General features: G+C 44.8%; 3 protein-coding genes and 1 non-coding gene across 10 annotated transcripts in view; 3 read left to right on the top strand and 1 right to left on the bottom strand.

Annotated features, from left to right (window-relative positions):
- ptk2aa (protein tyrosine kinase 2aa) overlaps window positions 1–9,475 on the top strand; it is a 108,438-nt gene extending 98,963 nt beyond the window's left edge. For all 7 annotated transcript variants that reach the window (XM_056297932.1, XM_056297935.1, XM_056297930.1 and 4 more), the window contains 7 exons: window positions 1–38; window positions 1,692–1,731; window positions 1,963–2,066; window positions 4,899–5,054; window positions 5,899–5,979; window positions 6,453–6,538; window positions 6,729–9,475. The exon at window positions 1–38 is cut by the window's left edge. In XM_056297932.1, the coding sequence (XP_056153907.1) occupies window positions 1–38; window positions 1,692–1,731; window positions 1,963–2,066; window positions 4,899–5,054; window positions 5,899–5,979; window positions 6,453–6,538; window positions 6,729–6,855 (632 nt within the window). In that variant the 3' untranslated portion in view covers window positions 6,856–9,475. The remainder of the gene's footprint in view (window positions 39–1,691; window positions 1,732–1,962; window positions 2,067–4,898; window positions 5,055–5,898; window positions 5,980–6,452; window positions 6,539–6,728) is intronic.
- Window positions 9,476–12,313: 2,838 nt separating this feature from the next.
- Window positions 12,314–17,280, top strand: rplp1 (ribosomal protein, large, P1). The gene is made up of 4 exons (XM_056298484.1): window positions 12,314–12,532; window positions 15,779–15,853; window positions 16,442–16,553; window positions 17,158–17,280. Exons 1-4 carry the CDS (start codon window positions 12,461–12,463, stop codon window positions 17,238–17,240), a joined length of 342 nt encoding a protein of 113 aa, XP_056154459.1. The 5' UTR covers window positions 12,314–12,460; the 3' UTR covers window positions 17,241–17,280.
- Window positions 17,281–31,079: 13,799 nt separating this feature from the next.
- Window positions 31,080–49,986, bottom strand: clptm1l (CLPTM1 like). The gene is made up of 18 exons (XM_056298798.1): window positions 49,833–49,986; window positions 48,623–48,850; window positions 47,505–47,599; window positions 44,676–44,865; window positions 43,853–44,052; window positions 43,074–43,152; window positions 42,271–42,388; window positions 39,931–40,025; window positions 39,563–39,647; window positions 39,369–39,472; window positions 36,830–36,895; window positions 35,862–35,912; window positions 35,115–35,197; window positions 32,142–32,176; window positions 31,881–31,936; window positions 31,674–31,718; window positions 31,304–31,419; window positions 31,080–31,205 (listed from the first exon to the last, which is right to left on the bottom strand). The coding sequence occupies exons 2-18, from the start codon at window positions 48,785–48,787 to the stop codon at window positions 31,121–31,123; spliced, it is 1,668 nt and encodes a 555-aa protein (XP_056154773.1). The 5' UTR covers window positions 48,788–48,850; window positions 49,833–49,986; the 3' UTR covers window positions 31,080–31,120.
- An 11,674-nt stretch (window positions 49,987–61,660) lies between these two features.
- trnah-gug (transfer RNA histidin (anticodon GUG)) lies at window positions 61,661–61,732 on the top strand. The gene has a single exon. It is a non-coding gene; the product is annotated as a tRNA-His (tRNA).
- Window positions 61,733–71,680: the final 9,948 nt, after the last annotated feature.

Below are 71,680 nucleotides of genomic sequence, written 5' to 3'. Positions count from 1 at the left end.
GAAGCATTGACAGAGAAGATGGAACGCTACAAACGCCGGTCTGTCATTCTGTGTTTGTGTGTGTGTGTGTGTGTGTGTGTGTGTGTGTGTGTGTGTGTATGTGTGTGTGTGTGTGTGTGTGTGTGTGTGTGTGTGTGTCTGCGTGCATATGCACATGCAGCATATTCATGTAGAGGGACACGATCACATGATCAGAGAGCTCATGTGATCGTGTCCCTCGTTCACAGGGACAGACAGATGTGTAGCGTCCTCCAGTCTGAGTAACTGTGTATTTGTTTGTCTTCACATTGAAGAAGGGGCTCATTGTGAAGGTTGGGTTTTTGTGTCTAGCTGCCCTCGTCACAGCGGTTTGTACAGTCGAATTACAAGGCAGACAGAAAGACCCTACTTGACTCACTCACATTGGCACGTGCACACATGCATGCACACACACACACACACACATTTCAACACTTCAGTAAACTACACATCCATTAAACACACACTGGTGGAAAGAGGAGCGCCGGGGTAAAAACAGGACAAAATGGAAACAGAATTTTTGGCTGTGCTGAGAGAGAGCGAGAGAGAGGTGGAAAGAGAGAGGGGGCAAAGAGGGGTGGCGAGTTTAGAAGAGGGGGAGAGAACAAGCAGGATACAGGAAAGAGCTTGAGAGAGCAAGAGGAAGGGGAAGAGAGCTGAAGAGAGAGGCAGAATGAAAGACAGTAAAGAGAAAGTGAGGGGCAGGAAGAAAAACAGACAGACTGATGGAACGAGAGACTGAAAGCGAGAGGCTGTGAGAAAGAAGAGAGTATTTCTGTAAGTGTGCCACCAAGACTGCTGCCTACACACCGACCACATTACAAGAGGGCTCATGGGAACTGTAAAACCTTGAGCACAGCGGGATGCAAGTCTTAATTTGGGAGGTCCATTATGTCTTAAGGCTAAACCAGCTCAGCGACACACAAATCATCTCTCCTCAACTTGTAACTGTGAATATCTTTTGTCACAGGGACACTTCTCAGGCAATATAAAAATCATCTATCCATAGAATCAATAGCCATGGTATTGGCTGATGACATAGTGAGGTGGACTTGTCATAGGTGTGGGTTCATCCAGTATAGTCCAGAAACTTGGAAGGCAGAAAATTCACTTTTCTTTCTCTGTCCCGGTCTGTTGACAGTTCACACCTTGCTAGACTTGTGACTCCGCTAAGATGTGAGACACTTAACAGGGTTTCAAGTTGAATGGGAGTCTCATCTATCCAGAAAATCACTTCTCCGCCTACACAGAGATGATATATATATGTTGACAGTGTTATCTTATTGGGCTATGTGATCTAGAAAGACACATTTTCTGTTGGGGGGACGTTTAGTACAATACACAACACACCCTGTGATACAGCTACATATTTGAAGAGTGAATATGACACAGTGCTTTTACAATGACTTTTAAATTGATAACTGAAAAAGTGGCAGAACAGTTGGGATCCATTCACTAAACCCTAGTATACAATATAAGTATAATACCTAGTATAATTATACCTAGTATAAGTAGTTGGGATTCTGTCAAAGTTCACTGATATTGTAAAAACCTTGAAAATGTGTCATATCATTAACCTCGTGTGTGTGTGTGTGTGTGTGTGTGTGTGTGTGTGGGTGTGGGTGTGCGCGCGTGTGTGCATGCGTGCGTGCGTGTGTGTCTGCTGTCTGCAGGGTGGAAGCCAAAACATCTACCAGCCTGTGGGGAAACCAGGTCAGTGAAGTGGCCCGCTTCCAAACTCCATACTAGAATACCTTATATGCTGCAAAACTACACATTACACTGCACCAGAATAATACACACTACTACATCAGTGGCTCTAAACTCCTAGCGTCGTTTCCCACACTACAGACGGGTTTCTGCACTGCCAGTTGCCTTCACCCATTGTGCCAGGTCTAAAAAAATCTCCCTGTGTGTTTTTCTCTGTATCTCTTGCTCCTTCAGAACATGTGGTCCCCCCTAAGAAGCCCCCCCGCCCAGGAGCGCCATGTCACCTTGCCAATCCAGCCAGTCTCAGTCCTATAGACAGCTACAACGAGGGGGTTAAGGTATTGATACACACATATACACATAAACATGTCTGTGATAAGGACAAACGCACACAGCTGGCATGAGCATAGAAATAAATGTTTACGTATGCTCAAGTTAACAGTGTAGTCGGTGCACTTAAGATTCAATCTGTTCAAAGTGATCATAGAAATTAATGTTCAGTTTCCAATAATTAATCATAATTTTAAAAAAATTGCTAAAGAGTTCTTCATTCTGCCCTTATTAAAGATGCAAAGGGTAATTTCAACCTGATGCTGACCTGTTTTGCTCGGCAATGTGAATAACAAGTAATAAATCAAAATAGACACATGGCTTGGTGCCTCCTCATTAAGGCCATTGAACAGCAACCAAAATGCCCTGAGTAGCCCAGCTCCTGTGTTTTTATATGGGGTAATCTGGGGGGGTGAGTCCTTTCAGACCCTACTGACATTTACAAGTCATATTATGCTACATGAAAAGAGAAATATTTAATTAACATTGCACCTTTAAGCTCCTCACCTTGACATGTGAACGTCTGGTTGAACTGAGTTTGAGTGTGTTGATATCCTGTGTTGGGACGGTGGTGCAGCGGTTAGCGCGGTCGCCTCACATCCTGGGTTTGAGCCCCGGGGTAATCCTACCTTGGTGGGTCGTCCCAGGTTGTCCTCTGTGTGGAGTTTGCGTGTTCTCCCCGTGTCTACGTGGGTTTCATCCGGGTGCTCCAGTTTCCTCCCACAGTCCAAAGACATGTAGGTCAGGGGAATTGGCCATACTAAATTGTCCCTAGGTGTGTGTGTGTCGGCCCTGTGATGGACTGGCGGCCTGTCCAGGGTTTCTCCCCGCCTGCCGCCCAATGACTGCTGGAATAGGCTCCCGCATCCCGCAACCCTATGTCGGGTAAGCGGTTTGGATAATGGATGGATGGATGGATGGATATACTGTGTGCATGACTTAAGCAGCCCTACAAAGACACAGAACAGTTTGAATGAAGTGGTTTAAATGTTGCCTTCAATGTTTATTGGTACGATGCTGATGGGTTACATGTTATTATGTACCATGCTATGTCTCGCCTCCATTTGTCTTTGACCTAATTTGCTCTCCCTCTTCTCTCCCTGTACATTACTTCATTCTGTCTGTTGCAACCATCCATCCATCCATTTCTCTTTCTTCTTTCTTTGCCCCCCTTCAAATCTTTACCTCATTATTCTACCTGTCACTCCCAATAACCCCCCCCCCCCCGCATACCACCCACTCCCCAATAGCCATGGAGGGTAAGACAGTCTATGTGTATGTGTGTTACCATTGAAGAATAGTTAGACTAGGTAGTTACTAGTTATAATCACTAACCTGACACGGGATGGCTTGATTTTTTGAGCTTTAGTCTGTTGATTTCTTCACCAGAGGTTTGTCACAGTAGGGGGCACCAAAGATTCAGAAACGATACTTAAGCAAACCAAAGTGCTACTAATTAACATTGCTAGCATTCTTTATTGAAAATAACAGGCACTGCTGGTTACGAGCCAGTCACATGGCTTGCCGATCGGCAGCCATTGGTTTCACTGGGATTTAATGTCAGTCCTAATGGTACATTTTCAAGGTCGCTGAAGAGAAGATGCAGAAACCTTTTCACAATAGTGACAAACGCCTGTTGAGGAACAACTCAAGTTCAACAAGTCAAGTTATCCATTTAAGGTCACCTACCATAGATGAGTAGAGTAGACCGATCCATGGATGTATGTCGTTGTGTCTTTAGAAAAGACTTCAGTCACCAGTAGTTGTCATTATTAACATTGTATTAGGCTGTTTCCACTAGTCAAGAATCAATAGCCACCATACTGTTATATACTTCTTCTTCTTCTTCGGCAGTCCATCGAAATGATGATGACTGTGATGCAGTTTAAGCTCAGCAAACACGTCTGTAGGCCATCAGGCCCGCATTAGAGCGACAATATCATCCACCTTAGAAACCAAAGCAAGAAATTCTAACAAATAAGTGCATTTTCTATTTGCTGCCAGCTCTACACTAAAGCATTAGCTTGGTGTTCTCCATTTGAAGCGGTAGATCTTGGCCCTTTCCACAGTTTTCTCTCTCTCCTCTTGACTACTATACCCTAAACCGTTTTAGAAGATGTTTTGGAGCCCAGCATTAAAAAGAACTGATGGCTATTGGTGCATATTTAGTTTAAGACTCATCCAAGTTTTAGCAAAAAAAAAACAAAACTCATGGTTTGTAAATGAATCGAGTGTGTTAAACCAGCCCAGCTGTTATTGACCCTTAAAACACAACAAGTTTGGTGGTGAAACAAGAAATGAACTTAGAATGAACTTGTTGCAGACTGTAAAGAGTCACAGATGTGTTGAAGTGCGTAGTTTTCTGTGTATCTGGGGGGGGGGGCAGCTTTGTGCCCTTTTTCTAAGTTGTTAAATACCGCCACCTTGCGTTATATCTGTGTATCTACAGTTTACTCGGTTGGGCCACAGACCATCGTTTCCTTTTTAGGCCATATTTCAGTTTGATTAAAAAGAATCAAGTTAGGGGCGCCCGGGTAGCGTAGCGGTCTACTCTGTTGCCTACCAACACAGGGGTCGGTGGTTCGAATCCCCGTGTTACCTCCGACGTCGTCAGGCGTCTCTACAGACACAATTGGCCGTGTCTGCGGGTGGGAAGCCGGGTGTGAAGAGTAGGGTAATTGGCCAAGTACAATTGGGAAGAAAGGGGGGGGGATCAAGTAAGGATAACAGCGCAACAACTTCCTCTAACCCCTTTGGAAATACTACATCATACACATGGCACACATTGTATTAACGCTGGCCTCGTTCTGACTTTTCTCTTCTTCTCTGTATTCGCCTAGTTGCAGCCGCAGGAGATCAGCCCGCCACCCACCGCCAATCTGGATCGCTCCAACGACAAAGTATACGAGAATGTGACAGGACTGGTAAAAGCTGTAATTGAAATGTCCAGTAAGATCCAGCCCGCCGCCCCAGAGGAGTACGTTCCCATGGTCAAGGTAGGATCAACATGCTTCATTCCAACCAAAAACTGCAAACAACTCCGTGTTTCTACGAAACCTGGTTTAAAGAGACTGCTTCTCACTGGAAAAACAAGTCTAGTGTTCAGAAATACAATCACACCGACGCACAAAAGCAGATTTATTTGGAGTAGCATTTCACTGACATGTCTGCACTGATATTAAGAAGTATAATGAAAATAACCAAGGGCTTGTAAATCAGACCTACTCATAGGAACACCTCGAGGGTTTACTTTTTTGAAGGAAATTAAAGTATGTGTTCAACTTCATTTATTAAACCATGTAGGTTGAAAATGCTGCAGGAATCAGGAACACTTTTTTCATCATTTCGTTTCATTTACGAAATGTCGTTTCCCCCCAGCCCACAGCTGTGTAACACAAAGACCAACACACATCTAAAAACTACAAGAACACACATGTCAAACTACAAAAAAAAAATCACTGTCCAAGAGGACGAACGCCAGGATGACTGTCGGAACTGTCAGCGTGCATGGGCTAGCAGTTAGCTTAGCCTGCCCCACTTCCACGCCCTGTCAGACCGCCCTCGGTGTTTCCTCTTCGGGTGCAGCTCCAGGCAGGGAGTGTCTGGTTTAGAAACACAGAAGGTTTAAGCTCATTATTTGTATCTATGATGAACATATGGGCAAATGTATGACATTGTGGCACAAATTAGTGTTTAGCATAAACAAAACTCAGTAACGCAACAGATAACTTGTCTGAAGGTAGTATGCCAACACGTGATACAACATGCCTGCCTCAGTTTACAGATGGACATAATTATAAAAGATAGAAATGTTCAGATGTGTGTTTGTGTGTGTTGTAGGAGGTGGGTCTAGCACTGAGGACCCTGCTAGCAACAGTGGATGAGACGACTCCTGTGCTGCCAGCTAGCACACACCGAGAGGTAAGCACACACTTGGAAACAAACCGCCGGACACACGCTCCGCCTTTGCTCGTCTTCCTGATTACACTCCCCTCCCACGGTTCCATTTTGATGTCCATTTAAAATTATGTAACAAAATGGTGGCTCTTTCCATCCAAAACCACTCACAGCACCTTCAGTGGGTGCCCCCTGCCCGAGAGGAAACCGACCCTAATCTTCACTTCAGCGGTGCCATGATCCATCCGTTGACTTTCACAGCACCGTGTGGCATTTTGTTTAACACATATGACAGTCCATTCTGGAAGAGCCAGCTATGCCTCAGAAGCTGACAAAATATGTTTTATGTCATATATTTACATTTTCTTTGTAGAATATTTGTTCTGTGACCAAAAAAAAAAAATGTTTGGCTTGTGTTAAAGAAGAAAGGAGATGTTGAAGTCATGATTTGTTACAAATTGTTTCACAATATATTAACGTGTGATTTCATGTAACAGATTGAGATGGCTCAGAAGTTGTTGAATTCCGACCTGTCGGAGCTAATTGTGAAGATGAAGCTAGCCCAACAATATGTCATGACAAGGTCGGTACAAATAAACAGGATGTGTTATCTGCTCGACTATTTCCTATTTTAAAAAAAGGCTATTTACGATTAAAAAAGAAAGCTTAAGACTGGTTTATAGTAAACATGCTGATGGCAGCTCATGATCAGACTGACCACTGTTGATGACAAAAGATAAAGTCCATCTAACGGATATGTGTGTCCTCCGTAGCTTACAGCAGGACTACAAGAAACAGATGTTAACAGCTGCTCACGCCCTCGCCGTCGATGCCAAGAACTTGCTGGACGTTATCGACCAATCACGGCTCAAGATGATCTCCAATCCCCACCCACACTAGCCCAGGTTCCCCGGGCCAGAGGGGAGGGGCCAGGAGATTCTGACACATTCAACGCAGAGGGAGGAAGCGAGAGGGGGGAGGAGTCTGTCGAGGTGGACGATGAAAAGTACGGCGACGCCGCAGCCGATCGCCAGAAAAGCGTACAGGCGGGTTCACGAACAAATGGGTGGGGGGAAATCCAAACGCACGGCATACATGAAGGACGACAAATAAGAGTACCCGTGTGGCTTCTCCCTCTCCGCCTCTCCTTCTCCGCCCCTCCTCTCCCGCTGACAGACCTTCATTATATAAACTCCTCAAGTTTTCTCTCTGGCTACGTCCACGTTCGGTTTATATTTAGCCGTTTTGTTATTTCATTGTCTTGTTTGGTTCTTCATCCAGAGAAAAGCCCTTCCATCCACCCTCTTTTCCAGGACATGTGTAGGAATCCTTTATTACTCGTTTTTATCAAGGAAAACCGTTTTAACAAGGCAGTCAGGCAAAGGACTGCGATGTCCCGGGTGTCCGACAGCGACTTCTCGGTCAAGCTCAAAAGTGCACATTTGCCCTACAGCCTTTAGGGGGCGCTACACGTGAAATGGCTCTCTTGAACGATTGCGAGGACGTTTGTGGTGGACACGTACTTTATAAACGATTTTCCCGACACAGCAAACACTACATAACTCCACCTGCACGGGAGGCCAAAACTGGAACTGAAGAGCGAGTATGAGGATGAAGACGATGCTGACTCTTACAGCGCGTTTATTATAATACCATTAATGATTATTATTCTTAGTAGTAGTGCTATCGTCAGAACTGACCTACTCTGTCTTTATTTTCCAGTCTTCCTGTCTTTCACAGCGTTCTACCGCTCTCACTACAGAATTGTACGGGCAACAGCTATTGATTTTACAAGCCCGTGAGTGTAAATTCATTTCTCGTGACATTTTATTTCTAAGGCATTTTCTGGAGCGAAGCCAGCGGACTGTCTAGCTATCTCTCAATCTCAGGCGCCTGGAGACGTGAAAATGAAAAATATGAAAACTGAATTCTATTTCTTTCTCCTTTTTTTTTTCATGGAAGAACACTAAAGAATGCCACAGGCCACTTTTTTAAGTTAACTACATAGTAAATATACAAAAAGATATATTTTTAACTCTTCCCTGAGGCATGATTTATTGCTGATGGAAGGAAGGGGAGAGATGAAAGCTTAAAAGGGGGGTTATGGGGGTGATTGGAGGAGAAAAGTAAGGACTATGGGGCGGTCTGTGAGGAAGGGGATTTTTCAGCTGCGGCGGACTCGGCTGGCGCGGGGGTTAACTGTCAGATACCTGCATGAAAAATTGTGATTTTTAAAACTGAGACACAATCTCTCTTTTTCTTTTTTATTCACATGAACTGTTCATTCATTTCTCGTTGAAATTCAGTTGAACAAAAAAAGGTAAAAAAATACCATACACGTGTTTACTTGTTGATTTCTTGTCAGTATTTTGAGGCCTTTGTTGTTGTTTGTTTGCTCTTGTTGTTGTTTTGTGAATTCCTCGAACTCTTGACACATGGTCGCTCTAAAATCCCATACGTCACACTACGTCCCAGGGACTGGAGTGTTTAAAACAACCCCCCAGTTACCTGCCAGGTAAACTGCTGGCATGAGTCAACAATACAGATTAAAGTTGGTCTGCATTTGACCCCAGACACAGACTTTCCTGAACAAATCATCACATTTCCATGAACCATTAGTAGAAATATTTAAGTGTAATATACATAATTTATAGTTATTCTCATATTTCATATTTATTTATTTTCGAGTTATATATTTATTATGTATTATTTTTGTGGGCTTTTATTTTTCAATTAGCGAATTCAAGTAGTCTGATGCATAGCTGTCGCATTACTCGAGCTCATACATGTCAAATTACCCATTTCTGCTCCTCGGTTCATAGAAAGAATCACATCCATGGCTGAGAATTTCAAACTTCAAACTTCTCTGAAATTTGTGCACCAGAGATGCCTACTGCGCTGGAAATATCCACCTAAACAGTGTGCGGTGTGAGCTTTTAGATGCACCTTGTGTCAGGGCTAGGTCCAGCTGCCCAGCATATTTTGGTTTTTCATTCAAATTTTGAACATGTTTTACTTTTGATATCTAGTATGTAATCCAGATTACAGTGGAATAAATGGGGATTCGTTATTTGCCATAATGAAGTTGAACTGCCACTGCATTTGTGATAATGACCTGACAGAACTGAACGTCCCTCGGATGCTTTACCTGTGTCTAGATAGTGGCACCCGAGAGTCCTTTGAGAAAATGTGCCGGTGATGCATTCGCAGGTCACAGTAAACCGTGGCTTCTGCAACATATGGGCCAAATGTCAGAAGGAGCCATTGGCTTGTCGAAAGTGGGGTTGAGCGTTGATTCTCAGCGCTCTCTTTATCTCTCCTTCCTCATTTTCTCCTCCATCCTTCTCTTCCCCTACCACCTACCTTCCTCTTCTTCTCCTCTCCTTTATGATTCCCTCTTCTCTCTCCAGTCCACCATTCCTACTCTCTGAGGTCAGCAGTATCCTCAGGGAGGAGTCACATGTACAGTTCCTAAACCAGGCAAATAAATAAAAACACTGCTATTATTATGAAACTCTCATTTTTGTCGTCTGGCTCTTTAATTTGTTCTCTCAAGTCAGTTGATGGTGCCCTCGCTCTTTGATTTTATTACAGGGTAAGAGTCTATCAGCTTGGCACATCTGGACTTGCCAGTATTTTCCCCACTCTTCCCTGTAAAAATGTTGTAGATCCGTCAGATAGTGAGGGCATCTTCCTGTGCACAGCCCTCTTCAGGTCACCCCACAGATTTCTATTGAATTCAGGTCTGGGCTCCGGCTGGGTAATTCCAAAACAATCAGAAGATCTTGTGCCAAAAATCGACTGGTATTTGGATCTATTCATGATTCCCTCCACCTTGACTAAAGCCCCAGTTGTGGCTGAAGGAAAGCAGCCCCAAAGCCTGATGTGTGATGTGCTGTGTTGTTTTTGGCATTATGGATAAAAAGTTCAACCTTGGTCTCATCAGACCATAACACATTTCCCCACATGGTTTTGGGAGACTAAATGTATCTTTTTTGCAAAGTTTAGCTGGGCTTGGATGATGTGTCTTGCCACCATACCCCATAGCCCAGACATATGAAGAATATGGTAGATTTTGTCACATGTAGGGAGCAACCAGGACTTGGCAGAAGTTCCTGCAGCTCCTTTAATGCTGCCGTAGGCTTCTTGGTGGCCTCCCTGACCAGTTTTCTCATCAGTTTTGGGAGGGATGTCCTGTTCTTGGTAATGCCAGTGTTATGCCATATTTTCTGCACTTGTTGATCTTTGTCCTCGCTGTGTTTCATGGCATATCTAATGCCTTGGAAAAACTTTGTACCCCTCTCCTGATTGATACCTTTCAACAATGAGATCCTGTTCATGCTTTGTAAGCTCTTCGTGGACCACGGCTTTTGCAGCTGGATGCAACCAAGAAGATGCCAGGAAAATCCTACAGGAACAGCTGAACTTTATTTGGGGTTAATCAGAGTCACTTAACTGATGGCAGGCGTGTACTAACTACTATTTACCATGAGTTTGAATGTGATTGGTTAATTCTGAAGGCAGCCACATCCCCTACTATAAAAAGATATGCACACGTATGCAACTAGGTTACTGTATGTTTTGTACTTCTTTTTTTTCCCTAAAATTTTTCTGATTGTTTTTCACTTTATTTTATAGGTTGCAATTTTTAAAAAAAAAGATGGGAAAAGTTTTGACACGATTTATCTTGGTTTCATTTTTCACATCACGAAGCCCGCACATTTTAGAAAGAAAGCCACTTTATTTTGTCATTGTACAGGTTACAATGAACTGTTTCCTGTATTTAACCCATGCTATTTTATAGGAGCAGTGGGCAGCTGCAGCACAGCTGCAGCACCTGGGGACCAACTCCAGTTCTTCTTTCCATTGCCTTGGTCAGGGGCACAGACAGGAATATTAAGTCAAGTCAAGTCAATTTTATTTGTATAGCCCAATATCAGAGTTTACACATTTGCCTCAAGGGGCTTATGCATGTCTTTTTGATGGTGGGAGGAAACTGGAGCACCCTGAGGAAACCCACGCAGACACAGGGAGAACATGCAAACTCCACACAGAAAGGACCTGGGACGACGGCCTGGGGTTCGAACCCGGGACCTTCTTGCTGTGAGGCAGTAGTGCTAGGCGGGCATGGTGGCCCAGTGGTTAACAGTGGTGTGTAGACTTTTTATATCCACTGTGCCTCTTTCCTTCTGACAGTTATGTTTTTGACTGTTTGCTTAACCTTTTATACTTTCCTGTCAGGCTCAGACTTTGTTTGAGACAACCCAAAAACCAACTGACCACCTCTTCCTCTTTCCACAGACACAGGCTCTGGTCTCTGTCCTGTATTCTTCTTCTTTTTTTTTATTCCTCACATCTCATTTAATTTCACATTTGACAGACACTTCACTCGACGTTCCCATGCATCCTGGAAAAACCTGGAAATTTATAGACTGGTTTTCCAGTCATGGAAAACACCTGGAAAATTATCAAATTGATCAATTGTCCTGGAAATACTGTAGTGTAGAGGTCATGGATAATTGGTTGTATCACCCACTAAAACTGCCTATATCTTTCCCCATAAAGTTTAGCTGGAATCACAGACGTTCAGCCACTGAGGAAACACACGAGTGCTTCCAGTTCAGCGGTTGGTTACACAGTCCGGAGCCTCTCATTGATGGTAAACATCAATAATATGACCTTCCAACGGCTGTGATGTATAGCCAAGCGAAACAGTCCTGGGAAATGCTTTCTTTATAAGACTGGAGGCCTGGAATTGTGTAACTTCCCATCAACAGTTCTGTCACCTTCATGGGAAAAATGTGCCATTTTGTCACCCAGGTCCTGAAAAAGGCCGTTCTTAACGCTGATACCAGCAATCACTACGGACACAAGTCCAGCCTCCCTCTCCTGAGGAAAACGCGATTCCGCTTGTCTCCCTACGGTGGCCGACAAGGGTTAACTGAGACGCGCTAGGCCGTTGCAGTGCGTTTGGCCCTTGTCGGCCACCGTATGTCTCCAGTGTGTAAACTATAAACACACACACACACTAAAAAGTCACCACCACCCCTCCATGTTTCTGCTCCGACCGCAATCCGGAGCCACAGAAACCTTGTAAATCATTATTTTGAGCGGTTATACCTTACATTAAATCAAGCACCATGTACACGTTGTCATTACGAAAATAATATAAGGGTAATCAACAAAAAAACGAATATTAAAAAAAAAATGCGGGCGCTGAACCGAGTCAGTAAACGCCAGCGCCCCCCCCCGCCCCCCCCCCCATACTGACCAGGACGCTAACGTCGGTAGTAGTTGTACGTGCGTCATGACGTTGAACCAACGTAGAGTATTTAACAGAACCTCCCGCCCTCCAACCCTCCCTTTCCGCTGATACCCGTCGGTATAGGAAGTCACTGTGCCTAAGGTGCTCGGTTCTTCATCTGAAGCTAAGGCCCTCAATCCGGCGACTAGCACCCTTAAATTTAGGCATCCGACGCCCGAATAAAAAAAATTAAAACCTAAAATGGCCTCCGTGTCCGAGCTTGCCTGCATTTACTCCGCTCTCATCCTCCACGACGATGAAGTCACCGTCACTGTGAGTCTCCATCTTCCACTCAGTTCCGTTGTTTCCAGTAGGCGCCAGTACGTTGTTCTTACCCGGGACGCCAGGCGGGAAGCGCGCTGTGCGTGTCCGTCGAGCCGCGGCCTGATCGAACGTGTTTTCTCTTTGCGTGAGATGTGTTACATTTAAACTCGTCCCGGCTAAAATGGCGGCGTGCTTGTGCTAGGGTAGGCCCACGTTGTTCACCAGAGCGGCTCGGCCGTGTTCTGTATCGCCGGTGCGGCTGCTTGTCATGTGAAGCGAGGTGTTGATGGGCAGACTGAGAAATCGCGACTAAAGTGATTAAAGTCGTGCACCCTGTCTGTAAGCCGTGTGTCTTTGTGTCGGTATTCTGTTTACACTTGAGGCTGATCATATGGCAGATTAGTTGCTCATGGGCTCCGGTCTCAGTTCAAGGAGTCGGTAGTTCGGTTCTGCTACAGGTACTCCTGTCAGCAGGGCACACGTGGTTGCTGCAGAATCCGTTACTACCACTACTCCTGCATAATATCAAGGCTTATTGGTCAGCATATGGCAACGGGTCACATGTGCCTTTTTAAACTAAGTCGTTCATCTTTCCATTGTAAAAATCCACGTGACTGTAAATAGTGGTTAATGAAGGAGTAGATGCTGAACATGGAAACCCATCAGCCAGTATGGGATCTGTACAAATGTCTGGCACCCTGGCCTTCATAAGGCAGTCTCTCACTTTGCAGATCGTGTTGTCTCTCCTTCCAGTTCATGGTGTTCTACAAAGATTCATGGCACATACGTATATCAGGACTGTCACAGTGCTTTACAGAAAATGTCATTCAAATACTTAAGGGAACAACAGTCACAATATGAAGGTCAAACAAAGGTGAATCGGTTCATCTGGACACACAGAGGTCACTTAGATGAATGATGAAACGTTTCTGTCAGTGAATGTTGTGTCCAGATGAACTGATTCAACTTCCTTTGATTTTCCTACCTGGATTATTGAGCATGCATAAAGACAGTCATATGAATGGTTTTATGTGCCAGCTTAATTTACACATACAAATAACTTGTTTGCTCACATGGGTCAAATAAGGTGCAAGATTACATCCTACCTCACTGAAAAGGAATCTTAAGTAGCAGTGAGTATTAGTATTATTAAATAAATATTGGTTGGAAAGCAAAAGCTGGTGTATAAATCTGGGACGTTGTTTCATAGGTTTGGAATAGAAGAGCTTGGAGATGGGTTGCAGTAGCAATAGGTGGTCTTGGCTGACCTGTACATAGCCTGGCTCTGTGCCATGAGGTAGTCTGAGTATGGCAATTTTGAAGGTGTGAATGGGCTTGATGACTGTATGCAACATTGTCATGGAATTTGTTCAGTGGCCACAGTTTCATGCTTGAGATCTCCTGAGATTAGGGATGGGGTGATGTTATCGGGTTAATTGTAAATGGGGATAAAAGTGAATATTGTCTCGAATGACATGAGAAAGATCTCTGCTATAGTTGAGTCGCGTGATCATAAAACAGTTTACAGTAAGGTTGGACTGTTTCTGACTTGGGAGGTTTTTTTTTCTCTCAGCAGCCGGTTGCACCAGCAGAGTTAATGTACAAAATAAATACACACAAGAAATTAATACAAATACTTTATTGAAAAATACACCACCTACTTAACGGGGTACATTCATGTAGGGCAGCTATCAACAGGCTTGTATGAAAGGTGAAAAGAAGAAAAGTTGAAATAATTATTACAAACTTGATAGACGTAGGTCTTTCCCCTTCTGACTCAGAGGGCTGGAACAATTGAATCAGCATAATAACATGCAGGCTACTACTACTTTGGGCTGCTCCCATTAGGGGTCGCCACAGCGTAACAATAACATGTGGACTACTGTACAGCAAATGCCATATTTCCTGTTGACATCGTATGGTGCCACTGATTGGCTTGAAACTATAGAAACGTTATTAAATGCTACAATATTTTGATTAAGGATCACTTGACGCACTACTAGTTAAGTTGCATCTTAAATGATTGTGGTGCAACCAAAATCAAGTGCAGCGCTACTTTGAAACTAGCTACTCCCAACATAAGGTTAGGATGGGGGTTTTTTTGCGGGGTGGCGGGGGAAAAACTCATTAATTTTAGCTAATTGATTATGGTCCAAGATCAGGAGATGGCTGTAGAGAATGAATGCAAGTCAGTTAGTTCAGTCCCCTGCCACCCTGCAAAAAAAAACCTTGCCCGCTGCAGCCCTGTAACAGTGCAGGAGATTTTGTTGGCCATAAGAGGGCAAGTTGTCATCAGGATTACCTGCTGGGTGTTGGTGAGAGTCTGATGCCTTGTCCACAGTAATACGAATATTTTGCGAAACGAACGTTTACCTCTGCATCTTGGCCTCTCATCATATCGTCCCACCCCTACTGGAGATTGTGACTCTCAAGAACTGAAGTATTGAGGACTTTTTCTCAACTAGAGTCATCTGTGCTATCTTAAAGAGTATTGAGCTCTTGGTGGTTTTGGCCAGAGTAGGGAGCCAACTGCTGGACTTCCTGTCAGTATGTCCACTGGTCCCTGTCAATTTGCACAGCCATCTGCAATCCTCTGGGCTGTTGACGTAGTGGTCCTTGGCGTAGTGCAGAACATGCATTGCTGTGGTGGGTCAGTGACTTGTGTTTGCCTCCCGAGCATCCATGTGCCATTGTCCATCTTCTTGGGGAAATAGGTGATTCGCTGACAGGATCAGGTACGGTCACCTGGGAAAGCTCGGCCTGTAGGAATTTCCGCGAAATGAGGTTAATTGCAGAGATAAAATCAGCTAAAATTACCCTGTTGTAGCTTCCCAGGCTGTTAAGTTGGGATAGGATGAAGCACAGGGGTGTTGAAACAGTTATGACTTTCGGTGATCTATTCACACAGGTCAGAGCAACAGGTCTACTAGTCATACAGGCATTTGCTCCCTGGCTTCTGTGGGGACAAGTACCATGGTTAAGTCTTTTAAAGTATGCAGGAGTAGGAATTGGCAAGGTGTCAGTGAAATGCGAATGTCTCAGTGCAAACAGGAGAAAGAGCTGGGATGTCATATTCCTTAAGCATTTTCAAGAAAATGTGGACATTCTACTAGTGGCTTCGTTTTATGACGATAAGTGCATAACTGTTATCTACATTGTTCACTGAAGTGAATTCTATCCTTGTCCCTGTCCTCTGTAAATGGTGTGTTCCAACTTTTGCATCAAGTTTAACCATTTCCTTTTTTTTTTATTTAGGAGGACAAGCTGAATGCCCTGATCAAGGCTGCCGGTGTCACTGTTGAGCCCTTCTGGCCCAGCCTGTTCGCCAAGGTGAGACACCGTAGTCAATACAACATGCACAAAGTATCACAAAACCATTCCAGGTTTAAAGTTTGGAGAGAAGAAACTCAGTTTAACTTGAATAGGGACAATTCCTGTTCAACTAGGACATTTGTAGTCAGCCAACGTAGTCATTTTCTTTCTTTACTGTGTCAAAAGAACATGTAGTATATTTATTAATGGTCACATTAGCAGGAGAGTCCTTGTGCTATACTCGAAGTAGTAAATGAGGGGGGCAGAGTAGGGGGACTTGTCTGTTGTGTACTTTTTGGCAGTATCAACAGTTATGTGCATATATGTGTTGTCCTATTAATTGAAGGTTCTCTTGGGTGTCGATATAGGCAGTCTGAAGTTAAATGTGTAACTGTATTTATTTTTTTTTTTTTTGTATTTCATTGTGGTAACAGTAAGTTAGTGGCTGTGTCTACTGTGTTGCATCAAGGCACTCTGATGTCCCTGTACCGTGCACACTTATATATTCCCCTTCATGACTTTTTGGTACATTATCCCCCCACCATTTGTATATTTAGCACTGAGGTGTATATTTAACGCTGATGTGTGATGTTACACATCTTGTAGGCGCTGTCCAGCGTTGACATCGGCAGTCTGATCTGCAACGTCGGAGCCGGAGGCGGCGCTCCAGCTGGAGCCCCTGCTGCAGGAGGAGCCGTCGCTGCAGGAGACGCTCCAGGTAACTCGATTTAAAACTTTTTGCTAAGATTCTTGGTCCAGTTACAAAAGGTGGGCTAGTCATCTGAGTTGAACAAAGGAAGGGTATGTGAAGGGTATCTTGAATTAATGCTCAAAAGCAGTGGGGAAGTAGAATATTAATTATTTTGGCAATGAAAAAGATGGTCTTGTGTCGTGTCAACAGAATATCTCCAAACTTGGTATATGAGAAACTGCTACAAGTACTCTTACTGCTGCCATTATACTTTGGTTGCCTGTATTGGGCAATCTTCCTGGGTATGAATGGCTTTACAAAGTTTGCCAACGCATGTGGGCACAAAAAAACAGGGACTGAAGAAAGTTTGTTAACTCGGTGGCTCCCAATCCAGTCCTCGGGTGTAGTGATCTATCAGGCAGAATAGAAAACCAGCAGTAATGGGGACTGAACTGAGAACCGCTGGGGTAACTAGCTAGGTTATTACAGTACTCTGGCAAGCAATGGATGTGTCTCAAAGGGTTCACAAGGCCACCCTTTTTGAACTGACATTTTGAATCAGCAGTGAGTAAAATGGTTAATTTGCACATTACCTGTGACTAACTCCATCCCTTGCTGTTTGCCCCTGCAGCCAAGGAGGAGGAGAAGAAAGAGGAGAAGAAGGAAGAGTCCGAGGAGTCTGATGACGACATGGGCTTTGGTCTTTTTGATTAAGAACTGTTTTTGTAAAAACAATAAAAAAACTAAAACGAGAGCACTGGTTTTGTCGTTTTTCTGCATGAAAGTCATCAATGTCAGTATAGTTTTTTATTAAAGCACTAAATTCAACAACTTCACCACACGGGTTTTTCTTTTTAAGGGGTTTCAAAATGACGGAATTATGCTGTTGTAGAAACCTATGATTGTTGTATTAATTGCTTGGTATTTGTGGAGAAGATTAATTTGTTGAACTGGGGTTACTGCATCCCAGCTGTCAACACCTTTGGGTCTTGAGTCCCTATGAAAGTCAGTTTGGCAAGTTATCCCGTGACTGGCAGGACACTGAGAATGCAACAGAAGACTGGATGGAGCATAAGCAAGTGCACATTTTCTATTTGCTTAAAATGCCACCAGTTAGGATATGAAGTTGCGTTCTGCAAGAGTTTAGCATGTGTCACTCAAATGCAAATTAAGCGATGTTGACTCAGACTGCAGATTTTGACCATTACATTCTAACACAGGCAAGCTTACCAAAGCTTCCAATTAGTCACCGGGGCCAATGCTGTGTAGAGAGAGAAGTTGCAGTCAAGTTTGTTGGAACTGGATGTGTAACTTTCTTAACTGAACTGAAAGACGATGCATGAGGGAATGGGAAACGAGTCGCCTTCTCTAAACGAAATGTAATTATGCACATTTGACTAGAATTTAATACGTTATCCCAGTGACGGTGCTGAACATACCTTTTTTCCCCCCAAAGCTGATAAACGTACTGATGGTGAGTTCCCTGAAACGTCACCAGGAGAACCAGAGACTCTTCTGAGGCCCTGGGGACTGGACTTGTGAACTCTGATAATCTAGAACAATATGTAAATATAGTATTTTACATGTAAATGAGGTGAGCTGTATTCCATAACTGCTAACAAAGTGTCCCGTGACTCGTCCAGGGTGTCGTCACTGTGTCCACATGCTGTCCCACACTGTCAGTGGAAGAGCGGCTCGTTAGGACCACATCAAGTCTTGTTTTCAGTTTTTGAAAGAATCTTGCACATCTTCAGATATCCAGATGAATTAGTTTTTCATCTTGATAAAGTCCACGCCGACTCTTGCTATGGTGTCTGATGGAAGAGGTTAACATTACATACTGGATAGTGTCACTGTTAAAACACTCCAAACACAACCCCTTTTTAAACTAGAGGCTGGGTCTAAATTCATATAACCAGTGGGTATGCTTCCTTTTGCAGTACTACCTAGAATACAAGTAGTACTGTGTACTACTAGATTGATATGGCGCTCCCCAAAAGTGGTCCGAAACAGATCTTGATGTGATATATTGTTCCCTAATTATATACAAAATGAAAGAATATATCTGAGCTGCTGAAATAGGGCCCTGTGATGGACTGGCGGTCTGTCCAGGGCCCCCCCCCCCCCGGTGTCCCCCCCCCCCGCCGCCCAAAGACTGCTGGGATAGGCTCCAGCATCCCGCGGCCCCGATTGGGATAAGTGGCTTGGATGATGAATGAAGGGATGAATAAAGAAATAAAAGGGACTCTCGGGTTTAATTTTGCGCTCACAAATCAACATCAGACTGCTTTAAACAAAACTAAGTTGTTATGTCAGACTAGCGTTGGCCTCCCTGCGCAAGAATGTTTACCGCCACCGTGTGGCATGAAGTGGAATAACATTTGAATTCAAAATTTTGAATTGGCATTACGACAGACAGGATGTTTACGAAGGTGGGGAAATGCGCGGTAGTAATAAACTGAACAGTGACAGACTGAAGTTGTTTTTGGGGTGTGTTGTGTGGGGTGTTATGCCCCTAAAATACTGTAGCGAATTCGGGGGGCAGTCCGGGAGACCGTCGCCACAGTCGGGACGCGAACCCGTGGCTCCCGCCCCGCAAGCGACAACGTTAACCAGTCGACTAAAGGGTCCGACCCGTTAATCAAGGTCCAAGGTGGCTACTGATCCACGCACGTTACAATACTACCGCTACCAAGGAAACAAAAGACAAACACTACGTGGGAAAACCATCAATCATGACTATACAATTACGTAACACTGATAGCTAACGTGGGCTGTAACATGCAACACGTGTTCGAAATAAATCATCATTCATTCATTCATTCATTCATAACTCACCGTTCAGTAACCGTTTGACCATCGTTGGGAGTCCCAGGGGCGCAACTACCAGCTATGCAGGGTATGCAGCTGTATAGGGGCCGCGCCATGATTCGGGGCCCGCCCTGCACGGCCGAATATGGCCAAGCCAGGCTGCACCGGGCTCCGCCCACGGAGGTGAATGGGCCCGTGGAGCGAGCCGTCTATACCCGCAAACAGGCTTCCTCCGATATGGCTTTTACACAAAGTAGTCTGCAGCAATCTATAAGCTATGAAACTACTTTTGTTGACACGTCCGGTGACTGTTGCAACTGCAGAACGATCATTTTCAAAACGGAAGCCCATCAAGTCGTATCCGAGGACTGCAATGGGGCAGGCTCGTTCGTCCGGACTCGCACGCTCTCAGCTGAGAATGCTCGTGCCCGCCAGCTGGATCTCAGTGGTTTAATTGACGACTTCGCACAGCGGAAAGCCAGGAGAGTGCGCCTAGGATGTAAGTAGAACTTATTTATTATTTATTTGGCTTGTCAATGTGCGGCGCTTATATACGTGTTGGTGCGCTGTCACCATAATGTTTATGTAGGCCTATGTGTTGGTGCGTTGTCACCATAATGTTTATGTAGGCCTATGTGCTGGTGCTTGTCACCACAATGTTTATGTAGGCCTATGTGTTGGTGCGTTGTCACCATAATGTTTATGTAGGCCTATGTGTTGGTGCGTTGTCACCATAATGTTTATGTAGGCCTATGTGTTGGTGCTTGTCACCACAATGTTTATGTAGGCCTGTGTGTTGGTGCGTTGTCACCATAATGTTTATGTAGGCCTATGTGTTGGTGCGTTGTCACCATAATATTTATGTAGGCCTATGTGTTGGTGCGTTGTCACCATAATGTTTATGTAGGCCTATGTGTTGGTGCGTTGTCACCATAATGTTTATGTAGGCCTATGTGCTGGTGCTTGTCACCACAATGTTTATGTAGGCCTATGTGTTGGTGCGTTGTCACCATAATGTTTATGTAGGCCTATGTGTTGGTGCGCTGTCACCATAATGTTTATGTAGGCCTATGTGTTGGTGCGTTGTCACCATAATGTTTATGTAGGCCTATGTGTTGGTGCGTTGTCACCATAATGTTTATGTAGGCCTATGTGTTGGTGCGTTGTCATCATAATGTTTATGTAGGCCTATGTGTTGGTGCGTTGTCACTATAATGTTTATGTAGGCCTATGTGTTGGTGCTTGTCACCGTTATGTTTTCATCTGTGTTTCGAGGTGCGTGTTATGGTGATCCGACCTATTACTTTAGGGCCCGCTTTGAACATCTTGCATTAGGGCCCGGTGCTGATTCGTTATGGCTCTGGTTGGGACCTCTTGTTTAATCGTCAACAAAACCAGTTTCTGCTGGTTCGAACACGAACCATAGCCCAGGCCGACCCTCCGAGAAGAGAGCACTTACTAGCTGTCACTAACTAGCTTATTTCGCTGACCACCATTTTGTTCGGTCGTATGCCTACGTAGGCGGGGATAACGCCGCTGTCAGGCGTGATGACATGAGACCACGCCCACATCCCAGGTGAGCGCGTCTAGGCACCTTCATATCAGTGATACCCTGTGTGTGTGTGTGTGTGTGTGTGTGTGTGTGTGTGTCTCTCTGTGTGTCTCCCCACCAGGCGCGGCACGTTCATATGAGCAGGTGGGGCAGCGCCCTACTAAAAAAAAAAAAAAATCATCCACCCAAAAACATAGTTCCTCCTCGTAAACCATTTTTCCGCGTTAATACATCATAATTACATTGCAATACATAGAACCTAGTTTTTGTGCAATAAATGAATCAAACTAGTCAACAGCTTTTGATCTTTGAAAGTTAAAATCGTCATTTCAGTGATTCGGTCTCAATTTAGTGCGTTGCAGCAGTATTGGGGCAGGAGACCTCAGCGCCCCGCTTTCGCTGGCAGATTTATTATAGCGCCTTGTGGTCAAAGATTGGAACTGCAAATAAACGCCAATGGAGGCTCGCTGGTGCAGAAATGAGTCTGCCCTACACCCCTCAGCAGCCCTGTACCGTTTTCTTGAGTTAGTCCGGACGTTTAAACTACTGCAGAAATGGCGACCGGCATTATTGCGCCCGCTGTGTCTACAGTGTAGTGCAGCGAATCAGGGGGGCAGTACGGGAACGTTACAGTAGTTTATTTTAAAAAAAAAACAATTTGAACGACTACAATTAAAAGAAAAGTTAGTGAAACCGGTTATTTTCTTGCACGGTGCGGGATTCGATACGGGGTGTACTGCACCACAAGGCGACATCACTAACCGCTCGGCTAAAGGGTCGAACCCGTTAGCTAGGGGCTAACGTGTCTTATTAGTAGTTTAAATTAGTAATTAAGCAGCTTGGCCTTGATAGACCAGACATTAACATTACTCAGCGGACAAAGGGAAAAGCTACAACAGGACAATTTCGCCAACATGGTGTAACCGGTTATTTTCTTGCCCGGTGCGGGATTCGGACGAGGTGTACTGCACCACAAGGCGACGTCACTAACCGCTCGGCTAAAGGGTCAGGCCCGTTAGCTAGGGGCTAAGGTGTTTTATTAGTAGTTTACAATGGTATGAAAAGAAAACGTGGCTGTTTGATTGCTCCACACGGAATACAGTATGGTTTCCCGTGCCTATTGTCCCGGTCATCTGTAGCAGGGTCGGGACAAGGGGCTGTGTGGACTAACACGGGGCTGAGTGATTTGAAGCCCTTTTCAGAACGGGCTAAGAAACACGAGTCAAGCAAAGTGTAGTGGTTATGGGGCTACATCATTCCCCTTATTGAGCTAGTAGGAACGTTAGTTTACAGCTGCTGTTTCCTCGGTTCGGGTTTACAGTGACACACTTCCGATGCGCGGGTTTTTGTTGTTGTTGTAATGGTGGAAGGAATAAATGGTGCACGTTGTGTAGCCGAAAGAGAAAGTTGTCACGACTCCTGCTTGAGCTCCTCTACAAAAGCACACTTACCTTGTGCCATGAAACTAGCCGTGCTTGGTCAAGCTAACATAGCAGCGCCGCTTGACGAGCGCCACCACGTGGGTGTGCGGAACCACAATAAGGAGGAGGACGAAACCCGGCACTTTCTGTCAAAGCTTTATAGACTGCATACAATTCTGTGGAGCATTTGAACCAGCCCTTAGAGGACACGACGAGACCGAGTCATCCGATAACCCCGGCGTCTTCCGAGGCCTTGTGGATTTAGTGTCGTCGTTGGGATGCTGCAGTGTCGGAGGGAGCACCTAGAGAAGGCAACGGTCTTCAAAGGTACGTCCAAAAGTATCCAGAACGAGCCACTCGATTGCATGCTAGACGTAATGCGACTGTCACGCCCTTCTCATAATCCTGAACAACTGGAGTAAGCTAGTTTTAGACATTGCTTTAGTTTATCGTGGGTGCCCCCCCCTCCCCTTCGCCTACACTCGGGTTAAAGGATAGCCTATTGCTCATCTTTGAAATGTACTGGCTACTGCGGCGTTATGTGGGCTGTTGGCTTGTATGTTTACAGGTGTGTATAATGTTTAGTACTGCCGGACGAAGGCGAGACTACTACATTACCCATAATGCACTAACCGGATGTAGCGGAAGTGCTTAATATAACGGGACCATGCGGTCTACTAGCAGGACGAAATTAAACAAGCAGAAGAACCAAACTCCCAGACAAGCGTGTGTACCTGGCATTATTCGTTATTAGACAGTCACAACAGTATTTACTGTCCATTCTTTAATAGTAATTATTATACTTAATATGTTTAATATACTTATTAAAATAACGAAAAAGTGGGCGTGGCTAACGAGTCAGGCGCCGGAGCCAGCGTCCGGCCTACTAGTATTTATGGCCACCGGCCGCTACTGGACTGTCCACTCATACACCACAGCAGGTGCCTTTAGGGTTAACCCATTCGATCAGATGGCTTCAGCGTTGGTGTGGCTCGGTGGCGCTGTGGTTAGCGCGGCCCCCTCACAGCAAGAAGGTCCTGGGTTCGAGCCCTGGGTAGTCCAACCTTGGGGGTCATCCCGGGTTGTCCTCTGTGTGGAGTTTGCATGTTCTGCCTGGGGCTGCGGTTTCCTCCCACAGTCCAAAGACATGTAGGTCAGGTGAACTGGCCATAGTAAATTGTCCCTAGGTATGAATGTTTGTGTGTGTGTGTGTGTGTGTGTGTGTGCGCGCGCGCGCGCGTGTCTCGGCCCTGTGATGGCCTGGCGGTCTGTCCAGGGTGTCTCCCTGCCTGCCGCCCAATGACTGCTGGGATAGGCTCCAGCATCCCCGCGACCCTGAGAGCAGGATAAGCGGTTCAGCTAATGGGTGGCCTCAGCATTTGGCTCCATGGCACACGAGTATCAGGGTTCAAGGTCTTCATTTGTTGTAACATATTGTTTGCCTTCCGTAGCTGCAGTCTGTTCTGTCCCTACACAGCACCCGTAGCTCTGTTCACATTGTGGAATAAACAAGGGTCGACGCTAGATCCAACGGGGTGTAGGCATGAAAGTAGACGTGATTGGTTGCTGGTTAGGCTTTAAACTCTTTTTGAATGTCCATTGTTAGCAAGCGTTAACGTTAGCTATCGTTACGGTACGACCTGGCAATGTTAAGGTCGGTTGTAAGCTAGCTAGCTAAATGTTTCAGTGCGCGTCGTTTGTTTCAAGTCAGCGCGCTTCGAGGTTCCGCGCTGTCTATTGGCCGACGCAACAGCCAATCACGACTACTTCCGTGCCTACGCCCCGTTGGATGTAGCATCAACCATAAACAAGCTGGCTCCCAACTGAGACGCGTGTTCCGTATTAAATACATTACATGGTGTCAGAAGTGGGCTGGTGAGACCGTGAGGCCACCGGGAGTGCGTGCGCCCAGAGGCGTGAGGGGGCCATTATCAATCAATCAGTCAAGTTGCATTTTATATAGCGCTTTTCTAGCTGCAACAATTATGCAGAAGCCCGAAGGAGCGGGGTAGTGTAACAACCATGTTTGCCTAGACTCACTAGCCCTTGACTAATGGGTCGGACCCTCTAGTCGAGTGGTTAGCGCAGTCGCCCGTGGTGTGGGAGACTCGGGTTCGATTCACGGCTACGGCAGCGGTTCCCGGCTGAGTTCACTACATTGGTGTCCAGAAGTCTGTCAGGAAAAGCAAAAATGATAATGGCATCTTAGCAATTTGAACACCCCAAAATCGACTGGTAGGCTCCTGGTTTATATCCATAGTTTGAAAAATTCATGATACCACTTTTTATGCGTGAATTCACACGTCTTAAACACCCTCGGTGCATTCTCATACAAGCTCCACATGGCAGCCTGGATGCACTCTGAGGTTGCAGGCTGCTTGGTCACTTTTACATTTCCTTCAGCCCACACATTAATAGCTGACATACTGTTAACATGCAGGACTTAGGCCCAACAGAGGGGTTTTGTTTGACTTTATTTTCTCTATTGATGAAATAGGTTGCTTGAAGCAAGGCTGGATTAGTACCCCCAGGGGCCCCTGGGCACTGAAGCTCATACCCCCCCCCCACTCACACACACACACCACGCCCACCCCACAGCCCAGCCATTAAACCCCACCTTATGCCCAACGTTGGGGGGGGGGGTTCATCCCAGGTCTTCCTATATTTGGAGTTTGCATGTTTTCCCCATGTCTGTGGGGGTTTCCTCCCACTGTCCAAAGACATGTAGGTCACGTGAATTGGGCGTATTAAATTGTCCCTAGGTGTGAATGTGTGTGTGTCTCGGCCCTGTGGTGGACTGGCGGCCTGTCCAGGGTGTCTCCCCGCCTGCCACCCAATGACTGCTGAGATGGGCTCCAGCATCCCGTGACCCGAATTCAGATAAGCGGCTTGGATGATGGATGGAATGGATGGATATTCAGTCTGTTGAAAGATGGTTAAAATGTGGAACAAACCAAACGTGTGAAGCAGAGGTCTATTCAGTCAGATTTATTCGATCACAAAAACAAGTATGCAAACACATTTTTTTAGTAAGTCAAACCATTTCAAGACAAAATTGAAGTAAGATTTGAGCGGTAGCCCAGGGGAAGTGAAATACAGCATTAATAAAGCAGGTCCCGTTTGAGTGTATTTACACAGGAACAAGAAACCGATATCTGTTTTTCTACCGTTTTATGGCACAGTCCGTCTCCTTGTGGCTGTCTTGGCAAACAAAAAAACAAAACAAAAAAACTGAATAACCACATAGGTGCTTTCTGTTTAGACAATGGAAAACGAGGTCTGAGCCAGAACCGATTTTTTGACCATGTAAATCCAGATGAAGTAACACTTTCCTCAAGTAACCTTGTATTTAGTAAATGTTCACAGCACACAGACAAGTCCATGAAAGAATCATTCTGGGTTTGGCACTTGGTTATCTTGGCCCAGGTAGGGAACAATACTTGTGTAGGTACAACTGCAAAAGTGAAACTGATAAGAGGACATGCTCTCGTTTAAAACGGCGGTTTTGGTGTAACGACATGGAGATGAGCGTTGTGTTATATGTGGAACGACAGACCAAAAAACGGAATATTTAAAAGCCTCTGACATGTCAGCGGTATCGGGGGTCCTACAACAGCCTACACAAGTTCAGCGGGGTGGGGGGGGTGGGGGAGGCAACAACACATAATTACAATTACCGTGTCAAGTACACTGCGTTCGTTTTTTTCCTCCGCAGGTTTTCTTTTAGAGCTGGCACCGGGAATCAATCTTTCAAAAAAAAAAACACCAGTTGTGTTTTGAATAAATGTAAATTCTTCTATTTCAGTCCCAAGCAGTTTATGAACGTAAACCAAAAACTGAGAATTTTGATAAGTCTTTCTTCAGTAAAAGTCAACAATTTTTTTTTTTAAAAGACATTGTTTGAAAAGGGGGCAAAGGTGACCTAAAAATGTAAATAGAGAACACGTACATTTTAATCCTAGAGATGAAGACAAGCCAACAAATACACGTGAACATTGTGGTGAGCAGGTTTTGATATGAGCGCGCATGCACGAGTGTAGAGACTTGAAGATATGCCTAGTAAATGGTCAACGTTATGACTTGGTCTCCGGTCCATTCATTACTAATATAAGTACTATAAAGTACAAGACATGGTGTCGGAAGTCGTCGTCCTCGCCTCTGAGATGAATACAATCACCCGACGCAAGTGACCGGAATGTTCCATGCAGTTGGACTACGTGAGAAAAGAACTTTTGAATTCGCCGAGTGAACTAGCAGAGCTAACGCTAACGTGGAGCTGTGTTGGTACAACGTTTGAGAGGAGCATTCGGAAGGTAAAACAGACCTTGCGCTTCAGAACGACGTGACAGCTCAAATCAATGAGGTCATTCAGCAACTCCCGGCCTCACCTGAGAAGTTGCTACAAATAAGAAGAGCACAAGAAGAAGATCCAGAGTGTAAGCAGCTGTCCTCCCTGATCCACACAGGGTGGGAAAGAAGCAGTTCTGCACCACAGTTAAAGCCTTTCTGGCAATACAGAAACGACCTGTTGATGGTGGATGGCCTGTTGATGAAAGGAAAGAGAATACTGATTCCAGCAAACATGCAACAGGACATCTTGGGACAAAATTCACCAGGGTCACCAGGGAATGGTGAAATGCATGGCCAGGGCCCATGAAGCAGTGTGGTGGCCTGGGCTGACAAAACAGATCAGAGAGAAGGTACGTCAGTGTGAAATTTGTGCTAAAGAGAGTCAAAATGCCACAGAACCTCTGATGACCACACCCTTGCCATCACGTCCATGGGAACGGCTAGCAGCTGACTTATTTGAGTGGGAGAAGGGTCAGTATTTAGTAGTCGTTGATTACTATTCAAGATACATTGAGGTTGCCAATTTAACAAGCCCTTCAGCAAGAGCTGTGATTGTAAAAATAAAAGCCATCTTTAGCCGCCACGGGATGCCGGATACACTCGTCACAGACAACGGACCGCAGTTTGCTGCTGCAGAGTTCGCAGATTTTGCTAAAGATTACAACTTTCAACATGTTACCAGTAGCCCCCGTTACCCGCAAAGCAATGGGGAAGCTGAACGTGCGGTAAAGACTGTGAAATCCTTGTTGCAGAAGAGTGAGGACCCTCACAAAGCGCTTATGGCGTACAGAGCAACTCCTCTTGCCCATGGAGTATCACCGGCGCAGCTCCTGATGGGGCGCAACATCCAAACACCCCTTCCGGTGTGTCCAAGCACTCAAAAACCAGCATGGCCAGACTTGAGAGCTTTTGAGTTGAAAGACCAGGAGCTTAAAAGATAACAGGCTGAAGGATACAACAGACGACATAGAGCACAGGAGACACCACCACTCCAGCCAGGTCAGAGAGTTTGGATACGGAATGTTCCACACACAGGAGTCGTCTCTGGATCAGCAGGGACACCACGTTCATACGTGATCCAAACCTCAACAGGCAGTCTCCGAAGAAACCGTTTTCATTTGAGAGTAGTGCCTTCACCGTCTGGAAGTCAGCTGGACTCTGGACTACACACCAGAGTTGGCAGGGCAGTCAAGCCTGTTAAAAGACTGAATTTGTAGTGTTGTGAGTATACACGGAGCAGAATAACCTCCATACCACAACAGAGAGGATCAGGTAGTCTACCCTACCTCTCAGTTAGGTTACGTACTTGTCTTAATATGCTCATATGTCAAAAAAAAAAAAGGGAAAATGAGATGTGGAATGTGTGGCAAGAAATGTGTTGTGAAATGTGTGTCTAGATATGAGATGTGAAAAGTGAAGTTCATTTAACCAGTTTACATAGGCTCACGTTTACAGAGATGTTTAAGGTGCCAGCTGTTCCCCTGCCTTGTTGGTAAAATAAGCGTTAGGCTTTAATAACATATGAATTAAGTTTTCTGTAAAGATCCTGAAAGTATCAGTTTAAAAGGGGGAGACGTAGTGAGCAGGTTTTGATATGTAATGAGTGCGCATGCGCGAGTGTAGAGACTTGAAGATATGCCTAGTAAATGGTCAACGTTATGCCTTGGTCTCCGGTCCATTCAAACATCACCGATTCTCCTCCAGAACCAGAAAGCAGGGAACTGGACCAAGACACCCGTGATGGCATCAAATTATGGAGCTGACGCATAGACGATGAATACCAGACTGGTTTTGTGGCTCCAAGCGCTGTTTCCTTCTATGTACCCAAATTAATTTGGTTCTACAGTCTTGTTTTTAGTCATCACTGCTACACACACAAAAAAAAAAACCAAACCCCAGATATGCATTGCCCCACAATCTTCGTAAGCCAAGACTTTCTACATTTGTACGAATGTGAGGGTCTTATGGTTATCGCAAAGCCATACGCCACTTTTGTTCACGATTGCTCACCATCACCTAAGTGTTTCTGCACGGGGTACCCGGGTAGCGTGGCGGTCTGTTCCGTTGACTACCAACACGGGGATCTTCGGTTCAAATCCCCGTGTTACCTCCGGCTTGGTCGAGTGTCCCCACAGATACATTTGGCCGTGACTGTGGGTGGGAAGCCGGATGTGGGTATGTGTCCTGGTCGCTGAACTAGCGCCTCCTCTGGTCGGTCGGGGTGCCTGTTCAGGGGGGGGGGCTGGGGGGAATAGCGTGATCCTCTCACGCGCTATGTGCCCCTGGCGGAACTCCTCACTGTCAGGTGAAAAGAAGTGGCTGGTGACTCCACATGTATCAGAGGAGGCATGTGGTAGTGGTAGTCTGCAGCCCTCCCCGGATTGGCAGAGGGGGGTGGAGCAGTGACCAGGACGGCTCGGAAGAGTGGGGTAATTGGCCAAGTACAACTGGGGAGGGAAAAAAAGGGGGGGGGATCCAAAAAGAAAGTGTTTCTGCACAGCAGCCAGGTGTTGTTTTCCAGCGGGACGCTGCTAAATGAAGTTTTGACTTTGGGGGGGGGGGGGGGGGGCTTGCCAGCCAGCTGGCGTTAACAGAAGATTTTCTGCTTAAACTGATGGTGACAGAAAAAAAAACAGAGGTGGGGCCATGGCTCCTGGGGTCTCTGCTTAGCTGGGGGTTTCTGTTTGTTCCTCACATTCAAAATTCATGGACTGGAAGCCACGGCTGACTTTAATAATAAAACGTTTGTTCTAGCTGCACTGCGGTTGCAAAGGGCATAACAATGGGAATGAACACTTGAAATTAAATAGTTTGTACACTGAGCAAGAACAGACCTTTCTCAGTTGATCGGCCAGTTTACTAATGCATGGGCTACTGCTTCTCTAGAGCAGTGTTTCCCAACCCAGTCCTCGAGGAACCCCTATCCTGCAGATTTTCTTTGCAACCCTGAATAGGTACCTGTTTGTAGTTATTCAACCGATCAGCAATGAATTATGGCAGATGTTGCACACCTTGCATAATTAAGTGCTGTGAGATGATTGGTTGAGTAAGTACAAGCAGGGCTACCTATGCAGGGTTACAATGAAAATCTGCAGGATAGGGGTTCCTTGAGGACTGGGTTGGGAAACGCTGCTCTAGAGCATTCCCAACACCTCTAAAATCCAAGAAGGCAATGTTAGTCCCAAAGGACGTCACTTCAGAGGCATCATGCTGGGTTGCAAAGCACAGCTATGAGCTGAAGGTTGCAGGCGTAAGAGGGAGGAACCAGACAGACTGTCGCGGCAACACCTGTCACTTTCGTCGGCAATAAGAGCTGGAAATTGGGAGTTGATCCCGTAGCTGTCATTTGCAATGAATCTTCACAACAATTAGTGTCTGTTATAATGTGTACAAGCTTGTTTGTCATTCTTATACACTTTTATACACTGGCCTTAAATGGCTTCTGGTGGTGGTCTTATTTCTGAGATCTGTAGATCGGAAATCCATTAAAATGTGTTTACTGAAAAAAACAACAACAATGGGAATGTTTGCCAAAATGGTGGTATTTGTTCATGTCATCTTCCCTGTCCCACGACAGCCTGTCAACACGTGACGATGCTGACAGTGAGCACCGGAAACAAGAGTGATTCTTCACACAAGCTGACAATTACAAGTGCTCACATTCCCTCAAAGTCCACGAACGGCTGGCCGGCAATGCAGCCCGACCCGGGGATGTCCGTGGTTGGTTTGACTCACCCATGTCTCAAAAATGTAATATAGGATAAATTCATACTTCAGCCGCCACCATCGAGTTAAGTACATCCAGGAAATAAAGCATTGCTCTGTGCTTAAGGAGCCGTATTTCACGAAATGATTTTTGTGTTTATGCGGTAATTATATCCGGTAATTAACATCAGAAGCTGATTTAATGGAAGGGTGGATGAACGCACGGCAATGACCGCTCTAAACTTGTTCTTCCGTGTGCTTAAAACAAAACAACAAATCTCTCGCTAGATCATTTTAAATTATCAACATCAATAGGACGGCCATGTAGGCTTCCCTGCCATTAAATCCCACTGTCACCAAACTATGAAGGGAGGAGAGGAACATGCCATTCACATTTTACAGCCAACAGGCCCAGATCTCCTCTCATGTAAATCCTTACGACACACACGCACTCACGCACACACACGCACGCACGCACACAGCTTCAAAAAGGTCAAGAATCAATGTTGGCTTTTTAACTGTGGGGTGAAGAAAATGGCTTGTCAGGAAAACCATCTTCACATACCTGGTCCATCACTCCAACTAGAAACCAAGAACACCCTTTTTTCCTCCTTTTTTTTTTTTTGCCTGTTTGCCAAAAGGTCTGCATTCTCAGGCCAGACCACCAGATAGTCTACCAGAGTACACTGGACTAATTTTTACCAGACCAAGCCGTCCAAAACTGGACCAGACTGTCAAAAGTCCATCTCCGCTGTTTAATCCTTGTGAGACTTTCCTTTGGGCTGCTCATCATACGACACTCCATATTCATTGACTCTTGTCTTGTCTACTGGATAGAGCCTGAGAGAGAGGGAGAGACGACGAGGGGTTAACACACCCAAAAGCAATGTCTGGTATAGTCTGTGTGTGTGTGTGTGTGTGTTTGTGTGTCTTTTTACCATCTCTGGTAGAGGTAAATGAGGAAGACCACATCATCTCTGAAACAGGCCAGTCTGTGGGAGGTTGGCATTGTGATGATGAAGGCAAAGACATCATCGATGAAGGTATTGAACGCCTGGCAAACAAACAAAATATTGAATCTTAAGAGGAGATTTAAAAACATCAGCATGAAACACAATGATCATCTGAGACGACGATAAAACAATCTATACACAGCTGAATACCAAACATTTTTATAGAAAATCAACCAATCAATACAAAACGCACCAGTGAATGAACTGATCACCTGCACACCCATGAATAAATCAGTTAAACCCGTATAAAATGAGTGAAACCTGTCAATATTGACTTTTACATGCGTGTTCTCACCTTATACATGAAGGCCTTCCAGGGCAGATGGGCCACAGATTTCAGCTGTTAAACGGAGGATGGAACAAAGTGAGACGGCAACACACAATGGCCAGAATATCACAAGAAATACAGAAAAAATAGGGGTGCGCTTAAATCTTTAAGATTTTTTTTTTTTGAGGAGGGAAAAAATAATCAGTGGGATGATTTAACTGCGACTGAACTGACCTTATAATTGACAAAGAGTTGAGGGAGCATGAAGAGGAAACCAAAGGCGTAAACACCTGGGAACAGTCAAAATGAAAATATTTTTTATTCATATTAACTTCAGTACTATGACGTCTACTAACATGACCCTTCCCAAAACCAATATCACCAAATGTATAAACCTCATTTTGGGAGATTTAATCTCCTGTATGCGTGCATTAGAGTTAGGGTTGAATCTGATATTGTCATCTATAGTGTTCAGAACAGTAATCAATAACTTACCATTGACCAAACTGTTGATCAACCAGGAATACCAACTGGGAAAGAGAGAGTAGCAGAGATACAACTGTCAAATGGGTTGGTTTAAGATTCAATACATTACCCATGGCATCAGTATCAGATTATTTATGTAGACCGGTGACAGAATATGATCAATTTGCACAAAACGGCCCTGAGGTGGTCTAAGCTAAGCTCTTGGAGATGTCATGGGACATCCGCTTGACTTTTTTCCCCACTGAGTTGTCTCCAAGTGTTTTTTTTTCATCTTAAGACTAAAAGCCAGAATACACCGACATTGATTTTCGCACGTCAGCCTCTCCTTTCATTTCAGCATTGAACCCCCACTCCAATGTTAAGCCTATTTTCTTCCATTATATAGTAGCTACTTAGTGATGCGCAGGTCGACCCACAACTGGGTAAGCGTACCAGAAAGTATCACGGGTTTGGGTGGGCGGGTGAAAAAGTGACAAAGCGATGCTCCGAGTAAGTTATAAATCTTTTTTCTTTTTTGGATCCCTCCCCATTTTTCTCCCCAGTTGTACTTGGCCAATTACCCCACTCTTCCAAGCCGTCCTGGTCGCTGCTCCACCCCCTCTGCCGATCCGGGAAGGGCTGCAGACTACCACATGCCTCCTCCGATACATGTGGAGTCGCCAGCTGCTTCTTTTCACCTGACAGTGAGGAGTTTCACCAGGGGGACGTAGCGCGTGGGAGGATCACGCTATTACCCCCCAGTTCCCCCTCCCCCCTGAACAGGTGCCCTGACTGACCACAGGAGGTGCTAGTGCAGCGACCAGGACACATACCCACATCCGGCTTCCCACCCGCAGACACGGTCAGTTGTGACTGTAGGGACGCCGGTCCAAGCCAGAGGTAACATGGGCATTCGAACCAGCGATCCCCGTGTTGGTAGGCAACGGAATTGACCGCTATGCTACCCGGATGCCCCAGAGTTCATGTTTTTAAAGAAGTCTTACTGGTCTTGTTGCTATTCAACAATAAAGAACACCGTTTGGAACAATTAGTCTGTTTATTTAGTAGACCAGAGCCAGATGCTATTAGGACAAGATCGGTTATGTCTCAGAGTATTATGCTGAGCAAACAACCTAAAAAGGGTGGCACAGTGGGTAGCAAGGTCATCTCACTGCAAAAAGGTGCTGGGTTCAAGCCCCGGGGTAGTCCAACCTTGGGGGTCATCCCAGGGCGTCCTCTGTGTGGAGTTTGACAGTCCAAAGACATGTAGGTCAGGTGAATCAGCCGTACTAAATTGCCCCTAGGTGTGAATGTGTGTGTATGTCAGCCCTGTGATGGACTGGCAGCCTGTCCAGGGTGTCTCCCCACCTGACGCCCATTGACTGCTGGGATAGCCTCCAGCATCCCACGACCCTGAGTTGGATAAGCGGTTTGGATGATGGATGGATGGAAACAGCCCAAAAATGAAATAGTGCAACACTGTTCACTTTGCTGTAACCTAGGCTAAATTCAGAGGTTGGCAGGTCGGGTTCGGGTTATTAATTAACGAATATTTAAGCAGGTCAGGCGGGGCAAATTGGCTCTCATAACAGGTCGGGTGGGTGTGGGTATTAAAAAACCCTGACCCACGCATCACTAGTAGCTACGCAATTATCCAAAGGAGGTGCCAGTCAGTCTCTTGCTGTGCTTTGAGTATACACAGTATCTACTACTACTACTTTTGGCTGCTCCCGTTAGGGGTCGCCACAGCGGATCATCCGTTTCCACCTATTCCTGTCTTCTGCATCTTCTTCTGTCACACCAGCCATCTGCATGTTTCCCTCACCACATCCATAAACCTCCTCTTTGGCCTTCCTCTTTTCCTCTTCCCTGGCAGCTCCATATTCAGCATCCTTCTCCTAATATAACCAGCATCTCTCCTCCACACATGTCCAAGCCATCTCAATCTTGCCTCACTTGCTTTGTCTCCAAACCGTCCAACTTGACCTGTCCTTCTAATATAATCATTCCTAATCCTGTCTTTCTTCGTCACTCACAGTGAAAATCTTAGCATCTTCAACTCCGCCAACTCCAGCTCTCCCTCCTGTCTTTTCATCAGTGCCACTGTCTCCAAACCATACAACATAGCTGGTCTCACAACCATCTTGTAAACCTTCCCTTTAACTGTTGCTGGTACCCTTCTGTTGCAAATCACTCCTGACACTCTTCTCTGCCCACTCCACCCTGCCTGCACTCTCTTCTTCACCTCTCTCCTGCACTCCCAGTTACTTTGGACAGTTGATCCCAAGTATTTAAACTCATATGCCTTCGTCACCTCCATCACCATTGCAAACAAGAAAGGGCTCAGAGCCGATCCTTGATGTAATCCCACCTCCACCTTGAACCCATCCGTCATTCCAACCGCACACCTCACCACTGTCACACTTCCCTCATACATATTCTGCAACTCCCGACTTCCTCATACAATACCACACCTCCTCTCTCGGCACCCTGTCATATGCTTTCTCTAAATCCACAAAGACACAGTGTAACTCCTTCTGGCCTTCTCTATACTTATCGATCAACATTCTCAAAGCAAACATCACATCTGTGGTGCTCTTTCATGGCATGAAACCATACTACTGCTCGCTAATCGTCACCTCTCCTCTTAACCTAGCTGCTATTACTCTTTCCCATATCTTCATGCTGTGGCTGATCAGCTTTATACCTCTGTAGTTGCTACAGTTCTGCACATCACCCTTATTCTTGAAAATCGGTACTGGTATGCTTCTTCTCCACTCCTCAGGCATCCTCTCACTTTCCAAGATTGTGTTAAACAATCTAGTTAAAAACTCCACTGCCATCTCTCCTAAACATCTCCATGCCTCCACAGGTATGTCATCAGGACCAACTGCCTTTGAGTATACACAGTATACACATGCAAAAAAAAAAAAAACACACACGCACAATACCAGATCAATTCTCCAGTATTTGTAGTAGTTTAATTCTAGCTTTCACACTCACCTCTTATATCGTAGGAATATTAGTGCATACACAGCCCCTCCGATACACAGTGGGTACAGTAGATAGGACAGATACTTCATCGCCTACATAGAGAGAGATAGAGGAATTGAAATTGGGAAATAAAGTTGTTACAGTAGCAGCAGAGAAACAGGATACGGATGAGCAATAACACAAGTGGAGCAATAACACAAGCAGATAGTGCCAAAGATGTAAATGTAACTACATGAACCCAATGCAGAACTATGTGAGAGGCATGAATAAAGGGGGCGACATCTCCAGTGACAAATCTGCACTCAGTTTGGATGTGCTCGTGTGAACAAATATGGAAGGAAAATTTAATGGATCATTATTATTAAATCTAGACTGATTGATCTAGATTGAAACCAGTATTTGACGATGATGATGAAAATGTTAAATACTATGTGCTGTGTTATTTTCCTAGCAGAGTCCCACCAGACAGTGACTATGAAAATTAGCAACTACAAAAGCGTTCATGATTTGGACATGTGTGGATTAGTCAATATCTTAAATACAACAATAGAAAGTAACAAATCCTGCAATTATTAGCATATGAATCTTTAAGATTGTATCTCAATGTCTCCTGGTGTAATTGGTGAATAAATTTTTTTTTCAAAAATCACAGAATAACCAGTGTGTCAGTCCCTGTTTGTTTGTGTACAGCGAGTGTACTTGTCAGTATGTCCTTTATTGTGTGTGTGTGTGTTTGTGTGTGTGTGTGTGTCATACCAAAGTATCATATTCTTCTGTTCTCCTCTCTGATTCATCCAATTTCCCAAACTGGTGACAAAAAAACATAAATGACATGTGTCTTTATGCATGCTCAATACTCCAGGTGAGGAAATCAGACAGGTGACTCAGTTCATCTGGACACGTTTACTGAGAGAAACGTTTCATCACTCATCAGATGCCCCTTTTCCACTACGTGGTACCAGTTCAACACCTTTTTTCATTTTCCATTACCGGAAAGTACCGGCATTTTGGTAACTGTTGCCACTTTTCTGGTACCACCTTTGTTTCCAAAACAAAACTGGAGCGGGTACCAAAATCAATGCAAGACCACCGATTGGTCAGAGAAACACATCACTACGTCATTTTGCGTCATCAATGTGTGCATGGGACATCAACCGGCATTTTTAAATACCGAAGCGATGTCATCTTAAAAGTACATTTTGAAATTGAAAAAAAAAAAAAAACGGAGAGCCGAAAATCCAGCTACACTGAGGGGGTACCGTTAAAGTAATGGAAAACGACACAGAAGCGTGTCGAGTCGAGTCAAGCCGGTACCATGTAGTGGAAAAGGGACTTAAGTGACTTCTTCAGTCTCAAATCACTGCAGGTACCCCCACCCTTATACCATTGTATTGTTTATAAGGGCCTCAAGTCCAGTTGCATTTGATTCAACTCCGTTGGATAACCATGACCTGGATGAATGAGAACATTCACAGACATCCTGCAGTCAGGTGAGACTGAAGAGGTCACTTAGATGAGTGGTGAAACGTATCTGTCAGTAAATGTTGTGTCCAGGTGAACTGGTTCACCTCTCTGTGATAAATGATGTATGACCTGAAGATAACAACACTTTCAAAAAGGTCAAGAACTACAGGCAACTCTTTAAGCCGACTAACACGTGTGCCCATGTGCGCACGCAGACACACACACACGCACGCACACATACACAGTGACAGTGGACTTACCAGGAATGTCGGTTTTGCTCCTTTCCAGAAAACCTGGATCTTGAAGGCCTTCTTCACCTTCCACACCTGCCACATTCAACCAATACCAAGACAAAGAATCCCGCAGATCTTTAATGACAGTAAGATAAACCGCTGAGACACCGTCTTAATGTCATTTAACACAACTTGTACGTGGACAGTATGTACGTGGTGCGTACCCACTTAGAAAATTCATCCACTATAAAAACACATCACAAATGCTATCATGTGACTTTATCAGAACTTCCAGTTGCTCTCAAAAAATAATTAAGTACGATATCATTTGATTAATTATTCAAAAATCCACGAATCATGTCCTTGTTTAACGGCCGCATTTGTCACCTATCTCTGCAAATTATTCACAGTCTGATTCATTTGTGGAGTCTGTGGTCTTTTCCTCTTCTGTTTCCTGTCAGTGCTAACTTCAGTTTTGGTTTCTGCGCCGGCGTTCAACTCTCTGGCTTTCGTGTCTCACTGTGACTGGCTGCTGCAGCTGCTGGGAGCTCAGCTGCCAAAGTTAACGGTTGCGTTTACCTCAGAACAGGCAACGGTTAAGTGAAAAATGTCACACACACCCCCCCCCCCCGCGCTTCGAAAATGGAGCTCGCCACCACAAAAGATAATCACCTTTCCCCATCGTAAACCGGGACAGGATTGAGGAGGATGGTATTGTTTGCTGCTTATGCAGAATCAACACCATCAATTCAGGGGCAAGTGTGGCCAAGTTTTCAAAACGCATTGAGTCTGGCATCCAGGTGGCGTGGCAGTCTATTCTGTTGCCTACCAACATGGGGATTGCCGGTTCGAATCCCCGTATTACCTCCAGCTTGGTCGGGCGTCCCTACAGGCACAATTAGCTGGATCTGCGGGAGGGAAGCTGCATGTGGGTACGTGTCCTGGTCGCTGCACGACCGCCCCCTCTGGTTGGTCGGGGTGCCTGTTTGGGGGGGAGGGGGAACTGGGGGGAATAGCGTGATCCTCCCACGGGCAACGTCCGCCTGGTGAAACTCCTCACTGTCAGGTGAAAAGAAGCGGCTGGCGACTCCACATATATCGGAGGAGGCATGTGGTAGTCTGCAGCACTCCCCGGATCGGCAGAGGGGGTGGAGCAGCGACCGGGACGGCTCGGAAGAGTGGGGTAATTGGACAGGTACAATTGGGGAGAAAAAGGGGGGAACCCCCCCCCCCCCCAAAAAAAATGCATCGAGTCTGTGTGGACCCTTGTTTGCCTCGAAAGCCATGACCAATATGCCTGTTATGAGAAATTCATCAGTTTATTCAACAATCTTCCTAGAATAATAACTCCTCAATATTGTCACCGGATAAAACTGTGTAAATGGGGTCAATTCAGACAGTTTATCTGTTGACCTTTTCCCTCAACATTTTATCAAACATTAAATTGAAAGCTTATTTAATATTCTAAGCATCCCTCTCTCTTATGTTCCTTGATGTCCTTGATCCTCTGAGGGACTCGGTACTGATGGAAGCAAATGGCATCTTCATCATATGATAGAGTTTAGTTCAATAAAATTCATACATCTGTTGTAGGGATGTTCTTCTGTAGACAACACGGGCAGCCACGCAGGGATGAGGAGCGTTATATGGGGATGCCTAGCAAATTATAGATCAGTAAATTCATCCATCCGTCCATCCATTATCCAAGCTGCTTATCCCAACTGGGGTCGCGGGGATGCTGGAGCCTATTCCAGCAGTCATTGGATGGCAGGCAGGGAGACACCCTGGACAGGCCGCCAGTCCATCACAGGGTTGAGACACACACACACGCACACACACACACATACATTCAGACCTAGGGACAATTTAGTACAGCCAATTCACCTGACCTACATGTCTTTGGACTGTGGGAGGAAACCGGCGCCCCCGGAGGAAACCCACGCAGACACGGGGAGAACATGCAAACTCCACACAGAGGACGCCCTGGGATGACCCCCCAAGGATGGACAACCCCGGGGTTCAAACCCAGGACCTTCTTGCTGTGAAGGACCGTGCTAACCACTGCGCCACCATGCCGCCTAGATCAGTAAATTGCAAAATGGAAAGTGTAACTATATTCAGATGAGTAGACTTGTACATTTCTTGCATTTTAGGAAACACAGGAGACGTGTAAGCAGAAAAGAATAAGTCCTGTTAATAACCATCGACTTGACTTTTCTGTGATCTTCAGTTATAGGATGCCGTGGTCATTCACAGGAAGCCCTCAAACCCTTTTTTCCCCTGAATTTACTGCTACTTACAAACATGAGTGGATTCAAAAGAAAGGTTTATGTTGGCATTTCATCCACACCTCCCATGCCTCACTTAAATTTCTTAAGCACATGTTCAAATATATACCCTACATATTTAAAGTTTAACTCTGTGATTTGGGAGTATAATGTTGTGCAGGGCGCCATTTGCCACGTCATCGAGATTCCCGTCTAGATGGCGTATGCATGTCTGTATGTATACATGTAGGTATGTATGTGTGTCCATAATGTGTAAGTGTGTTTGTATATCTGTGTACCTCAATGATAGAACCAATTCCAGCAGGTATTAGCACCAGCAGGCTGGTCTGCTCATCAAACAAGTAGAGGAAAATCACTAAGGTGCTGAAACAACGCCACAGCACTGGAAAATAAGAACAGACACAGACACACAAGTCATTTAAAACGCCATGCTCTCATTGGCTGAGTTGTGAGTTGCAACTGAATGACCCACCTGCTTTACTTGACATTCCCACCATGCTTTTCTTCTGCTTCCAGAAGCTGATATCATTTTTAAATGCCAGGAAGTCAAAGAGGAGCTAGAAAAAGAAAAAATGAAGAGAGAAAGTGAGAGCCAGATACAGAAACAAATGATTGCATCATATCTCACAAACAGTATATTTTTTTCCCTTTTCATTGTCTTGGTGTTCATAGCATTTACCCTGCAGAATCAGAATAGCTTTAACTACGAAGTACAGTAAACACACAGAAATCTGCAACATCAACCTACAACAGGTTAATATTGATAAAGACTGATCCATTTTATTCTACTCTGGCGTAGTCAAGGAGAAACCACCCAAGGTAAGACCCAACAAGACTTACATGGAAGGCAGCGACGAAGAAGGTGAGAGCCAGGAAGTACAGGTTAGTATCCACAAAGATCCCTTTAATCTCATCGGCATCCTTCTCCGTGAATCCTTAAATGTTTACAGGTACGCATTAGAGATACACAGACCCACCCACACCATCTCAGAATGCACGTCAACACACAGACAAGATACACCTGTCAAGCAAGGGCGAAATCCTCACTCGGACTTTTTTTTTGGGGGGGGGGGATTAGTTGAGTTGGTTGAGCGAGTGAGTGAGTTGTGTTGCATGTGTGTTGAGTGAGTGAGTGAGTGTGTGTTGAGTTGAGTTGAGTGAGTAAGTGTGTGTGTCTGTTGAGTTGAGCGTGCGTGTGTGTGTGTGTGATGAAGCTGGCTCACTTTTATCCCGGATAGATCACCATGGTCCCTAGGTTGAATTGTCCCTAGGTGTGAATGTGTGTTTGTGTCTGTGTGTGTGCCCTGTGATGGCCTGGCGGCTTGTCCAGGGTGTCTCCCCGCTTGCCACCCAATGACTGCTGGGATAGGCTGCAGCATCCCCGCGGCCCTGAGAGCTGGATAAGCGGTTTAGATAATGTATGGATGGATCACCATGGCAACATATGCTGCATGGTGTGCTCTGGAGCAGGTTAACTTCAGTGTCATATCAGAACCTAACAATAGGCTGACCACTGACCAATCAGATCACTGATAAAATAGAGTCATCAGTCCTACAAGATCCTGACAAAAGTCCTGAGTTTACACTAATGACAAGTGATAAGGACCAATAGATATATTGATATGCTTTTTATATGCAGCACATTCTCCGAATAGATGGCTGGACTGCTACAGCGGGGCCAGCCCTAAACGTCAGTGAGTGATGGAGTTTCCCCATTAGCCGTTGCTCTTTCAAAATGAATCAGCGCGAACAGTTTTCTATCACGTCATCAGCTGTTCACGGAACCAATGACAAAACAGCCGCCTTTTAAACCCCCCCCCCTTTTCTCCCCAGTTGTACTTGGCCAATTACCCCACTCTTCCGAGCCGTCCCCGTCGCTGCTCAACCCCCTCTGCCGATTTGGGGAGGGCTGCAGACTACCACATGGCTCCTCTGATACAGGTGGAGTCGCCAGCCGCTTCTTTTCACCTGACAGTGAGGAGTTCGCCAGGGGGACGTAGCACGTGGGAGGATCAGGCTATTCCCCCCCCCAGTTCCCCCTCCCCCCCCAAACAGGCGTGCCAACCGACCAGAGGAGGCGCTAGTGCAGCGACCAGGACACATACCCACAATCCGGCTTCCCCTCTGCAGACACGGCCAATTGTGTCTGTAGGGATGCCCGACCAAGCCAGCGGTAACACGGGGATTCGAACTGGCGATCCCCATGTTGGTAGGGCAACGAAATAGACAGCTACGCTACCCGGACGCCACCAGTGTTAGTTTTAGTGAAGCAGGTAACCCAGAGACAGAGTCCTCAGGGCAACAGCTAGCGATATGGAGATCAGCTGCTAGCCAAGTTCTACAAACTTTTGTGTCTCGCCCCTAATAAACTCCGAATGATCTTCAATGCAACACACAACCAGCTGCCAACAATATTGTTATGCGAGTGTTGTCTGAGTAATACAACATCTTGGTGCTCACCTCGAAGCCACATCTTATCAGTCCGCGTTCTGTCTGCCTCTGTTGTCTCTTTTTACCACAAGGTGTGCGCACATATACGCACGCAGAGTATCTTCTTTTGTGGTACACCACTAGGTGACCTTACCGGACACTGAAACTACCGCTGCAGATCGTGAGCCGACCACCGCGTTCTGTCTGAACAGCCCAATTGGTTGACATGAGCGCCGAAAGGAAGCGGGCCAGCGCTTTGCGGCGCTTCCGCCTCCTGTCTGAACCCGGCGTGCGTTAAGACTTGATGCTGCCTCCACCCAACCGAGTACAAATAAACACAAATTAACTGACATAGTGCAGTTTCATGAGCTTGAACCTGTATCGACAGATAACAATTTTTTTGGGGGGGGCGGTTAAATTTCTTTCTTTTGTACATTGGGGGGGGGGGCATGTCCACCGGTCCCCGGTGGCAATTACGCGCTTTCTGTCAAGCAATGTACACAGACATCTGATAGTGTAAGATAGATGTCTCTCAGATCACCTGCTGCAGGGCATGCAAGCTTTTCAGCTATGTGTTATACGTGTCTTCTAGTCTGTGGGTTTGTATAGCTGTGTGCTTGTGTATGATTTTGTGCATCCACTCTCTTGCTGTATATCTCTGTTTATGTGTACCATGTGTGTGTGTGTGTGTGTGTGTGTGTGTGTGTGTGTGTGTGTGTGTGTGTGTGAGTACGTATATGCATATCATACCAAACTGCCGTAGTGAATACACAGCATCTTGCATGTGCATCCAGAATCGCAGCCTCCCCAGAGAGATGGGGTCATAGGAAATAGTCAGAAGGAGTTCCTTGGTGGTGCTGTTAATCTCCTACAACCACACACAGAAACAGAGATGAGTTTAACTAATTATCTAACTCGTCAAGTTGCTATCCACTATTCAATTAATACCCAAAGTAACTTAATTATTGGGGCAGTAATACGCTGATGTTTTCCTTCCGCGTCTTTCATATTTTTGGAGGTGAAATGACACAATGTGACAATGAGGTTCAGATTTTCAGTTTATGAACACTTTTAACCATATCAAATCAGCTAAAATTTCAGGGCGCCGAAGTGGAAAAAATAGACAAACATCACTCTGAATTGTCATTTTTCATGTCAATAAGCCGATTAACATTACCGACTTCCCTAGGCCTTTCACTGTTTGTCTAAAGATCGAGCTGTGACTCATCTCAGCTGTAAATTATTACACAGCAATGTGCAATTCACGGTTAGAGTCCACGAAAGCTACTAAACAGCAGCATGAGTTTTTTCAAACTTCACTATTTCTCTTTCCTCATTAAGCTCACTGTGAATATTTCAGTCACAAAATCTCATCTAAACAGTTTTAACACTTCACCCTAAATACTGTGTAAAAGTTAAAGTGGTAATGTGCTACCAGGCTCTTGACTTGGGGTGCTTTATCAGTAACTGACCCACCAAATATTTGTGATAAATTTCAACATGAAGGTGTTTATTAATATTTCCCAACGTATTTATCAGAGGAAATAACATACCACTAGGTCCTTGACTCTGTTGCTGAGCTCATCAACAAAGAGCAGAGGTAGATACACGATCTTCTTACCATTATGGAACCTGGAACACACGAACACACACACGATTTTGGCATTGACATATAAATACTATAATAATACTATCTTTATTAAGGCCTGTACGTTACATATGCACTTATATGCAGAAGCCTCTGCTATAAATAGATGGAGGAGGGTCTAGCTTTGGTTATTATTCTGTGTAAGATGTTTTATTGTTCGTTGTTGTTATTGTTGTGTCAATTAACTTCCACTGTGAAGAACAACAATTTACTACTACTTTTGGCTGCTCCCGTTAGGGGTCGCCACAGCGGATCATCCATCTCTATCTCTTCCTGTCCTCTGCATCTTCCTCTGTCACACCAGCCACCTGCATATCCTCCCTCACCACATCCATAAACTTCTTCTTTGGCCTTCCTCTTTTCCTCTTCCCTGGCAGCTCCATATTCAGCATCTTTCTCCCAATATACCCAGCATCTCTCCTCCACACCTGTCCAAGCCATCTCAGTCTTGAACAATTCAAATCCACCCTGAGGTTGGTTTTATGAAAAACTATTCAAATCAAGCCAATTATACTGTTACCGACTGGTACTGAGAGCTTAACTCTCCAAGATCGCCCTCTATGTGTGTGTTTGTTCGTAAGCCACAGTAAGCCTTTGTAACATATGAAGAGGTATTACGTAAATTTGCATGCACGTCTCACACAGTAAAGTTGTGTGTGTGTGTGTGCGTAGGTCATATCTTACACTCTGAGGTATCTTTGCATATCCACAGGCAGGTGTTCTCTATCAAAGAAGAAAAGGTCACTGACAATGTTGAGTGTCAGGCGGGATCGCCAATGGGAGACCGGATGGTCCAACACAGAATAGGCCCCGCCCCCAGCTCCTCCCCCTGCTGCAGGGTTGCCATTACCCTGTTTCTTCTGCTGGGGTTCTTCCTCCTCCTCCTGTAATGACCCACATAGACAAGCACAAATCAGATATTTAAATTAGGAAAATCATATATTTACCAATACACAGGATATAACAATCCTTGCGCGACACATCACAGGGAGACTTCACACAGAAGACAAACTAACATAACAAGCTAGTGTATTAACCCATAAACATACAACATAATATATAACTAATGGTAATATAATAGATACAAAAACGAAAATAACTTAATTTTGTCATGTAATGACAACTTTATTTATATAACACGTTTCAAAACTGTTACAAAGTGCTTTACATAAAACATTAGTAAAAGCAATTATAGAACAAGTAAAAGCTGAGACAAATTAGAAATAGTAAAAAGAGGAGTACACAAAGATACATTAAAAAAAGAACAAACTGAACATAGACTCTATCAGAAAAATGCAAAGATGGATAGAAACCAAGTACCCTGACAATCCAAAATTGGTTTGTATACTTTAAACACAAGAGTAAAGATGTAGCGTATCCTGCACACTGCTAAATATATCTATACCCTCTGTCTTTTAGCCTATACTCTCAAAACTGACAGAAATGGTTGTTGTAGAACCCTGTTATTAGTCTATTTGCCACATGAACCGTGAATATAAATGATTACCTGTGTTTCATCTTCTCCAGCTATCAGAGAGATTTCAGGCAGTTTAGGGACCATGTAGGTGGTGAGCTGAGCGACCATGTGAACCTGTCTTGGGTCCTGTGATGGAGTGACGCCAGCTTGATGGACAAATATAATTGCATACAAAGTCCCATTGTTACGAGTCTTCTTAGGGAGGGATACGTTGATGATCCTGGGGGGAAAGGGGGAGAGGGAAGGAGATAAGTGAGGAGAAAGAGGCAAGACTGAGAAAGAGCGCGTTTCAACATCAACATGTTTTGAACTCAATCAAAAGTGCTGTATTAGAGCTCATTTCCATTGGACTGGTGTTTTGCTCTAAACCAGCGTGTGCCCCCCCCCCCCGTCGGGCACAGAGGCATGACGGGGGGGGGGTGCGAAACTACGGTTTTGACGTAGTTTCGCACTAATCTTTTTCGTGGCGGAACAATCAACAAAACATCTTTTCATGAGACAGAGAGTCTGTAGGTTCACAGAATGGAGAGACATTTGACAGGGACGAAAAGGAAGACAGGCGATGCTTCCAAGACAAACAAGACAAAGTGCTTAGCTGACGATAATCAACCAAAAACCAAGTTAAGAAAATATGACTGAGCCGATCTTGCTCTTGGGTTCACAGTGAATATGGTGGGAGATGAGGAGAGACCAGTAGGTATTTTATGTCTGAAAACTCTGACAGCTGGTAGTATGAGACCAAACAAATTAAGAGGACACTTAAGAGACATTAAACCCCAGTCACGTCAATAAGCCACTCGAGTTCTTTCAGAGAAAACTTGGTGCATACTGTCAGCAGGGACATTGCTTTGTAAAAGCTGCATCTGTGAACAACAAAGCACTACTGGCATCATACAAAGTCCCATAGAGAATTGTCCAGTGCAAGAAACCATACAAAGTAACAGAGGAGCTCACACTTCCCACAGCTTTAGATATGATGTCAACTATGTTTAATGAGACAAGCACTGCAAAATTGAAGGCTGTCCTTCTGTCCAATGATACAGTTGCAAGAAGTATATGCGACATTTCAAATGACCTTGAAGAACAACTCATTGAAAAACTGAAAGACAAATGTTCCACCTTACAAGTGGATGAGGCTACTGACAGCAATAAGACTGCATATTTATTGCTTATGTTCACTTTGTCACATCAGAGTCACTGTGTGAGGATTTCCTGTTTTGCAAGTACATCCCAAGTGGAGCGACAGCTGATGAGCTCTCTAGGCTGCTTGACTGTTACCTGACAGAACATGGGCTGAAATGGGAGAACTGTGCGGGCGTTTGCATGGATGGTGCACAGACCATGGCAGGGGAAATTAAGGGATTGTAGCCACTAATCAGGGTCTCGCCAAATATGCAATGGACGCACTGTGTCATACACAGAGAAGCACTAGCATCAAGACAGATTAGCCCTGACCTAAATGAGGTTTTCCCCAATGTTGTTAGCGTGGTCAGTTTCATCAAAACAAGACCCCTGAGAGTGTGGCTGTTCTCTGCACTTTGTGAGGAGATGGGAGAGATGGGAGCTGAACATTCAGCTGTGTGGTTTCACAGCAAGGCTAGGTGGCTCTCGCGAGGTAAAGTGTTGTTGTGAGTCTTTGAGTTCAGAGAGGAAATTCGGGTGTTTCTGGAGGAGGAGCGTATGCATGAAGTTGCAAGCAAGTTTAGTGATGAACAATTTCTGATGAAACTGGCGTAGCTCAGCGATATATTTGGAAAGCTGAATGAATTAAATCTTCAGCTTCAAGGCAGAGAAAAGCACCTTCCTCAACTGGCAAACAAGATCCGTGCATTCACTCGAAAGCTTGAGATGTGGGGCAGGCGCCTTGATCAAGGAAATACTGATTTCTTTGAGAATCTTGAGTGAATTTGTTGAAACCAGATTCCGGAGCAACCACAGTGATTTCATGTCTTAAGGAGCACATCTCTTCCCTGAGAGGATTCTTTCAAAAATACTTCCCAAACAGTGCTCAGTATGACTGGGTGACAGATCCATTCAATGCAGCAGCTCCTGCTGATTTCAGCTCTGCTGAAGAGGACCAGGTCATCAAGATGACAGCTGACTCCACCCTGCGGCTGAACTTTACACCTCAGACACTGAGTGAATTCTGGCTTGGTGTGGAGAGGGGGCATCCACTCATAGGACAGAGGGCTGTGGGCATTCTGCTTCCCTTTGCCACATCCTATCTCTGTGAGATGGGCCTTTCTGCTGTTGCCTCACTTAAAAACAAAGTACAGATCCAAGCTCAACATTGAGCATGACTTGAGAATGGCAGTAACAAGCCGGCAACCTCATTTTGAAAAGATGTGCAGTGCAAAACAGGCTCATTGTAGCCACTAGTGTAGTGATAAGACTTGAGCTCTCACACATTAACGTGCTCATAATTTCCCCCCAAATATCTGCATTTGTTCTTTTTTTTTTTTGCACAGATTGAACTTTATTGCTATTGTTCTAGCAAAGTTATTTCTAAATTTTATTTCGTTTTTCTCTGTTTTTGAAAAAGCACACAGACTGATGGAGCAATCTAGTGACAAATGTCATAAAAATAGGCTTGATAAAGTTGATATCCTGACTTCCATGGAAAGTGTTTTCCTAGATTTCCTGTTAAACAATTAGCAGTGTTACAAAAAAATGCTAAACACACGGCTACACTACACTGCTTTTCATCAAATCAAGGCAGGAATCCTTGCCATGTTTTTCAGCAAGATCCAAAATGAGTAATTACATTCCCGCCATGTGAGGACCGAGGCTTATTTCATACATACCTGCATACAGATATTGAAACACAGGGGGAAATGCCATTATTTTGGTCCCACCTACCTCTCAAATTTGTTGTTGATATCAAAGTTCTCCTCTTTGTGGATCAGAGTATGTCCTCCATCTGCATTGGGACGCAGTGAACTGTAGATACTCAACTGGAAGAAAAAAAGATATTGTTTATAATAATTGTCACATAAACTGCGCTCTGCATACTCAGAGACAAATAGAAAGCCAGACAGAGAAATATTACATTCAGTTGTCATTTTTCACGTGTATTCAAATTTCTTAAATGTGCAATGGCCTCCGATTGCCTCCAGCCAAGGCCACTTTACCATACTGTTATTGTTAGGTTTTATCTTTCTCGGGGGCTTTGCATTTCTGTGTATCAGTAATGAGGATTCAATGAGCTCAACATTACACAGTTACAAAACAACTCTTGGTTCTTTCTAGGTAGTGAAACAGTTAACAAAACGGCTATAGTTAGTGTCTGAATACTAAGGCGATCCTGTAGTCTACATGTTTCCTTTCATTTTACATGTTGGAATTTCGCACAATGTTACTTGGTCCCTAAATCCCTTTACTCCCTTGCCTACTTCATGTTACTAGATACTATGCCGATACTCTTGGATTCTCAGGGGCACTGGCTTTTCAGTCAGTCGGGGGGGTTTTATGGGAAAAGTGACACAAGATATACCGTCACATATGCCATGCTGTGAGTTATCACTGCCATCATCTTACCCGATATGAAACATAATAGTCATAGTTCATAAATACCTCAGTTACAACAGTTTTCTACTCGGATTTCTGTGAACTCAAAACAAAAGTACCTAAAGAATCTAGATAGTACACCACAGACCGAGTTGGGCCAGAAGTCAAGCAGAGGTGTTAATTTTTAATCAAAACAGGACATGAAAAAGGATTTTCTGCCTAAAAAAAACATGATATTGCTTCAGAAATGTTGACTTTATGGATACTTCTCACCATATAGAAGGCATACAAATGGGTTCACAGCTCAAAAAAAAAAAGTCATCTAGGGCTTAACATCATTTTAAAATTCAACACAGATTTGGATGAAAGCAAAGCTAAGGAATTACAGGCAGGCATCCAGGCAGACAAACACTCATTTATCCTCACATACACACATCCACTCACAAAGTCAACCCATCCACAGTACAGACCTGTAGTTTAGGTTTCCCTGCCAAGAATGGTGTAATACAGTTGTCTCCTTTGGGGCTATCACAGGGTTTGGTGTACACTATCCCATACATCACCCAGCAGGTGTGGAGCACATACACCACAAACACCCCCACAATCAGCGTGGTGAATGATGTTTTCTGGAACATTTTGTTAGTGTAGTGTCGGGTTGTGTTGTCTCCTGTGGCTAGCTGAGTAGCAGAGCCATGTGTCTAGAAATGAGAGAGCGTAGACATTAGATAATAATATATACTTAACATATTTGATACAGCACTTTAGGGCCTCACATCAAATGGCAGACTCCCACTCGATTGTGCAACATCTCGGAAGGTAACTTTAGTTTTTCTTCATAAAGTCCGGCTTAGCCTAATATGATTTGCCAGCTATAAGACGAAATAGTCTGGTTAAATTCCTTGCTAGATCGCCTGTTTGATAAGAGTCTGTTATACACTCAGAGTTGTAACACCAGTTTAACTCGAAAATATTCTCATCAGACATGTTTACAATACATTTTGTGGAACACCCCCCAAGTTTTTTGGCTCTCAAAACTGGCATGCTGCTTCACAGCACGGGCCCACGTGTCAAGAAATCTCTATTTAGGGTTCCAACAAAAGCACTTTAAACACAGCTGCTTTTAAAGCAGTTATTCGTGGTCAAAGAAAACTCTTATATTTTGGGTAATTATTAAATGGAGCATTTAGATACATGTTGGCAGCTGGCGGGATTGAGAGATTTACCAGCCACAGCCAAAGATCACCAGTAATTGACTTCCTAGCAACAAAAATGGTTGCTGTGGGGAAATTACCAGTTGATGGGATGTTTATGTTTCAGCAACACGGCTTACAACTGGTCGCAGTTGCAAACCACGGTCATCAGTCCTTTTCTTTTCTTTTCTTTTCTAGATGATAGAAAGGTTCCACTTTTGCTAGGGGCACCTCTGTCCACACATCTACGTGTCACTGTTGCTTACAGTATGTTTTGTCTCGGCTCTGCAATGTCGTCCCCTGCCTGCATAGCCCTCTCTTACCGAGGTCGTTTCTGATTTGGTAAAGACAGTAATGTCTCTGATTACTTATAAGCACGGTTTGAAACGTTGGAAAAAAAATGTTGTACTTTGATTAGATCGGTTTATTTTGCGTTCCCTTTAAAACGTGTTTCATAACGCTCATACAGTGATGGAAATGGAAATGTTACCTGTGTAAAGCTGCCAAGCTGTCAGTCCACTCTCAGCTGTATCATTGGCTGGCTGGTCGCCCACTGAGACTGGTTCGTGAGCTAGCCAGTTTGGTTAAAAGCTAAGGCCATCTATCATTCATAACAAGGTTATATCTTCATAAACGGACCGGTGTTTCCGTCATGTCATTTGTCGCTTGAGCAGTTGTCCCTTTCTTTAAGTAGAAACAATGATTATCCGATATTTTTAGCCGAAGGCGTGAAAAAGGATCAACGTTTCCGCCATTGGCTTCCTGGTTGATTCATTGGACGGGATTTGGACGTATGGTAACGCGAGATTTCTCGTTAGCCTCTTCTTTTTTTGCCGTCCTTCTACGTGAGTGAATGTGTAGCGATGTCACATGTAGTTGAAATAAACTGGCCTAAAACCACGACAAATGGACAAAATATAAGACTAAGCAATCATTTATCCCAACAAGAGGGAAAAAATGTGGACAGTGGTGTAGCGGTATAATAAATCTTGTCCCTCCTGCAGCATGCATAATGGCCAGTAAACGTAGTAGCAGAAGACTATACAGAAGACTATAGATGTTGCACAATTTCTTTCCTCCTACGTAAACATTTTGTGTCTATGCGTTTTTGCAACGAGACCAAGCCTCTTCTCACTCCAAAATTCCAAATAACACCCCACCCACAAAGTTAGATTTAAGTGCCCAGCTCATTATGCCTGTTGCTGCCTGTCTGAATACCATGCATTTGGCTGTAAATATCCACTTTTTGTGACATAGGTTTTCAATAATTAAAAGTTTATGAAGTTCAGTAATTAAAAGTTTATTATGACGTTCTGTTTGAATTGCATGTGTGTGTGCGTGTGTGTGTGTGTGTGTGAGCGTGAGAGTGAGAGAAATGTCATAGATGGCACTATTGTTTATGTAAGGACACAAAGATAATGGTGTCAGAAGAAAAGGGGACCCTCAACTGATGCCAGTTTATTGCGAGAATGCAACCAATTTTGCTCTCTTTGACTTAGATTTGAATAGTTATGCCAAGTTCTTAATATTGAAACAGACAACATATTTGATGTCACCGAGCTCCAAAAATGCCTAAATTAATCTAATCCACATGAATGGGCTAAAAGCAATGGTTTGCCAATCTGGTAAAGGCTGGTGACATTTAACTATTTAGACATTGTTTATCCAGAAACAGAGTCCTTCAGTTTTCAAAACTCTTGTGCCCAAGAGCGAAGATGTTACCTGTCTCTATAAATTCAGGCTGGTGGCACTGACCTCAATCATGACTGAGACCTTTGACCTTAAATGACCCACTCCATGACCTCCTCATGAATTATGTGCTCGATGGTGTTTTAAGCCCCCACGTACTCTTCAAGGCAGCGCTGCATGGAAGGCACTCCCCGCCCCCTACAGTTTCAGCCAATCACAGCACTGGCGCTAACCCTAACCCTGACCCTAACCCTAACCCTAACCAGTGCTGTGATGGCTGAAACTGTAGGGGGCGGGGAGTGCCTTCTATGCAGTGCTGCCTGGAAGAGTACGTTGGGGGCTTAAAACACCATCGAAGGTATCATGTATATGATGCAGTAACAACAGACCTTAACTTTGCCCTTTAGTACCTCTAATCCACTGGCTTTTATGTCATCTTCTTGGACGACTTCAGAATAACGACACCATTCCCGGAAATTCTTCATGTTGTATTGCCACAGCTGAACGTAGCTCTCACACTGCTGGTAAAAAATTGACTTCTTTATCTTTGCGACCGCTTATATTTGACCACTAGGTGACGCAACTGCCTCATCTACAGAAATGCACATCGTCTCTGTGATTAACTATTCTGCGTGTGCACCATCTTCCCTCTCTTATTTCCATCTCTCCCCACTCTCACTCTCTCTCTCGCTCCCTCTGTCCTTCCTTGCTACTCTGTGATGATCCATAATCACCACTCTGTATGTCTCCATCAACATCCATCACTCTTTATGGAGTTTCACAGTCAGGGGCAGAGAGAAGAGAAATCAGGAGAGAGAGAAAGACAGCCTTCCAGTCAGGGGCAGAGAGAAGGCTACTCAGCACTCTATTTCAAAATGACCTCCGCAGAGAAGAGAATGTGTCCCCAACCACACATTTTCCATTGTCTCTTTCGCACTTTGAACTGGATACCTTTTAGTCTTGAACACTATGTGAATCACATCACGTCGCTGAGGCAGGGACCCTCTTTTTGCCATGAGAAAATGCATCCAACGCAATAATAAATAACTTGAAACGGAAATGTATGCTTCACTTCAAGTTTAGAGCCCTACTTTTTTCTTTCTTTCTTTTTTTTTTGCAGCTTTAAGGGACTTAAGGTCATTCAGGGATGCTTCGACCCCACCAGACCCCCACCACTTGGGGGTCGATTGGCTGGTGCACTGTTTGGACGTCTTCACAGTGCACCAGCTGATCGAAGAGAGGAGGACAACAGCTGCATAAGCATAAACCAGTGGTTATACCATATGTGGCGGGAGTGTCTGAACAGTCGAGATGCCTATTTTCCAAACACTGCATCTCAGTTGCTTTCAAACCCCAAAACACACTACGCCAGAAATTGGTCCACCCCAAGGATTGGGTCCTCCGGCACAAACAGAGCAATATAGTGTACGCTGTTAAGTGCCAGGAGGATTGCCGTGACTTGCACATCGGGGAAACCAAACAGATGCTGGCCAAGAGGATGGCGCAAAACAGAAGGGCTAACACGTCAGGCCAGGACTCCGCAGTCTACACCAGGGGTGCCCAACTCCAGGCCTCGAGGGCCGCAGTGTCTGCAGATATTTGTTCCAACCATGCACTACACCACCTGATTTAACTAATTAGCTCTACTCTTGGGCCAAGGAGGGAAAGGAAGTTAAATCAGGTGGTGTAGTGCATGGTTGGAACAAATACCTGCAGACACTGCAGCCCTCGAGGCCCGGAGTTAGGCACCCCTGGTCTACTCCCGTCTACAGGCCAGGGCCACTCTTTCAAGGATGAGGATGTGCACATCCTTGATAGGGAGGAACGCTGGTTTGAACGGGGAGTCAAAGAGGCCATCTATGTGAGGAGGCAACGACCATCCCTGAACCGAGGGGGCCCAAAGAGTACATCTGTCGCCATTTTACAATGCTGTGATTGCAACCATTCCCAATCCTCTGCTAATAGTACACATGGCCATTCTAGTTAATGGTCATGCTTATTTGCATATGACACTGATCGTTGGTTTCGGTCGTTATGCCACTGTATTGTTTATAAGGGTGGGGATACCTGCAGTCAGTTGAGACTGAAAAAGTCACTTAGTAGAGCGATGAAACATTTCTCCCAATAAATGTTGTATCCATATGAATTTATTCACCTTTCTGTGATTTCCTTACCTGGATTATTGCGCATGCATAAAGAAGTGGTTTAATGACAGCTGTTAAGCTAAGCGCTATTAAGTGCTGCAGGAAATATACATGACTGAAGAGAGCAGGTAATAATTTCTAATACCTCAGGTGCTAAGCAGTTAAAAACAGTTTTAAAAAATGTGGCAGGGAGAGGACCCAAGCAGCAGGTGGGGGACCTGAGCTGCCCAACAATATTGTCTAGTTTTTGAAGGTCTAGAGGGTCAAAGTGAGACATGGTGCCAGTGATTTTCTGGAGAACTACAGGGGAGGTTCATTTCTCGATCTTGAGGCATTAATGTTCTGTCTAGTGGCAGTAATTTTTGTTGTTAAAGAATTTAGCGAGTTGCCTGCAATTTTCAGTGGATAGCACCTCTGCTGGGGTTGGAGATGGTGGATTAATAAATCTATCAACAGTGGAGAAGAGCACTTTACTCTTGTTGATGTTGTCATTAATGATTTTCGAGAAGAAAGACTGTCTGGCCTGTTTAATTTGAATTTCTTTGTTGCAGTTGTTCAGTTTGTCCTTGTAGATTTCGCGGTGAGGCTGAAGTTTAGTCTTTCTCCACTGTCGTTGTGCCCGGTGACACGCTCTCTTAAGCTGCCTAGCAACCACTTCGTTTCTCCAGGGGGCTTTTTGTTTTTCTATGTTTTTAGTTTTAACAAGTGCAATGTTGTCAAAGATATTTCGTGTTTTTGCATCGAAGTTGTTCACAATATCCCCGGTTGGTAATGCCATGAATGATGATAACTCATTTACAGTTTTCTTAAAGGTTTCAATTGTATTATCGTCAATGATAACGTTGTTTTGATGCTCGAGTACTCTTCTGTTGTACAGGAAAAACAGACACATCAAAAAATATGCAACAGTGATCTGAAATAGCAATATCTATGACACAGGGTACAGTAATATTAATCCTTTTGACTATGCCCCTCATTGTGGGTGGGTCTAGAAATATGGTGAATGAGGGCAAGTGCCTCCAGTAAGCTAATTAGGATCCAGCTGTTAAACTACTGAAGTTTGTAGAAGACACTATGGTGATTGGACTCATCCAGGGTGGATGAGGTTGGGTGGCTGGTGCTCTGATGCAGTCAGAACAACTTGGAGATGAACATGCTCAAGACTGTGGAGATGACAGTGGACTTTAGGAGACACCCCTCAGCACTGCTCCCCCTCACAATATCCAACAGCCCTGTGTCAACTGTGGAGACCTTCAAGTTTCTGGGAACTACCATTACCAAAGACCTGAAGTGGGAGACCAACATCAACTCCATCCTCAAAGAGGCCCAGCAGAAGATGTTCTTTCTGTGGCAGTTGAGGACATTTGGTCTGCCACAGAAGCTGTTGAGCCAGTACACCTCAGTCATTGAATCTGTCCTGTGCCAACCCAACGTGCACATCCATCACAGTCTGGTTTGGAGCAGCAACAAAACAGTATAGGAACAGACTGCAGCGAACAGTAAGGACATCAGAAAAAAATCATTGGCGCTCCCCTGCCCACCCTGCAGGACTTGTGCGCCTCTAGGAATCAGCACAGACCCCCCCACACCCAGGACACAGTCTGTTTGAACTCCTACCCTCTGGCAAGCGCTAAAGAGCAATATGCACCAAAACCACCAGACATAGGAACAGTTTTTTTCCCACAGGCCATCTGTCTCATGAACATTTAACAGCATGGTGCAATAATGGACACTTGTTATGTAAATATAACACTTTTAAGTAGCCCCCTCTGGTCAAGACGTCTCACCTACATAGCTACGATGTGCACTACCTCTTTAAACCAGATGTGCAATAAAAATGTTTGTGCAATACAAATGTACAATTGTAAATACACATATAATTGCTGTATATTGCTCACAATTATTGCTGTTATTGTTGTGGTTGTAACATAGTTTATAATATAGTATGTAGTTGTGAGGTGGATGGTAGGTGAATATAAGGTGTATACTTCTGGCACATAAGATAATATAGTGTAATATAGTGGGGGTATATAGCATTGTATATGAGCACGGTGGGTTGTGCAGTTGTGGTATTGGTATATGGTGGTGTGTGGGCACTATAGTGGCCATGGTGGCGCAATGGTTAGCACTGTCGCCTCACAGCAAGAAGGTCCTGTGTTCGAACCCCGGGGTCGTCATCCTCTGTGTGGAGTTTGCATGTTCTCCTGGTGTCTACAGTGGGTTTTCTCCGGGTGCTTCTGTTTCCCCCACCATCAAAAGAAACATGCATGTCAGGGTTTATACTCCTGTCTTTGCCCCTGACTGAGGCAACGGAAAAAGAACTGCAGTTGGTCCCCGGGTGCAGCATGAAGGCGGCAGCCCGCTGCTCCTAGCTACACAGATCACAGCGAGGATGGGTTAATTTGCAGTAACTGAATTTCCCAATTTCCCCAAGGGGATTAATAAAGGAAGCTTAATCTTAATTTTAATAATAAGCAATGTGGTATGATATATGGGCATAGGTTGTTGATTGCTAAACCACAACAAAACTCTGTATTTTGTATTTTGCAACACACCCGTGGTGCATACATGCTTGCCTCCAATGTTTTGTTGTTGTTGCATTTAGTTCTTCTGTTTTTCTTTCTTTTTTGTTTGTTGTTTTGTTTTGTTTTTTTCTTTTCCTGTGTGAGTGGTGTCCGCAAGTATTAGAAGCTGCTGTGTACCAGAGTCAAAATCTTCTTCGTGTGCATAGACACACTTGGCCAATAGAGCCGATTCTGATTCTGATTAGTCATCCAGGAACACATGACGTCAAAAAGAAGTGGTAACATGCGCTCATCTGTCGCTGTAGATTTGAAAACGGTTCACTGATTCATCCGTCTGACCTCCTCACTTCTACTGTCAAGTGGGTTTCATTCTGCAGCGAAGCCACTCCCTCTGAATGGAGGCCTTTTCAACGGATGTCCTCACCCAGGTCCTCGTTGACCAAAGGGCTTCCCCGCGGAATAAAAGCCGGATTTCCTCACGTGGGAGCCGAAGAAGCCGATCGGATGAATCGGCGAAATATTTTCACATCTGCACGCCGCATGTTATGGCTTCTTTTCAACCCTCAGATCTGTAGGCGCACACTTTCTGATAACGCCAGAACACAGTGAGCAGCTGAGCTTCTTCAACAACTACTGCCAACGTACCTTTGAGCAGGGCACTAAACCGCCCACTGCTTTTGTGAAGCTGCTCAGGCGTCAATGGAAAGCTTTGTAAACTCCCAGGTTTCGAGACGGGATGCCGTGTGAGCGGGAAGGAGGAGGTTGCCGAAAATCAGCAGGACTGCTCGGTCAACCTCCCTTGCATCAATAACACAAAACCCCTCCACACAAAAAACCAAAACCAAAAAACAATCTGTCTTTACACATCTCAAGTGAGACAAATGCAATTGCTCATTACTGATAATCTGCAGTGGAGGCATATGGACAATATCCTGTCTCATTTAGATGCTAATTTGTGTTCGGTAGGAAGTTGTACTTGTACTAACAGAAACATTGTCTAAAACAGTGGTGAACTTTTAGACTCTAAAAGTTCACCGATCAGACAAAAATACTTTTCTCCGCCACAAATACAAGATATACGCTGAGTCTAACTCCCTGAACGGGCAGGGGGTGGATAGATATGCACACACACACACACACACACACACACACACACACACACACACACACACACACACACACACACACACACACACACACACAACACACATACACACACACGTATTATGTTGGTACTTATATCGCTGTTTGACTACATTCATTCTCCAGCCCCTAACCCCTATTTTAACCCTCAGAACTACATGCCTAACCTTACCCCGTACCCTCATTTCAATCTAATCCTGATTCTGATTTTGACCCTAAACTCAAATCTTAAAATAGACCCTTAAAGAGGCGAGAACCGACCAAAATGAACCCACACACCAAGTTTGTCCTCACAAGAAAGTTGGGGCTGTCAGGTCTTGGACCTCACAACTATAGCAATACGTGTACACAGAAACACACACACACACACACACACAACGAGAGAGAGAAGAGAGTGAGAGAGAGAGAGCGATATATGTTGATAAAAATATTGAGATTATTTTGATGTAGCGTTGTTTCCATGCATCCTTCATTCATTTCCTCCTACTTTCCTTCCATCCATCCACCTTCAATTGCAGCTTTCCTTTCTAAACGTGACAGTAAGAGGCTCGCTGGATTGTCCGTGACACTGAGAAGCCTGAGGCCTCTGGTCAAAGGTCCAGGTAAAATGACATTTACTCTGTGTGTGTGTGTGTGTGTGTGTGTGTGTGTGTGTGTGTGTGTGTGTGTGTGTGTGTGTGTCAGGAGATGTAAATATTGTCTGCGATTGATTTAGCGATCTCTCACTCCAGGGATTTCTCCCTCAGAAGTAACTAAAATCTTTCCTCTCTTTCTGAGTCCCACTCTTCCTCTCCTCCTCTGCCTCCTCTATGCTTTCTCTCAGAATACCCTCCCCTCATGCCTTACTCTCCCTTTTCCCTGCCAGTCCCTCCGTCTCTATCCTTTCACCTACTACTCATCCCACCTCTCGGTTTCTGGACATCAGCCTCTGTCGCTGTCTCTGTGGTGCGCTCTTGCTATGTCATTGTCTCTCCATCTTTCTCATTCGCTCTATCTCGTTCTCTCTCGGCAGGCCCCTCGCTCTGTCTCTCTTTGATTGAGTGACTTGAGAAGTGAGTTGGATACCCTTCTACTGTCCTCCAGTGCTAGCAACACACACACACACACACACACACACACACACACACACACACACACACACACACACACACACACACACTGACCTCTCTCTGTACATCATTTCACTCTCTCCCAAGTATTCATTTACCCTCTCTCAGGCTGGTATTTGACATGCCTGGTTTAATGTATAGCGAACATCTATTATCACACGATCACCCTCAGTGTGTGCACATGGGCGACTGTTTATTTGCCTGTACCTGTGTGTGTGTGTGTGTGTGCGCGTGTGTTTGTGCATGTGTTTGCATGTGTGTGTGTGTTGGTGTGCATGTGTGTGTGTTTTTCTCACTTCGATTGTGGACCTTATCAATTTCCATTACGGAGGGTTGACAATGGAATGGCCAGCTTTTTAATTGGTGAAGATTTTCCCAGTTACAGAAGGTCATTGGCTGATTACATGTCAATTATTTGCCTCATAGCTCTTGAGGGAGAGAGGGGCAGAGAGAAAAAGAAAAGAGGGCGAGCGAGAGACAGGCTGACAGAGAGAGAGAGAGAGAGAGGGAGAGAGAGAGGAAGGGGGAGAGAAGAGATGAAGGATAGATGAGAAGGGGGAAAGACAAAGGAAAGGTTACAGAGAAAGGATGAAAGTGGAGACTGGAGAGCAGATTGAAGGGAAGGAAAGGTGAGGAGAAAAAGAGACAAGAGGAGAGGAAAGGAGGGATGGACATTGCATCATTTGACTTGTCAGCTGTCTATCCCAGTGGCAAATCTCAGACCACACACACACACACAGGTCACTTACTTCCAGGAGCAATAGGGTCACATTTTAAAGTGGTGGTATACGCTGGTTCTCACATGCTTCTCTCCCACCATTTTGTCCACTTTCCAGGTTAAGAGGGTTCTTTAAACTGCTGGGGCGAGGCGGCTTGACATGGTTACTAATAGAGCTATTTCACAAGCATGGCCGGCGTACTTCTGCTTCTTCTTTGTGGGGTGAACATCGGTTCTCCCCATTGCCCACAATATTAAAAAGCCAACTTTCTGTTGCCTTCGGTTTTGTTTGTCATCCCTTATTTTATGTTTCAGCGCAGTTTATAACACGATACAGGTGTTGTTATTGACACATCTTTATGTTTCTGTTGTCAGGTGGCTGCATGAATATTAAAAAAAGTGATTTGATAAATAAATGGTCACAAAATGCTAACTGGCAAACCAAGTCTAATGGTAAGAACAAGGTTGTTAGCAGTATGCAAGTCTTGATGAAATAATATTTTATATTTATGCAAGAATACGTCAAAGACAACACCTGTATTGTGTCAATGGGGAACTGTCGGCATCTTTGGGGCAGCTAGAAAAGTGCTCTATAAATGCAATCCATCCATCCATCCATCCATCCATCCATCCATCCATCCATCTATCTTCTAGGCCAGTGGTTCTCAACCTTTTTGGGGTCCCGGACCCCCTGCGTATTTTTGATCTACCCTGAGGACCCCTCCACCTGATCTTGGGGGAGGGGGGTTGCAATTTGATAGAAACAGTAGAAACTGCATTTTAAATTGCATTATAGCATTTATTCACTCTTTGGGGCAAAAATAAGAGCTTTCAGTTGTAACTTAGATATAACAAAACAGAATTCTTACGCAGTAACTTTCAGATATATGTAACAAAACAGAATATGTATTCAGTAACTTTCAGATATATGTAACAAAACAGAATATGTATTCAGTAACTTTCAGATATATGTAACAAAACAGAATATGTATTCAGTAACTTTCAGATATAGGTAACAACAGAATTCTTATGCAGTAACTTTTAACAATGCAAACGGGAGCGAGATCTCATATTAAAATACAATAAATTACACTTGTGAAACAGATGTAATTAGAGAAAAAAGTCCTGTTACCCTCTATAGTTTAGGTAGATAAAGGTCTCAGTCACATTTGAGTAAAATAATCCTATTTCTATAAATGTCATAGGATCTTTTTTTTAAAGATATTTTATTTTCACGGACCCCTTGCAATTACACCACGGCCCACTAGGGGTCCGCGGACCCCCGGTTGAGAAACACAGTTCTAGGCCATATTTTTGAAATTTATTTATTTTTTCTCTCTTCTATGTTATTATTATTTTGCATTATTTCTTGAATATATATATATATAAAATTAATATCGATAAATAATAATAATAACAACATTGATAAATAATAATAATTTTGATAAATATATATATATATTATCAAAATCAAATGTCAAATCATAACTTGGCGACTTCGTGTTGGCTAATGAGGTTACTGGGTAGAAAAAATTGTGGGCGTGGTTTGTCTAGGCCCTCTGGGATTTTTGAGAAGGCGCTGGCATTTCAAAGCAGATGTTTGCTTGTTGTAAGCGTTTAAGGCGCATGGCCTACCGCCAGCTCTTGTACAGTAGGTGGCGGTATGCACCTTAAACTGTTTGCGAACCGCCAGTAAACTGACAGAAGAAGAAGTTGCGTTAAGCTAGCGAGTAGCAAAATGGCGACCGGCTCAGGCGCTACAGAGGATGTCGTAGCGAAAAGGGGTGAAAATGAACTGTTGCGGGAATTAAAAGCCGAGAAACAACTTTATGACCCGCCAACCGCCCACCTCATCGAAAAGGACAGGAAGACGGACTTCTTCCGAATGACCGTCCAATAGTGAGTCACTTTGGCCCTGTTCAGACCGCCGGCCCAGATCCGGTTTTTGGCATATCCAGATTGAGTGTAGAAAATGTGGCAGCAAAAGACCACATGAAATGGGGTTTGTTTTCTTTGCAAATCGGATCTTAACCACATTTGGAGGTTGTTGGAGGTTGCGATGTCAATTGGATCCTTACAGATGCGTCGCGGTCCAGATGCTCTTGCCGCCCAAATCGGATTTCAAACCGTCTTTTGCGTCACTTCCACAATGAAATAACTGTATCCCTGATCTTAATTAATGTGTGTGAATGACGTCAAACAATATATTTCGACAATTCTGTATTTTAAGAATAGGAGAGCCATTAAAACTATAAATCTTGGTACTCAGTTCCACATTTTTCAGAGCTGATTTGCTTTATTTTCATTTCATTTTTTGTTATGATCTACGGAGCCCCTGAGGGGACATGGGCGAATTTTTATTTGTTTTAACTATCTCGTGCTCACGGGATACTAACTGGTGCGCACGAGTTAGTATCTCGTGAGCACGTGTTACTGTCTCGCGCTCACCAGTTAGTATCTCGTGCGCACGAGATAGTGACACGTGCTCACGAGATAGTTGACAAACAAACAAAAATTCGCCCATGTCCCCTCAGGGGCTCCGTAATGATCCTCTGATATTATGTTAATTGTTCTTGTTGTTTTTTGTGTTATGTTATTGTTTTAACTTGCAACACTTTGTTGTTTGCCAACAATTTGTGGAGAAAAAAAAAAGAAAAAGAAAAAGACATCATATCCAGAGTGCCGGGGGTGACTGCAGCACGGAACATCACAATGCATACCAGACGGAGTTCTGACCGCGACTTGACAGCGCTTTTACACACGCATGCATTTCTGTGCATTCTTTCAGTAATTAAGGGAAAATATACATGAAATAGGTCAACATTCGAAATGTAGTTTGAAAGGGGATTAGAAAAAAGAAATCAAATACCTAAGCAACGAACTTTACAGCTTAATATAAAACACAAAACTGTCTGCTGAGTGATCTAATCATGGCCCCATGTGATTCTGAATCACCATTTCAAGAGGCATGCTGTGTGGAGGTGTGGCGCGCCGTGATCGTATAGTGGTTAGTACTCTGCGTTGTGGCCGCAGCAACCCCGGTTCGAATCCGGGTCACGGCACAATTTTGACTTAAATGAGTTACTGAAAATGTCTGATACAGCTGGAGGGAGTGTGTTGTGTGTTTAAAAATAGTCTGAACTTTGCGGATAATGCACCTGTCTTCTCGTCGTTCACCACCGATAAAGTTATATCTGAAGAAACAAGTGCGCGTAAAAGGAGGAACTCTGGGGGTCTCATGTCACCAGAGACTTATGCCCCTTTTTCACTACGTGGTACCGGCTCGAGTCCACTCGACTCGCAGAGTACCGTTTTCTATTACTGTAACAGTACCCTCCTCAGTGTAGCTGGTCTGCATTGGTTTTGGTACCCACTCCAGTTTTTTTGGAACCTCGACAAAGGTGGTACCTGAAAAGTGGTAACAGTTACCAAGATGCCGGTACTTTCCAGTGATGGAAAATGAAAAAGTCGAGTCGAGTTGAGTCGGTACCATTTAGTGGAAAAGGGGCATTAGACTAGACTTATCAATTCTTTATATATGGAAATAAAGGTTGTTGCCACCATGGGCGGACTATGGGCCCCTGGGCATGGATGCGCAACCCCCCCCTGCACCAGGGCAGGTACACTGACTTGTAGCCAACAGCACAATAACTAAATTCACCTGTACCTCAACAGGATTTACAGCACACATACACCCAATTAACACCAACAGACTAACTAAGACATCCATTCATTCACCTGCAGTTTCCTTCAGTTTTTCAGTAAGACTTTTGGGGCTCTTTTATTGACATGAATGACTTAAGACCTTTGACTATGCGACAAGAAATGCAAAAATAATAACAGCGACTTCATGCAGAGGCTCTGACTTAGGCCTGGACCTCGTTTCCACCCATGGGCACACTACTGTTCATGTGTCTGCTGTGTCACTGGTCTCTCAGTAGTCAGTCATGTGTCCATCGCACCCGTTAAGTACCTTCATTGCTGCTGTTGGAGGTGTTAACAGTATAATAATTTCCCTTGGTGTGTTTTGCATATATTGTGATCATTATTTTGTCTGCTGGTTTGTTAAACGCTGCGCGTCACTCCGATGGCAGACGGACAGCAGTTGTGTGTTTCAGTGCAGTCAGTGAAGTCTTGGCTATTTAAATTCGTCATCTGACAATGCTGTGATTGCAGCTATTGCTCAATCCTATGTGAATAGTACATGTGGCCATTGTAACCGTAATTAATGGTCATGGCAACCATGGAAATGTTCTGGGATTAGCTATTTAAATTGGTTTCAAACAGGTGGTATTGGTGTTATGCATATGAGCTAGGCAATATATTGATCGTTTGGGCCTGCAATATCCACTTCATTCCATCCATCCATCCATCTGTTATCCAAACCGCTTATCCTTCTCTCAGGATCGCGGGGATGCTGGAGCCTATCCCAGCAGTCATTAGGCGGCAGGCGGGGAGACACCAGTCCATCACAGGGCCCACACACACACACACACACACACACACACACACACACACACACACATTTACACCTAGAAAAGCAAGAAGGTCCTGGGTTCGAGCCCCGCGATAGTCCAACCTTGGGGGTCGTCCCAGGAAACCCACCCTGCGTGGGTTTTCTCCGGGTGCTCCGGTTTCCTCCCACAGTCCAAAGACACGTAGGTCAGGTGAATATCCACTTTGTTTTCCTGAATTTTTTTCACAATGAAGGTTTTGATCTTTTAGCCACGGTTCGATACCGTATTGCGTTGTGTGTTATACCTATTTTGCAGTACAAATGTGTTCACAGAAAGCGACAGACAGTCGGCTTTTTAGCATTGCGGGCAATGGAGAGAACTGATCTTTACCCTGCTAAGATGAGGCGAACGTACATCGGCCATGTTTGTGGAAAATGTCTTGTGTATGGTTTCACCTGGACCATGATCAGCTTTAACTGTTCCTTTCAAGTTGAAGTTATTTCCCTCTGCCCTCTAATTCTCTTTCCTATTTCATTTCCTCTGTTAACCTTTTATTTTCCCTCAGTCTTTTGCTCATCTCTCTCTCTACCTTCTCTCATTTTGTTTTTGTTTGTTTGTTTCAGTAAGTGACTTCATCTTTGTGTACTCTGTTTTCTCTTCCTCTTCTTTACCTTTGCTATCTTCACTACCTTGCTCTTCCCCTCTCTGTTGCTGCGTTGGGTAGTCATTGAGTTGTGACTGGAACTGTGTGTGTGTGTGTGTGTGTGTGTGTGTGTGGCTGTGTGTGTGTGTGTGTGTGTGAGAGGTTTTGACTATTGTTGTTTTTTCTCCCTTCTTTCCTTCCTTGCTTCTGATTCTCTTCCTTCTCCCCTCTCTCTTCGACTCACCTCCCTCCTGCTCCTCTTCCCCCTTACTTCTTTCTCACTTGTTTCGCTCCCCGCGTCCCGTCCTCTCTCCCTCTCTTCCCCCATCTTTCTCGGTCTGTGCATCACAACATGTGTTGATTTGGTTGGAGTGGTGCTCATCTTGACAATGGAGGGAGAGATGGAGGGCAGGAGCCGTGCAGTCCCAAAGGGACAGATGTCGGGGGAGAAAGAAGACGGGGTGAGAGAGGGAGAGAGATGGAGAGACATCTGACGTTCTCTCGCTGGGGCAGCCATGAGTGTAGTTACAATCTGTAAACACACACAGACACCCACACGCAGATACACACACCTAGCTATACACACACACACACACACACACACACACACGTAGACACACACACACATAAACACACAGACAAAGACACACACAGACAAAGACACAAGCATAGATACACACACACACAGACTGAGAACTGGGGGAGTGAACACAAGGGAAATCTGCACCCTTTCGAGTAGAGAAAATTAACACAACAGGAAATTGGTTCCTGCTTTCTGTGAACGTGTCAGTGTATCGCTTGAGAAGTGATTAATAGATTTACTTAGAGAAAAATGAGAGGAGGCGATGGTCCTGATGGTAGAGAAAAAGAGAAGGAGCATAAGAAAAGGACTTTGGCTTTGGAAGTTCTGAGAAATCTCACAACCAAACTTGATAAAGTCACTCACAGATTTGTAAAGTCTCTATAAAAGACGGTACAGACCTACCAGACATTTGCTGTTTTGCACGTGTGAGCTACCTTGCTTAAAAACATCTTAAGCAAATAGCTTATAAATGCAAATACAGGCGTCCGGGTAGCATAGCGGTCTATTCGATTGCCTACCAACACGGGGATCGCCGGTTCAAATCCCCGTGTTAACCTCCGGCTTGGTCGGGCGTCCCTACAGACACAGTTGGCCGTGTCTGCGGGTGGGAAACTGGATGTGGGTATGTGTCCTGGTCGCTGCACTAATGCCTCCTCTGGTCGGGTGGGACGCCTGTTCAGGGGGGAGGGGGAACTGTGGGGAATAACGTGATCCTCCACGCGCTACGTCCCCCTGGCGAAACTCCTCACCGTTAGGTGAAAAGAAGCGGCTGGTGACTCCGCATGTATCGAAGGAGGCATGTGGTGGTCTGCAGCCCTCCCCGGATCGGCAGAGGGGGTGGAGCAGCGACCGGGACAGCTCGGGAGAGTGGGGTAACTGGCCGAGTACAATTTGGGAGAAAAGTGGGGGGGGGGGGGGGGGGGGGACGGTACAGACATACAGACCTACCAAACATTTGCTGTTTTAACAACAGAGATGATTTTCTACTGTGCTGTAAACCACATCGATAACACCCGGTGTCACACCTGACAAAGCCACCTCAGTTTGCCCCTCAATGACCTCAGGAAGGAAGATGGGAGGAAAGACAGGAGAAGAAGATGGAAAGAACCACAAAAACAAAAACAACTATCAGATATGGCCTTTCCTCTTCCTTTTCTCTGCCTTTCCAGAAGTTACGAGAGCTCGGGGTTCCTTTTTTTTTTGTCCATTTCTAACAAGTCTGATCCCTAAATAACTCAACAGGAGGTGAACACCACCAACACATTTTCATTTAGTCTTGTGCGACTCTTAACAAACTTTCGAGGCGACTACACAAGCTAATGAATCACACACACACACTCATACACATGTGGGCCTGCACATACAAACCATGGCTTCCTTGAGTGTGTGTGTGTGTGTGTGTGTGTGTGTGTGTGTGGTGGGGCGTTATCCAGGAGAATCTGAAAGTATTTGTGTGTCTGTGTTTTAAAGTGTGAGTGTGTTTCTGAGTGGGTGACATGTTACTCTGCACATGTATGAGAGGGTCAGTTAAGTGTGTGTGTATGTGTGTGTGTGTGTGTTCATGTGTTCATTCCAATGTCTCGGTTGTCGAGTGTGTGTGTGTGTGTGTGTGTGTGTGTGTGTGTGTGTGTGTGTGTGTGTGTGTGCAAGTGTGCAAGTGTGTCAGCATGTATGTGTTGCTGTGGTTTTGGCTTTCCTCAGGCCCTTTTTTTTTTTTTTTTTTTTTTAGACCACTACTGGGCGTTGTGGAGATGAAAGGGATGCTGGGAACTCATCTCACACTATGAATCCTGGGTAAGTAGTGTGTGATGTGAGTACACCCTCATCACAGGGGGAAAGTCTTTCATCCCTTATCCGTTTTCTCTATCAATATTCCCTCTCTCGTTCCCCTCAATACTGCAGTTCTCTCATAACCACTGTCTCTTCTCTCCCCGTCTCTCTGAGCCACTCTCCCTGTCCTTCCTGTCACTTCTTCCTTCCTCCACTCTTCTTCTCTTCTTTAATTTTCTCTCCTCTCCTCTCCTCTCCTTCCCACTCTTCTCCTGTCCTCCCGCCTCAGCTCTGCCCTACTCGTCTCTTTTCTTGTCTCGGTGAACATAAAATGATCAAAGTGCCTTTACTAGCCATGACAGTTCAATTTTAACCTGCACACACACACACACACACACACACACACAAACACACACACACGAGAACGAGAGAAACGAGGAGACAGAGACAAATAGGTAGTCATGTGCACGTACACACACACGCACACACACACACACACACACACACATTTTGGAAGGGTTGCCTGGGGTCGCTAAACCAATTTGTGTCAACATATTCTCTCCATCTCTGACCTCCAATTATATATTTTTCCTCACTTTACACATTAATAAAGCGTACCTCTTAAGAATCCCTGCACATGAACATTTCATACATGGCATGAGAACCAAATTTCAGATAATTACAAGGCTGCCGGTTTAAATCCCCAGATCAGCCAGGGAAACCATGGCCGGGAATGGGAATGTGAGACACCATCGGCACGCCAGACGTTTTACCCTCCAGTTAATCCAGTGGCGCTGCTCACTGGTCTGAGATTGTTCACTGGTTGCACCGGGCAACCAGTCCATCATTCGGCAACAAAAAATGCACGTATGTCACAATAATTTGATGTTTTTGAAACATTCCTACTATAAGATAAAAGATACGATATAAAAAGATATAATCCATCCATTATCCAAGCCGGTTATCCGAATTCGGGTCGCGAGATGCTGGAGCCTATCCCAGCAGCTACTGGGCAGCAGGCAGGGAAACATCCTGGACAGACCTCCAGGCCATCACAGGGCCCACACATTCACACCTAGGGACAATTTAGTACGGCCGATTCACCTGACCTACATGTCTTTGGACTGTGGGAGGAAACCGGAGCACTCAGAGGAAACCCACACAGATACGGGAAGAACATGCAAACTCCACACAGAGGACGACCTGGGACGACCCCCAAGGTTGGACTACCCTGGGGGTTTGAACCCAGGACCTTCTTGCTGTGAGGCGACCGCGCTAACCACTGTGACACTTTGCCATAAGTACATATAAGAAGATATGAGTAGAAGATATAAGATAGACGAAGATATAAGATCTAAGAAACTATAAGTACAACTTTAATTGTTATAGTAAAACTGTATTGTGCAGTACAGCAAGCAGACCCCAAAAAGTGCAGCGGTGCAGACAGTAAAAACTTTATACAGTGAACATGAATAATTGATGAAAGCCAATTTAATAGATGAAAGATGGTTTCTGGGCTACTATAATAAATCATAACAAAAAAACCTCATAAGACCCTAGTGAGGAACACAGGTAGCAAACACCCCCCCCCCCCCCCAAATCACAAATCTAGGAGGGCCAAACAGAAAATACTAAAACATAACAATGGTTGGTACGGTTGGTGAACCAGGCAATGGGACATACATATGTATGTCGAGGAAAAGTACCTGTTTCATTGTGACGTGATTCGGGACACAATAGGGAGAAACATATGTGCAGGTTGGAGCGACGGCATGTTAGACAACAACCTGAGGAGATTGTGTTGTAATGGTGGCACGGGCTAAGTCTGAACGGTTTATTTATATAGCCTTCAATCACTGTTCAGTCAGTCTGTGGGCCTTTACATTCCCACATTGAGAAACAGGTAGATATGGGTGATTGACTGCAAGGGGTCAAAGTTCACCCACCCTTGTATGTATTTTACTGCTGCATCGCTTCATGCAGCACTTTCTGCTCAGACTGATCTACAGCGGCGACGAGGCCGCAGTATTCAGAGTCAGGTGAAGCCAGCAAAACACACGAATTCCTCAAGAAAATGTAACTTCGTTTTGCACTTGTGTTTTCCCTATCCAGCCCCTCCTCCCCCCGTCTGCCCCCTGTAATCTCTCTCCATACACCTCCCTCCCCCACTCCCTTTCTCTGCATCACTCTCTCAATCCTGATATATGATGCAATAAAACAAAGCACGAGGGTCCACTTCTCTCTCTCTCTCTCTCTCTCGCACACCGTTCTCGTCTGCCATCTTCTTTCACTGTCCCTCGTGCCTCCCCTTCGCTCCCCTCCCTCACCCCTCTCTAAGTCTTTCTCTCTATCTATTGGTCTTTGTCTCTCTCTTTATGTATCTCTCTCTGTCCCTCTGTCTCTCTGTCTCTCTACCTCCCTCTCTCTCTTTTAAACTTCTTCCTCACTGCCTCACTCTCTTGGACTCTCTCCCTCTCATTCTCTCTCCTCCTCTCCCTCTCCGGAGCCCTCTTCTTCCCGTCTGTTTCATTAACAAGATTTATCTTCTCTCGTAATTACAGTACACACGCGCACGCACGCAGAAGTGCATGCACACGTTCTCTCATACACGCAGTCGTACCAGTCACATCTGCTTACATTGCAGTACCCTGCTTTCACCAGCTAGGGTCACTGTGGCACTGTGACAGAAAAAGGTTGGCTTGGCTGGGGGGGGTTAACCAGGTGGTAATGGTGTAGAAGCAGGAGAAGAGAGAAAAAGAGAAACGGAGGTTTGTAAATGGTAAATGCAAGCTTGTGTGTGTGTGTGTGTGTGTGTGTGTGTGTGTGTGTGTGTGTGTGTGTGTGTGTGTGTGTGTGCGTGTGTGTGTGCGTGTGTGTGTGTGTGTGTGTGTGAGTGTGTGTTTTGTGCCTCCTTGGCACCGCCGGGCAAATTGGCATGGGGACAGCACACCTTGACGTGATTGCGCTGACAAAATTAGAAGCTGACAGAGTGACAGGCTCGCACACTGGTTAAATGGCAGAGTGCTGGTAATCTTTTTGCTTTTAGATTTATTTATATTTAAACGAACAGTGCATACTTATTGTGGTCTGACTGGATTTCTGAAAGCTGTGACTGTGTGTGTGTGTGTGTGTGCACTTGTGCAGATAAGGAGCAGCCCCCGGCGTTGTTGTTGCATTCAAATATTTTAAAGTCGATGACAGCAAATGACACCGTCACAAGGTACTCACATTGTTAAAGGGTGAGCAGGTAGGACTCGGTGTCCGTCAACAAGCATGTTCAAACCAGGGACTGGAGTTTGCCTAGCGGCCTGGGCCCATGAGCCCCAGTAATACATTCTCTCCCCAGTACCGGGCCTTACCTTTGACAAAGCCTGATTGATGGCTTTTTCCCCCTCCGTACTAAGCTAGCTAGCTAGTTGACATTGACAAGATGACTGACAGAGAGACTGACAGTATGACAAAGGCAGCGTGACTGGTGTTCATCACTGTGACATTTCCAGTGACACTAAACCTCTGTGAGAATCATAGCGAAAAAAAATATTTAGTGTTCTGTTAAAAAAAATCACAGCATGAATTTATTTATTCTACTGTGTGTGTGTGTGTGTGTGGGTGTGTGGGTGGGTGGGTGTGTGGGTTTAGATTCACAAACTTGACTTTTTTTGGTGGGCTGTTTGGCAATTTGAAAGGAGAATGATGATTCTTTTATGGGGTCTTCTGTGCTTATACTCTTGAAAATTCGAGTGCCCCCCCCCCAATAAAATCAAATACATAAAAGATTAGTTGGGATTTTGTCTTCAGTCAGCCTGCTCTTTCATTCTAGTATCTATGGAATATAATGTGAAATGGGCTATTTTTATTTATAGACTGTAATGGAAAATATCAATACAGCACACTTAGGCCCACTCCCCATGCACACAAATAAAAAGCCATTGAAACCGATGCGTTCTCTCTCTCTCTCTCTTGCTCTCTCTCTCTCTCTCTCTTTCTGTCTGTCTCTCAAATGAAAAACATGCACAAATTCCTCCGTAGACACAGGTAGAGGGACAGCAAAAAGGACAGACAGGCAAATGCATTTATATTTGCACAGCAGAAGATCGGTGATAATGACCAGCACTAAGGAGGCATGGAAATGCTATTACGATTTAGCTTTTGTGTGTGTGTGTGTGTGTGTGTGTGTGTGTGTGTGTGTGTGTGTGTGTGTGTGTGTGTTTATGCACTGGTGTGTGTAGGTTGATAAAGTTTATCAGCTCGAGGCATGTTGCGGGTGGCAGCCAGTGTAGAAAAGGAAAAGGCCATGCTGACAAGGTGTGTTGGTCTTTGTGTCAGAAAAAGGGGGAGAGAGTTTGCATATGTGTGTGTGTGAGATTGTGAATGAGTAACATTTCCACCACCTTCAACAGCTACTGAGGTGCCTTTGAGCAAGGCACCCTCCTCCCTAGTTCTGTGGTGTGTCTCGTGTGCAGACAGACGTGACTGCAGTTGGGCAGAGCGGCGTGTGCATGCAAGCCTCTTTTGTTGTGGATAAAAGAGTCGTTTTTGCGACGAGGACACGTTACACAAATATTAGCCAGATTATCAGCCTTTACATTTCAGATTAAAGGTGATTATAAGCGATTGGACCATCTTGACTGATTTGCAAGTGTGGCTCAAATCCGCGTTCGTTGTGGGTGGTCAGAAATGGATGGTCAGCGCAGCTTATGTTGCGACGTGTGCAGGTTAAGAACGTAAATCTGTTTAATTGATAAAGCCTCTGGTCAATCAGGGCCATCACTTCTGATTTTTTTTTAAATTTTATTACGTCTTTAATGGGCAAAGATCTCAATATACTTGCACATTGTGGTCAATTACTGAAATCTCAACATGGAGAAATATTGGCTGGTGAAAGAAGGGGAAAAAAAGAGACTTATTTACGGTAAAAAGAATTGTCCATCACCGTAGCCATCTGGTTTATGTCCACGTTGTCGCAGCATGTAGTTTTAATGCGGCTGCACGTCGTATTTTTGCGAGATTGGTGCTCTCGCAGGGCATTCAAAGTAGGTAATGTTCAATCCCTGTCTTTGCTACATTGTCAAGTATCTGATCCCCCAAATACATATTGCCATTGAGGGCACGTGCTTGTCTGAAGGAAAAACAGAGAATTATCTGTCTGTCCGTGTCTCTGAGCTAGCTAGCTGGCTGCAGCAAAGAATGTGTGGGCGGTATTGTGACTATAAAGGTAGAACGAGTAGGAGTTTCCTAAAAATCAATGCATATACTCCATCCATCCATCCAATATCCAAACCACTTATCCTGCTGTCAGGGTCACGGGGATGCTGGAGCCTATCCCAGCAGTCATTGGGCGGCAGGCAGGGAGACACCCTGGACAGGAAATAATCCCTCTCAATCGTCACTTATGACCCGCTGGACGTATGTGTCCTCTGCGTGTATTGGGCAGCGGATAAAAACGTAGCAACCAGGTGTCAGATCGAGATCCTAAGCACGCATCCAAGGGGAAGCTACAACAATGGCGGACACAGCGCCGAAAAGACGCAAATACAGCGAGGCGACGCGCCAAGCG

The sequence above is a fragment of the Lampris incognitus genome, chromosome 18 (assembly GCF_029633865.1).
Source record: "Lampris incognitus isolate fLamInc1 chromosome 18, fLamInc1.hap2, whole genome shotgun sequence".
Lineage (NCBI taxonomy): Eukaryota > Metazoa > Chordata > Actinopteri > Lampriformes > Lampridae > Lampris > Lampris incognitus.
The sequence above is the reverse complement of the archived record's forward strand: the minus strand, read 5'-3'. Positions and strand labels throughout refer to the sequence as shown.

Excerpts from the sequence above, each read along its gene's own strand:
- rplp1 (XM_056298484.1), top strand. The coding sequence starts at position 12,461 with ATGGCCTCCGTGTCCGAGCTTGCCTGCATTTACTCCGCTCTCATCCTC. Across the intron at positions 12,533-15,778 it reads ACGATGAAGTCACCGTCACT|GAGGACAAGCTGAATGCCCT; the intron begins GTGAGTCTCCAT and ends TTTTTTATTTAG. Across the intron at positions 16,554-17,157 it reads CGCTGCAGGAGACGCTCCAG|CCAAGGAGGAGGAGAAGAAA; the intron begins GTAACTCGATTT and ends TTGCCCCTGCAG.
- clptm1l (XM_056298798.1), bottom strand. The coding sequence starts at position 48,787 with ATGTTCCAGAAAACATCATTCACCACGCTGATTGTGGGGGTGTTTGTG. Across the intron at positions 36,896-39,368 it reads GAATTGGTTCTATCATTGAG|GTGTGGAAGGTGAAGAAGGC; the intron begins GTACACAGATAT and ends TGAATGTGGCAG. Across the intron at positions 31,420-31,673 it reads GGAAGGCCTTCATGTATAAG|GCGTTCAATACCTTCATCGA; the intron begins GTGAGAACACGC and ends TTTGTTTGCCAG.